The sequence below is a fragment of the Sceloporus occidentalis genome, unplaced genomic scaffold (genome assembly GCF_023333645.1).
Source record: "Sceloporus occidentalis isolate IW3139 unplaced genomic scaffold, rSceOcc1.0.p SCAF_27, whole genome shotgun sequence".
NCBI classification, from domain to species: domain Eukaryota; kingdom Metazoa; phylum Chordata; class Lepidosauria; order Squamata; family Phrynosomatidae; genus Sceloporus; species Sceloporus occidentalis.
In genome coordinates, this window is record NW_028317007.1 from 6,308,075 (window position 1) to 6,380,163 (window position 72,089).

A 72,089-nucleotide genomic window follows, 5' to 3' on the forward strand; every position below is an offset into this window, starting at 1 on the left:
CCTGTAACAGCTTCCGGCATGAAAGCCGGTAAGCTGTTACCGGTAAACTGCCCGATCGCGCGATCGCGCAGTTGCAAACGCGCGATCGGGCATTCCCTTCCGGGTTACGTCACTGCTGACGTAACCCGGAAGGTCATCGGAGGATGAGGCACAGAGACGCTGCGATCTCTATGCAGGTCTGTGAGGACCTGCATAGAGATCACAGTGTGATCGGTGCAGGGGGATCGCGGGGAGGGGAGTGAGAAACCATCTCTCTCACTCCCCCTCCCGTCCTGTAACAGAAAAGCTGGAAAAAAAAAAACCGGTTAGTCATTTAAAAATAATATAAAAAAAATCATTAAAATAATAATATAAATAATACTAAAAAAATTTATAATATGAGCTGTGATGTCACTGTGACATCACTGGTATGTTCAGGAGGTCCCTAGGAGGACCTCTAACCATTACTGTGTAAAAAAAAAAATTTAAAAAATACAAAAAATGTAAAAAAAAATTTTAATAAATTTTTTTTAAAAAAAAATATATAAAAAAAGATAATAAAAAAAATTCTTAAAAAAACCTTACATCCCGTTGCCCTAGCATAACATCTAGCCAGTATAACCCTCCTGCCCCCGTTCACAACCCCCAAACCCGTTAAGCCATAGGCATAAAAATTATACAAAATTGTACACCTAATAGTATGCTCCCTGGTGCTGGGAAAGTCTGGAAAATCTATATAAATTAGGTATTTCTGAAATCAGGACACCTGAATTGATAAACTTGGAGGGGATTTTCCATCACTTTACCTAATTTTGTGAGGATTCAGAGGGAAAATGTAAAAAAAAATTAGTTTATTTTTCTAATCTTCGCTAGTTTTTACTAAATTTCTCATTCTAAATTTTCAGCTAATCATCCAACTATGGTATCAAACGAAAGCTCTATCTCTCCTTGAAAAAACAATATATAGTTTACATGGGTACATTATTCACAGCAAAAGAGAATCATCGCTAAACCGACATACCCCAAAAATGGCAAAATTGCTCTGGGCTTTGAGGTACCAAAAACCCCTGGGATTGAAGGGGTTAAGACTAGAAGAAAAGAAGATACAGCACTCAGGGGTGCCCCAGGCCGCCCGAAATCTAATCTAAATGGCCGCTGGGTGCTGATGCCGCCGGCCGGCGCTACTTTAATACTTTTTTTTAAAATTTAATATAGCAAGCCGGATCGGCTATTAAATAATAAAAAAAAAAATAGTATTAAAGCAGCGCCGGCCGGCGGCATCAGCACCCAGCGGCCGTATGCGATGGCCGCCAAGTGATGAGAGCAGCGTGAGGGGTGAAAGCTCCACCCCCTCGCACTCACCTTTCACCCCTCACGCTGCTCCCATCACTATGCGGCCATCAGATTGTTGGAAATTGAATCTAAACGGCCGCTGGGTGCTAATGCTGCCGGCCGGAGCTACTTTAATACTTTATTTATTTTTAATATGGCAAGCCGACCCAGCATATTAAATAAATTAAAAAAAAGGATTAAAGTAGCTCCGGCCGGTGGCATCAGCACCCAGCGGCTGTTTAGATAAGTTTTCCAGCAGTCTGATGGCCGCATACTGATGGGAGCAGCGTGAGGGTTGAAAGGTGAGAGCCACTTCACTTGACTTGCCCCCCAGGCCTTAGGCTGCCAGCCCTCCCCTGACAGCACTGTTATTATTTATAAATGTAAAAGAAAATAAATATATATTGAGTGAATAAAGTATGTGTGCAGTGAATGTGTATTAGGTGAAATTAGAAAAAGACCCCCCCTTACTATTCAAGAGACAGCTCTATTGATAATGAAATTTACCAATTAGTGGGAAAAGATGTAGTAGGGTATGGATCAATATGTAGATATTTATAGACAGAGCAGCTAGTCCTGAAGAAATATAGAGTTCCTCTTAACAAGGGGAAAACCTACGGTGACAAAAGATTAACTAAGAAAAGCAGGCGCTCAAAAAGATGTAAGTATAAAAAAATATATAATTTATTAGTGTATTATAAATAAAATAAACAGACATATATTAAAAATACATACAAAACAAAAAACATTAAGAACATACAATAATAGACAAAATATATATAAAAAATATATCTATATCTTAGCTTTCGGCACCCGCCTGGCCAGGCATAACTTCCTCTATAGTGAGTCTTCTATTCAATTCTTTATTTAACTCTTCTTTTGAATTGTTTATTGATTGTTTCCATTTCAGTTATTTATCTTTTAGGTTTATTAACCTCAATAGATATATTTTTTATATATTTTTTTGTCTATTATTGTATGTTCTTAATGTTTTTTGTTTTGTATGTATTTTTAATATATGTTTATTTTATTTATAATACACTAATAAATTATATATATATTTATACTTACATCTTTTTGAGCGCTGTCATTTCTTAGTTAATCTTTAGTATTTAAGACTGTATAACTTTTCCTTAGCATATGAAGACCACTATACACTAAAGTGTATTTTTTAACATAAAAAGTAATTAAAGCTAAAATGATAGTGATAATGCACCGTATTTTATTAAATATAATAACAATTTTCTATGTAGAAGCTAATAATTCAGTGCTATTACCATAATATGGTAATGTATCATAGACACTTCATGGGTACAATGGCAATATAGGCAATAAATTATGTTAAAATAAAGGCATAAAGGCATGGATATAAAAGGCCACTGTGCTATTGAACACTGTGACAATTAATTTTAAGGCAAACAAACTAATAAAATAGATGAAGCAACTTACCAAACTTACTTAAACTTGCTAACTGATGAAATCTTGGTGACTGGCTAGGGTCCTGAGCATATTGACATAAGCATAGCACCGTAGTAACACAGTGGGGACACTGCTTGCCACACTTACCAGGCACCCAGTCCACTTTGAGTCCTGCACTTACCTACTTGTTCTAGTGCCACCCTAATTACCAATACCTCAGACAAGTGAGCTCCACACTGATGCCAGTCCTCAGTGGTACCCTGTCAGTGGTAATCTTCATCTGAAGCAAAGTAAAAAGGGGAGGGTGGACAAATCATTTTTGCAGCTTTACCCATTGAGGTCTGAAGTAAATGAAAGTCTACCTTTTATGAACATCTTCTGATCACAAGTCCCTACCCTTCCTATCTCTAATTCCTTCTACTTAATACACAGTGAAGTGAACCCTTGACACTGTGTATGTTAATGATATTCCATGCCTAGTCACACTAAGTCTCATCACTAATGCTGAATCATGAGTTGCTATCTAAACTCAAGACCAAAGAGACCAAATGCCACTATATTGAACCCATGATTCTGTATGTTATGTAATTCTGATGCAATATATAGACCAACTACTGGACTAGTAAACACAAGGCACATTAATCTCTAACCACTTTAACATATTCAATTTACATGGAAACTATTAAGATACTGTAGGGTATCCTTCACTGTCTATCCTACTGTGCACCTATGCAGAACTTTATTGATGTCCATCTTGTAAGCTACACTGTAATGTCTCCTGCCCTAAAACTAATCACCGGACATATATATTAAATGGCCATTCCATAAACCATCATGCAGCCCTTTCATTAGTTCTTAATTCTAGGGTGTTTCTGACCCCTAGACATTAAATGCAGGCAAAGTAGTCTGCATTATTTTTCATAGGGTACGGGTGTTTTAAAAATATAATGTTATTTTTTGATTCTACAGTTGTATGTGATTAGGACTGTTATACTGGCATAATTTTTGTAGAAAAATAAACTTAGTTCTTATGTATTGCCTTGCGGGTTATGATTTCAATAGTATAAGCAAGATTTATTTAGAATTGCCTAAAGAATTGGCTCAGTGTGGGGCATGATTTTCAAAAGTAGCAAAATGTCACAAATGCCAAAAAAATAGTGACTTCAGAACAACAGATTAACCAAAGATTATTGGAATAGTCTGAAGAAATTCCAAGTTCTCTTCAGTGCTATACTACATTACAGTATGCGACAGTATATTTGAAATTTTTACTTTTTTTTGTTCCTTTTAAGTGTTTGTAGCCCTTACAATTTACATTAAGGCTATTTACTAAGGCTGTGGATTGGTGTTATGTAGCCTTTAGCTCAATGATTTCTTAATAAAACAGCACACCTTTTGTGCATTAGTGACTGACAGAAATACTATATTTTATGTATATATATATATATATATATATATATATACACACACACACACACCGATCAGCCATAATATTTTGACCACTGACAGGTGAAGTGAATAACACTGATAATCCTGTTATCATGGCACCTGTCCATGGTGTCACGATCTCTCCCTCGGTGTCGGGTGCTCGCGGGCAGAGGTCCGCTCGTGAGCAGCCATTACCGGGGGTAACAGGTGTCTCCCTCGATGCGGGTGGTCGGCTTCCCGATTGCCGGCATCGAGGTGTCGCGGTCTCTCCCTCGGTGTCGGGTGCTCGCGGGCAGAGGACCGCTCGCGAGCAGCCGTTACCGGGGGTGACGGATGTCTCCCTCGATGCGGACGGTCGGGTCCCCGATCGCCAGCATCGAGGTTTCAAAGCGGTGTCTGGGGACATTGCTGCCGTCCGGCATCATGATGCCCGACGGAGCATTGATGTCCAGTATTCTGTACTTACCCGCTCCCGGTCCAGCGGCGTTCCTCCTGTCTGTATCAATGGGGGCGCGGCTGGCAGGGTCCGGAGGCGGAGTTCTGGAAGACTGCCCAGAATTGCGATGATGCGGCCCAGGGGGCGGAGCTTGTAAAGGCGCCAGATTTAAAAACTTTAGTCTGTACCCTGTTGTGGTCTGAGTATCCAGAGTTATTGCTACTGCTCGTTACTTTAGTTTTTGACCTCTGCCTGCCCAACGATTCTTTGCCTAGTGATTCTGTACCTTCTCCTGCCTATCCTGGTTACCAGTTTTTTGGCTTGTCTGATTACCCGCTCTGTTACCGACTTGGCTCGTCTGACTACCTGCTCTGTTACCAACTTGGCTCGTCTGATTACCCGCTCTGTTACCGACCCGGCTATCCTGAGTACGTTACCTGAGTTAACCCCTGCTCTGCTGCATTTGCCTTCTGGTTCCTGCTGTCGGGGCTCCTGCACCTTGCACTTCAACTCGGCCCTTAATTTATCCACCTGCATCTGGCCTCCTTACTGTTGGAATCATCCCAGTTTCCACTCCCTGTCACTAAGGGTCTTCCTTGGTGTGGGCTACGGAGCAGAAGAACTTCTGCGGTGAGTGCCTTGGTGTTCGTAAAAACGGTGAGTGCCTTGGTGTTCGTGAATTTATAGCTCCTGGTATACCTCAATGTCAAACAACACTTGAGTACTGTGGTGTACAGTGATACACCCAATGCATGGGTTTGTCAGGTTGTTTGGGAGGTAAAACGCCACATTTGGGAAGTGCACTTTTTTCCATTTAGGCAGTCTGTGTGTCAGGACACGGGTGATCAGGTAGGGTAGGAGCCCATGCGCAGGGGATACTTGGGGTTCAGTATGTAACCCACGGTGCATGATTATGCAAACAAAAGACACCACAAACAGAAATCCAGGTAATGCAGTGTATTATGTATATAACAGGACCAGCAAATAAGGGTAATATAGTCTAAGCAAGTAACCGGACGTATGGCAAAATAAAATACAGGTAATAAGTCTTTTGGCAGGGAGCCCGCTTGGAAGGGCATGACAGACAGAGAGCCCGTTTGGAAGGGCATGACAGACAGAGAGCCCGCTTGGAAGGGCACAAAAGGCACACAGCCCACTTGGAAAGGTACAAAAGGCACAAAAGCAGGGAGTCCACTTGGAAGGACACAAAAGCAGGGAGTCTACTTGGAAGGACACAATAGCAGGGAGTCCACAATAGCAGGGAGTCCACTTGGAAGGACACAATAGCAGAGAGTCCACTTGGAAGGACACAATAGCAGAGAGTCCACTTGGAAGGACACAATAGCAGAGAGTCCACTTGATCAGGACACAAAGCAGGGAGTCCACGTGGAAGGACACAATAGCAGGGAGTCCACGTGGAAGGACACAATAGCAGGGAGTCCACGTGGAAGGACACAATAGCAGGGAATCAGGAACAGTACAGGTGCAGAGCCACAGCAGGAAGGTCCATAGACTTCAATACAAAGGCCCTGACTGAAGGGCAGGGCAGGTTCATAAAGGCAGGGTAATCCAGGTAACAAGGCCCAGCTGGATGTAGACTAGGGCTCAACCCAGGTAACAAGGCACACCTGAGTTCTGAGTGCTCCAGAGGGCGGAGGGTGGCCACTAGTGGTCGCAGATGTAAACACCACAGGTATAAAAAAAGCCATGGTTCAGGCAGCGAAAACAAGTGGTTCCTGACACTGTGCCTATGCCCTATTTCAACCCGCCACTCCAATTTACCCAATCAAACCATTGAAATGGTAGAATTTTAACTCTTTCTATGTCAAGATGTTTGGGAAGATACAGCCCTAATTTTAGCACTTGCCCATAAAAAAAACCTTTATTTTTTAAAACTTTGTTTATATTTTTTGACTTTTTTGTTTATATTTTGTTGGATAGATGGTTCCCCTGATAATGACATCACTGCATAATTATTTTTAAATGTTACCACATTTTTATTTATTTTTTTCCATTTTTTTATTATTTTTTAAATATTTTACTAATCACATTATGATCAGAGGCAAAAGCTCTCCGGATCGGTCACAGTGCGTGCTGGGGTGGGTTTTCAGTGTCGCTGAGTGCCTCGTTATCGCGGCATCTCAGCTACACCATTGAAGCTTAGGAGGCAATCATTGATCCTCCTAAGCTGCTTTAAATTAGACATTCAACGCAACACTGTTTAAGTGAAGCGTAGATTACTTTCTAAGCTTGTTTAAAACCATGATGAGCCAAGTACATCATTGGACTGTTAAGGGGTTAAAGGAAGAAGGACAACATATAAATAAAAATGACTTTCCAAAAGGTATAATTGGATTTTTCAAATGCGGATACTGTTTCGCATGTAGAACTGTGAAACAGGCAGAAAAGAAAACATTAGCTTTTATGTCAAACATCACAAAAAATAAATATGTCATTAAATATCACATTACTTGCCACACAAAAAAAACATTATTTATTTATGTGCTGACTTGCCCTTGTGGGTTACAATATGTGGGGAGCATCTCCAGTCCCCTACATATAAGGATTGAGGAGCATCTACGGAACATCAGAAATGGTTATGACCAACATAGCATGTCTGCACATTTTTAGTTATGTCATCACCAAGATCATCACCAATATGTAAGAATTGATTCTATTAGAAATCTGTGACAACAGGAAATGCAGTTGATATTTACTCTCAACACACTTACTCTATACCTAGAGGGTTAAATAGCGATTTTGAGCTGTACAATTTCCTTCAATTGATCACCATTTATTTTCTTTTAAATATATGTCTATTTTTATTATCAACATGTTTTTTTGTGGCGGCTAGGTATATAAACGCTATGTGCTAATATATGAATGTTTCTACTTGGGTTTTTTACTTTTTGTTTTCATTTAGAATACTGTAAAAGTTTAAATGTATGGAGCATGGACTGCATACCCTGAGGACTTATTAATTCGATGGACAAGTGGATATATAAAGTAGAAGGCAGAGCTAGAGGTTATGCACCCGACCAAGTGATCAGCGAAACACGTAGTGTGCGTTGACTTCACTAAACGGAACGAACACATACGGAACCACATTGGAAAAGACTGCAGGCAGAGAGTATACCATAGCTTGTTTTGGCCTTAGAGTAGGAGTGATTGTAGTCAACTTCATGCAAGACTGGATATCTCTTTTTTATTATTAAAATATTTATGTTTTATTTAACTTTCGTTCCTCTGCCTTCTGATTGTATTTGAGTATTTAAGATCCCTGGATGGGTGTTAGAAGATGTCCCGAGTGGTATTGTGGACCCTTCCACTGAGCTCCAGTAAAGGGCATATTGATGTAGGAGGCTTTCTTTATTTTTAGCTGCCATTACTATACTTTGGAACATACTACACTATATTGGTTTTATTTGTTGTATGTTTTTCATATACCTTTGTGAGTGATCCTGGATACCCACCGGATTGTTCTGAATCATTATACAAGGTTATCATATTAATTTATTTTTATCTTTATTTATCACTTGATATCATTTTTATATTTTGATAGATTTTTTAGACAATTGTGAAGTTTGTATTTTGCACACCAGCAACACCTTCTTGAACACATGGTGGCTGTAGCTATACCAATATTTGCACATCACCTTATAGGTTTTAGTTTAACCCCTTCGCGACCTTTGCCGGTTCAGGACCGTCATGACAAGAAGGTCACTAAATGACCTTTGACGGTCCTGAACCGTCAAAAAATTAAATAAGCTTAGAAAGTGATCAACGATCACTTTCTTCGCTTAAACGGCGTTACTGTAATGCCTCGATGTCGAGGCATTCAGTAACGCCGAGATCGGCATCGGGGGCCATGTCTGGCCCCTCCCCGGGGCGTCAACAGCCGCCATACATTGTATGGCGGCGGACGCCCGTTTTAAAAGCGTTTAGGAGGCGATCAACGCCTCCTAAACTTAAATGGTGTCGCTGGAATGCCTCGATCAGGAGGCATCCAGCGACACCAAACACTTACCTTTGGATGGGCTGTGACCGCTCCGGAGAGCGGTCACAGCCGCAGCTGCCGGTGATCTTCGCCATCAGCAAGATGGCGGCGGCCCGAGAAAAAAACCAATAAAGAAGAAAGAGTTCGCTAGACGGTCTCCAGACCCTCTAGAGAACTCTGGCTCCACTTGCAGGTTGAATACAGGTACTGCATTCAACCAAGCAAGTCAATGGAACCCAGCTTTCTAATCACTATGTGATTAGTAAAATATTTTAAAAAAAAATGGAAAAAAAAAATAAAAAAAAAATGTGCTAACATTTAAAAATAATTATCCAGTGACGTCACTTGATGAACCATCCAGTACCAGCAAAATGTGTAAAAAAATATAAAAAAAGTATTAAAAAAAAAAAATTAAATAAAAAAATAAAGTTTATTATTTTGAGCAAGTGCTAAAATTTCTCAAAAATCTCAACAAAGAGTTAAAATAAAAGCACTTCAAATACCCAAGGGGTGTCTAATATATAAAAAAAATGGCTGATGGGGTAAATTGGAGTGACCGAGCTCAAAGATAGGGCATAGGTACAGACTGACCAAAATGGAGAAAAAAAGCGCACTTCCCAAATGTGGCATTTTAAATCTCAAACAACCCGACAAACCCATGCATGTCGGGTATCACTGCACTCAGGAGATGTTCCTGAACACACATTGGGGTGTTGTTTGGCAGTGACATATACCAGAACCTGTATATCTATAACTAAAGTACAATTTGTGTGAAAAAAAAATAAAAAAAATTACTATTACAAAGTTTGACAAAATGTAGTTCTATAATTGGTGCATGGAAAGGGTTAAAATAACAGCATTTGGAATACCCTGGGGTGTCTAGTTTTCAAAAATATATGGTTTGAATTGGTTAAATTGAGTTAACCGGCTTCAAAGATATTCCAAAGAGGAGATGGAGGCAGACTGACCAGATTTGTTAAAAACAGCAAAAAAACATAAAAACATTGGGTATTTCTAAACTCAGGACAAGTAGTAGAATCTATTTAGCTAGTTTTTTTACTTGCTTTTTAGGTGAGTAAAAGATTTTTCAAATAAAAGTCATAAAATGTGTATTTTTTCAATTTTTCACCATGATACAATCAAAATAATGGTATCTGAAGAAAGCCCATCTTGTCCTGAAAAAAACAATATATAACTTATGTGGGTACACTAAATGGGTGAGGAGAAAATTACAGCTGAACACAAGCACCACAAAAGTGTCAAAACAGCCTCGGTCCCACAGGGTACAAAACGAAAAATGAGCCCGGTCCTTAAGGGGTTAAAAAAAACAAAACACATGCACATGGAAGCCTCCTCACTGTTGGGATCATTGAATACCTGGGGAGAGCTACCAGGGGTATCTCTGGTACGTTCTTTCTGGGAGAAGAACTTCTGCGGTGAGTGCTCCGGTCAACAGTAGGCGTGACACATATACTGTTTAAATTTCAATCACACATTCCTTTCTGGTAAATATCAATGTTGACACCTGCAGGAAGGACTGATGGGAGGATTGGATACCAAGGAGGGTCTAGGCATATCTCACTGGGAACTTTTATCACTGTCTCAGCTGTTATGGAGCCTTTTGTCATGGCCCAGTGTGATTAGTACTGAGGACCTTGGAGAGAGAAGAATTCTTTAAAAAAAAATAAAAAAATCCAATAAAAATGCAAAAATAATTATAGGGATCCCAGAGACATCACTTGGTCCACATGATATAATAGAGTTCCCTGGTCATCATCCATAAAGTCCCACAAAAGGTAAATGCAAAAGCTAAACATATACACAAATTGCTTTGGAATATGACAGCAATAATATCAGTGAAAGGTAAATTATTTGAATCTTGATTTGAATCTTACCACCTCAGCTAAAAAAGGAATATTCCTAGTATTACAGAGTGCATTGCATAATTTGAGGGGGAAAAAGAATCAATCCATGTGAAATATCTTGATCAGAATAAGCGCCAAGGAGGTGGATTTTATTTTAACATAAAAATATTCTTTAATTATTCATGGATCTTTCATGTTGACTGTCTCTTGCTGCTAAGCACCTTGTTTGTCTGCAGGTGTCCTACATTTTAGCTACAACTTTCAAGTCATTTCCTTCAGCTAACCATGTTCATTCAAGGAGGATGATGCTAAACACAGAATATATGTAATATGTAGTAAGCCTTTACCCACAGCAAATACATATCACTAAATATACCACAGCAAGTATTTATACATTTTGTATGAGATATTTAAGAAGAAGAACTACACATACCAAGAATCTTGAAGAAAAAAGAAATATGTGCAGAAAAAACACCCTGGGAATATTTATTGAAATATGTTGAAAATGAAAATGCACATATTATTTAGGACCATGCAGTCTCTAGAGGGAACACAAATATAAGCCCCAAAGATATTAAGCCACTAGGATTAAAATGTCTTTCTCAGTAAGGAACATTTCTTTTAATTAAAAAGTCAACTATCAAGATAAATATAGACAATAGAACTGAACTTGAAAAATATACTAACAACTGTTTTAGCATGTCCATAACAAAGTAAAAATGATTAGTTTCAATGGAATTAGTATACTTTTTATATTATTAAAATATATTTTAATTGTTTTCTTTAAATAAACAAATTAAGAATAATGAAAAAGTCATCATTTCTTGGCATAGCACATTTTTTTTCATGTTGAAGAACGAATTCATGAACTTGCCATTAGTAAAAGGACATCCTCATTATATTGCAGCCATTGGTGTTGTATGGGATGTAGTTACAATTAGTTTTCCTGATGATCCTAAATGTAAGCATCTGTATACCCGTACAAAAGATATGACACCAAAACTGGCACTTTGTAGCACTGCTTACAAATGCCGTGCAATTGGAGGAGACAAGGGAGATAGCATATATGTAAAAATGAGCAAAACGTTAAATTCTGCTTAAAATTGTACTTTAAAAATTTACCATTTTCTTCCTAAAAAGCTTAAAGATGTGTATTAGTGAAATGCTTAGTACACATCATCTAGTCATGTTTCTAGCTACACAAGTTTTATTACTATTGTTCATTTTTAGTCTTAAAACAACTTTTTAAGTTTTGGTTTGCTGATTTTCTCTTATTAAACAGAGTTTGGCAAATTTTGGCTGGAGCTCTTTGAGTATGCGGCCCTTTGCACAGCAGCATGCACAGCCCAGCTAGCTATGAAGTCAGTGAAACAGAAGCCGATTATATGAATGCAGATGAACATCATTGATCAGACAGCCATGGTGTTGCGGGGGGGTTACTTGGGCTAAAGCTCTAAATCTCATGTCCATAGGCCTGAATCTGGAGATTCTGGTTATGGGTAGATCCCGGGGGAGGGACAAAGGAGCACTCATCTGACTGCACCCTGGCACCGTGTGGGAGATCATAGGATCTCCCTTCACCAGCCCACTTTAAATCACAAAAGAAGTGCAAGTCTGCGAGGCTTCGGGAGGTTCCATGAGGTGATATGAAAAGCGCCGGATGTGACGTCATATTTGGTGGAGTTGCCAGAAAGAAGGCTTTACTGCTCCAATGCCACAAAAAAGCCTGGTTACAAAATGCCCGACAACACCTTGACACGCCTCACAGTCTTAATTCTATACCCATTTACTTACTGCTGTGTCACGTGATATATGAGCTGACAGGGGATTGGACTTATCTAGCTCTGTTACCACAGCAATAAATTTATGAATATGTTTTCAAAAGTACTGCTTAATATGCGTATAACATACTGTCTAGCATGTTACCTCCAAGCTGCCAAAATAGTTATTATTCTCTGCTAAGATGTATGTGTACTCATCAGCATAAAGGGCCACTGCTGTTTATACAGATGTATACCTGCCTTAGCAAATATACTCTGAAGTGTGGCACACCTCAGTAATGAATTGTTATTACAGTTACCCTGCATATTAAATACAACTGAGGACTACATGATTGATAAATCAGAAATATGCCTTTTAGTCATGTTAAAATATCTTACTGGGGCAGTTATGGTTAATGGGGTGTTTCGGGTTAATTTAGGGGCAGTTATGGTTGATGGGGTGTTTAGGGTTAATTTAGGGGCAGTTATGCTTAAGGAGGTCTTTAGGGTTAATTTTAGGGGCAGTTATGGTTGATGGGGTGTTAAGGGTTAATTTAATGCTGAGGGTTAATTTAATTAATTTAATAAAGTTAACTTAAGGTGCAGTTAAAGGTAAAGGGGGAATCTAAATCCTGGGGGCAGTGATTATTAATGTATTTATTTATAAAAGTATGATAATATTCTCTGAATGATCCGGATCCCTGTAAGATCCGAATCTTTGAACGACTCTCTGCCTTCAGTGACATCACTAGAGTAGGCAGGCAGGGGGGTTCATTGACTGTAATGAAAGGGGCACAGCTACATGCTTGGATCACTTGGCAGTGATGTTAGTTAACATTACCTCAACCTTTCCCTGACCATAGGAGCACCTTCTGTACATGTAAGTAGGGGTCTCATATCTCCTGGAACTCTCTTATGGCAGTCAGTATGCTGCCCATGTGCATAGCTAAATGCATATCTTGCAAGGCAAATAGCTGGGGGTGGGGAGAAACAAAACATATGAGTATAGAAGATTTTGATGAGAAAAATACTTCATTTGTAAAATAAAGTGCATATGAAGGCTGAATGTACATTTAACTAGATGGCAACATATACCAGAGATGCTATAAAAGACTAACAGAAATATAACACACCACCACAAAAGAGTAGTAGAGAGGACCATTTGCATATAAAGTATAATGGTATTGTATTAGAAGAGGATAACAACATGGGGCAGATTTTATGGTATAGACCTACTTGTTATACCACACCACATTACTAACCTAACACAGAAATGCAAAAAAGAATATTCTCCTCCATTAGCCTAGCAAAGCCAAAGTGATCATTTGTTTGCTTTGGAGAGAAATGCCCATACATGGTAATTCTCCGGGTTTGACATCCAAATCCTATGGGTTCGCAGAAAAGAGGTCTTGACATGTTGTGCTCCCCAACCATTTCCCTTTTAAATGGTGGTGTTTCCTGTGATGTCAGCAAGAACCCCACTGACATCAGCAGGAAGGCCCTGATGTCATCAATCTTGGCCACATTTCGCAAGGAAAGGCTGCGGGTAGTCGGAGCTCAGAAGTTCCCAGGTATGTAAATGCCCTAACTCACAATAATTCCGTAACTCAACAGGGTTTAAAAAAACAAGAGTAATGGAGGCACGGTACTTGCCTGGTTATTTGTGCCACTGATTGGCTGCTTGAAGCCAATCAGTGGCAAAGAAGCACTTCTATTATTAGGCTGCTCATAAGTAATGATCACCGTTGGAGCTGAATTGTGGTAAGATTTTTTTTGGCATATCTCCTGCTCAGCAAATACCTGGGGGGGATATTGTACAGATTCTTTCCATTAATTTTGAAGTCAGACTTCTGGAAAATTTAAAGGGACCACTTAACTATTATATGCATTAAAGCACATACAGTATGTGTCCCTTAAAAATGACTACATATGTTTGACTTTGTGACTCCCCTCTACTAGCCTTGCCCCTTGAAGCAAGAGATTATATATATATATATATATATATATATATATATATATATATACATACATATACACACACACATTAAAAGTGAACGCCTTTTACTTCTATAGGCGTATGTAATTCCAGGTCATCATTCCTGTGGGAGCAATGTTTGATTGCAGTTTACTGGTGAGAAAACTCTCAACAAAAATATTTTGGTTATAGAATGCTCATCTATATCATTTGTTAGTATGGGTAATAGAATAAACAAAAATAGTAAATGCAGAAATAGCTAAAACAGTCATTTATGTAATTTAAAACAAATGTATTCCTTTATAGAAATATAAACTGTATAATAATAATAAAATAATAATACTCAGACCAATATAGGTGTTTTATAGTATTAACACATGCATATATTAAAAATTTGTGATTATGGTTGTAAACATGATTTTCATAGTTATGCATTAGCATCTCATCTGTTACATTGTACAAGACAAGGACATTGTATTACAGGTTGGTAATTTCAAACAGTTCTATGTGCTCCAACTTAATAACTTCAGAGGTTACCAAGTTTTACCAACTTAGCTCAATTCATTTGTTAGAGTCGCCTATACATTTTCTTTTGGTTTCCCTAATGTTTTGATTAATTTTGTTTTAAACCTTTCCCCATGGAAATCAAGATTTGTGGAACAATTATTATGAATTCCTGTCCTGAAGTTAGCACCATTCTCTAAACCAATCAAAAACAGCCAGCAAGAAAAATAACCATGTAGAGCAGGAAGTTAAGATACCTGGTTCCATAGCAAACAAATATGGTAGGTTTTAAACTGTTACATAACTTTATATGTATACAATGGTAAAACAGATTTATTGATATATGATATATTTACCTTCTCTTTATAAATATAAAGAGAATTTTATAAACTCTATCCCCTTAAGGACCGGGCTCATTTTTCGTTTTGTACCCTGTGGGACCGAGGCTGTTTTGACACTTTTGTGGTGCTTGTGTTCAGCTGTAATTTTCTCCTCACCCATTTAGTGTACCCACATAAGTTATATATTGTTTTTTTCAGGACAAGATGGGCTTTCTTCAGATACCATTATTTTGATCGTATCATCTTATTTACTATAAAAAAAATAAAAAAAACATGGTGCAAAATTGAAAAAAAAACACATTTTATGACTTTTATTTGAAAAATCTTTTACTCACCTAAAAAAGCAAGTAAAAAAACTAGCTAAATAGATTCTACTACTTGTCCTGAGTTTAGAAATACCCAATGTTTTTATGTTTTTTTGCTGTTTTTTGTAAGTTATAGGGCAATAAGTACAAGCAGCGTTTTATGATTTCCAAATCTTTTTTAACAAATCTGGTCAGTCTGCCTCCATCTCCTCTTTGGAACATCTTTGAAGCCGGTTAACTCAATTTAACCCATTCAAACCATATATTTTTGAAAACTAGACACCCCAAATGCTATGGTATTCCAAATGCTGTTATTTTAACCCTTTCCATGCACCAATTATACAACTACACTTTGTCAAACTTTGTAATAGTAATTTTTTTTATTTTCTTTTCCACACAAATTGTACTTTAGTTATAGATATACAGGTGCTGGTATATGTCACTGTCAAACAACACCCCAATATGTGTTCAGCAACATCTCCTGAGTACAGCGATACCCCACATGCATGGGTTTGTCAGATTGTTTGGCTGGTAAAAGGCTACTTTTGGGGCATGCGTAATTCAGGTGGTCATTTGGTCATTGTGCCTCCCTCTCCTCTTTGGAATATCTTTGAAGCCGGTTAACTCAATTTAACCCATTCAAACCATATATTTTTGAAAACTAGACACCCCAGGGTATTCCAAATGCTGTTATTTTAACCCTTTCCATGCACCAATTATAGAACTACACTTTGTCAAACTTTGTAATAGTAATTTTTTTTATTTTTTTTTCACACAAATTGTACTTTAGTTATAGATATACAGGTCCTGGTATATGCCACTGTCAAACAACACGCCAATGTGTGTTCAGGAACATCTCCTGAGTGCAGTGATACCCGACATGCATGGGTTTGTCGGGTTGTTTCAGATTTAAAATGCCACATTTGGGAAGTGCGCTTTTTTTCTCCATTTTGGTCAGTCTGTACCTATGCCCTATCTTTGAGCTAGGCCACTCCAATTTACCCCATCAGCCATTTTTTTATATATTAGACACCCCTTGGGTATTTGTTGAGATTTTTGAGAAATTTTAGCTATTGCTCAAAATAATAAACTTTATTTTTTAATTTTATTTTATTTTTTTAATACTTTTTTTATATTTTTTTTTACACATTTTGCTGGTACTGGATTTTTTTTTTTTCCATTTTTTATTTATTTTATTTTTTTTGAATATTTTACTAATCACATAGTGATTAGAAAGCTGGGCTCCATTGACTTGCATGGTTGAATGCAGTACCTGTATTCAACCAGCAAGTGGAGCCAGTTCTCTAGAGGGTCTGGAGACCCTCTAGCGAACTTTTTCGTCTTTATTGTTTTATTTCCCGGGCCGCCGCCATCTTGCTTGATGGCGAAGATCACCGGCAGCGGCGGCTGTGACCGCTCTCCGGAGCGGTCACAGCCCATCCAGAGGTAAGTGTTTGGTGTCGCTGGATGCCTCCTGATCGAGGCATTCCAGCGACACCAGCGATATATATATATCAAGGAAGCACTAACCAAACATTCTGAGCTACAGAAAAATGGACATCAGTGGAAGAAAGCAGTCAAAGGGAGACTTGAATAGCATAAACTATTTCCCTTTTCATTATTAAAATAATTCATTTTAAAGAAATGTACATTGCATTCTTTCAAATTGATTAAGCTTTATGTTTGAAACTGCAAAATAAGACAAAATTAAGTAATATAAATCTCAGTATTAATATTATGTTTTTATGGCAGTATTCACCAAGGAGACATACTTAACAAGCAGCCTGGAGTGTGGAAAACCTGCCAGCAGTAAGCCACCAAGTAAACAGGGCTATATCACTTGTCTCTATGCCAGTGCCCGCTTGACATTAACTTATATCATTTCTAGTGAAACACAGAATTTCCTGCAGCAGTATGTTTAATTAAATGCATGAATATCTGCAACTGCTGTTTCAGCAACATGTCCATTCGTGATATACAGAAAATGTTCCAAAATGAGAAATGGGCATCTTTAATATGAACTATTTTGGTTATATCCTTAAATTAATCTTAACATTTCAGATTTTATATGTAGGTAGTTATGCACAACATTGTATAGTACAATTAAAGTACATTTGCTATGGCTGTTCTATTAATGAAAAAAATACATAGGCACATTGTATTCCCATGACATTTTAGTTGTCTGTGCTGTTTACTACACACAGCATTAGGCTGTGCTATGATCTGCTTTTCAGCCAATCTATCTTCCCTAGGAAACACTTGCACTGAACCTGCATATTGCACCAAACAATGAGAGCCTCAAATCAATGCTCCCAACTAAAGTTGGTCATAGTTGGGAAATAATGTGGTGATATACAGAAAAAGTGGAAATTGAAACAGATAGAGAAAGCCGTGTCTCCAGAGTGAGGAGGACACAGGAGGCCAACTGAAAGAGGTAATGTCAGTGCTCAGGTAAGCAGGTCGGGGAGAAACCCAGTTGCAGGGGGTACCAGAGGCTCAGTTTGTACCCCACAATGCATTATTACCAGAAGAAAGGTACAAACAGGCAAAATGAAACACACCACAGGCTGAATAGTAAGAAGATATGGTCTGTATTGGAGAAGCTGGCAAGACAGGCAAGCACAGGCTGTAAGTCTCTTGACAGGGTGCTGTGGCTGGACAGGCGCCTCTGACCCAGACAGGCGCCTCTGACCCAGACAGGCGACAGACGCCTCTGACCCAGACAGGCGACAGGCGCCTCTGACCCAGACAGGCGACAGGCGCCTCTGACCCAGACAGGCGACAGGCGCCTCTGACCCAGACAGGGGACAGGCGCCTCTGACCCAGACAGGGGACAGGCGCCTCGGACCCAGACAGGCGACAGGCGCCTCGGGCCCAGACAGGCGACAGGCGCCTCGGGCCCAGACAGGCGACAGGCGCCTCGGGCCCAGACAGGCGACAGGCGCCTCGGGCCCAGAGAGGCGACAGGCGCCTCGGGCCCAGAGAGGCTACAGGCGCCTCGGGCCCAGACAGGCTACAGGCGCCTCGGGCCCAGACAGGCTACAGGCGACTCGGGCCCAGACAGGCGTCAGGCGCCTCGGGCCCAGACAGGCGTCAGGCGCCTCGGACCCAGGCAGGCGCCAGGCTCCTCGGGCCCAGGCAGGCGTCAGGCGCCTCGGACTCATGGCTGGAAGGTCCTCAGAAAGGGCACTGGACACATGGCAGGGCACACGCTCAGGCAGAGCAGACTTAGTCAGGTAGGCCGGTGACAGAAAGAGAAGGACAGTATCAAAGCCAAATCGGAATCCAGGAGGAGAGTCAGAACAAGCCAGACCAACACGAGCAGTGCAAAAGCCAAATCAGGAACCAAGGGATGAAGTCAGAAGCAAGCCAGGTCACAACGGGTTAATCGAAAAACAAAATGCTGCTAACAGACAAACAGGGCCCGACAAACTGCAATGCAAAGGCCCTGAATAGAGGAGTAAGCAGGTATTTAAGGGGGGGAGCTGCACCCAGGTGAGCAGCTGGCCAAGTTGTTAGCCCACACAGTGCTCAGATCAAACAGGCGGCCTCTAGAGGCTGCCACAGATATGACACGTATACACAAATATAGAGTCCGGGCTAACAGGGTGGAACCCTGACAGGTAGGCTGACTGAAAGCATGTGGTAAAGAAGAAAATAGCTGTAGTGATGAGGCAAGCAAAGGCTACAGGTGGAGGACTTCCAAGCACCTTCAAAGAATGCCAGGAAACGTTGAGACAGAACATGACTGCTACCACAGTAACCCTCTGAAGAGAGGCCCTTCCAAGAATCAAAAGGCTTTCCTAAAACATCCCAAACACTCTGCAAACAGCTGCCTGAAACCATCTGAATGAAGAGAGGCCTTGCAAGAATCAAAGAAATATCCCAAACACTCTGCAAACCGCCATCTGAAGAGAGGCTCTTGCAAGGATCAAAAAGGTATTCAACTTCATTTTACCAGACTTTACCAGATCTGCAAGCAAGTTTACTCATGTTGTGTATAATTACTATGCAAGGTTTTCTTGTATTTGTACCAAATATGTATTTTAGGGACCCCAAGGGGTTAGGGCCAGCAGCATCATATGTGAGGTCACTCCTGAGAGCCCTATATAACCTCCCAGAATCCTGCAAGAGGAGCTCAGTTATTCTGATGCTCTCAGCGCATTCCTTGTTTTCTGTATTCTGGACCTCCGATTGCCTTTCGAATGAACCCTTTGCTGGCTGCCTGCCGTTCTTGTTTGCATCCTTGTTTGCATCCTTTTGTTTCAATTACCTATACTACAACTTTTAGATTGTATGCTCACAAGTGAGGCCCTCATAAACCCACCATTCCTGCCAGGTGCTTTGTATAAATAAAAGATAATAATAATAATAATAAAATTCAATAAATGAAAATAGAAACAAGTGCCACCAAGACCCACTATTAACTGGGAGGTGGAGGTCAATCGATCTTGGAGATATGGAGCCCACCTATTTCACTGCGATGAAGTCTGTGATTCGAAGAGTAATTTACCATAGATAACCTCAACCTGAAAAGCAGGGGATGGAGAGGAGAGAGTTTCCCCCCTTGGTTAAAACAGGGGGTTGGTTTATTTATCATTTAACAAAGTTCTTGCATGTATTATAGATGGGATTGAGATTTTTTTTAAATTGATTTTCTATGTTTCAGACAAGAACATGTAGGTTTTCAATGAACTTGCATGCCATTTCAGAAACCTGCACTTGCTTGGACCTCTATGCTGATATTTTTGTGGATTCATATAAATCTCTGAAAACTAGTAGGGATGAGACAAATAAAAAGGAGAAACCTTGAAAAAACATTGATTAGTATGTTGTTCATGTTTTTTATGTAAATAACATTTTTATTGACAGAAAAGGAGTACAACAATAAAGGGTAAGACAAAAACAACATTGATACAATGATGGTCAAAAATGTGTGATTTCTGTAAACTATCTATTGCATCGGAGGTCAGACAGCGTACAATAGAATCACATTGATAACAACTGTAGGCTAACAAAGTGTATAGGTTGTATAGGTTATTATAAGGCTGGCGCTAAAAGCTCACCTGCACTTCACAAGTTTGTGAAGCATGATGAAAGCCAGCCACAGTACAAAGATGGAGAAAGTAGGAAACCAATGTTACTCTGGAAATTCTAACATGATGTTTTGGTAGGCTACCACCCGTGTGTATGATTGCCTATTTGATATGGAGTTGCTATTGGCTGGTTTACTTCATTTACAGTGGAAGCTCCGCCTGTGCCTAGCATTGTGTGCAAGCAGAAGGGAACATGTAGGATTGGGAGCCTGACATTCCTAAGTGGGAACGTGAGCTATTAGAGCAGAACTTGTAAAGAGAGAGAGAGCAGGTGGGGTTGTCAAAAAGTGTCTTGTGTTTACACAGTGGCGAATAGCCTTCTGTGTCCAGCGATGTGTACAAGCTTGAGAGAGCAGGTGAAGTACTTCTAAATTATCCTCGAACCATTAGGAATCCCCCTTCTCTTTAATAATTCCTAGAGCCTCTTTTCTACTCCTTGATCTTTTGGAAACTTTTCCTCTGCAACTAGGCCCCAAACACTTAGCACATTTTATTTTTTAAATCTCTGCCACATTTATATCAATTTCTTAGGATCCTCCATAACTTCAGTTACTGGGCTTTCAAACCATATCAAACAGTTTTCTTAAAGCTCAGACAATCACAGGTGTAGTACACAATCAAATTTGTGAATTAGATTTAGGATGAGATTTGGTTTAGTGCTTATTTATTCTGGGATTAAATTTTCAGTGCAGTGTTCTGTGTAATACTGGAGACAACAGTGCAGTGGTGGACAGAGCCAGATGTGGTTCATGGGTTGGCTGCACACAGAGCAATAAACAAAATCCGCAATGGACTGAAGATCACAAATCCATGGAACAAAAAGCAAGTTTACTTCTAATATTACTGTCTACACATTATGATCAATCGGGTTCTATTAATGAAATACAGGGAATGCCATCTTGTAGCCTTAACTAGTCAATCGAGTGCGTAAGAAAATAAAAAAGCCTCTGAATTTCATCTAACCTGAATGGCCAGGAAACTGAAATTTGTTGTCTGAACACAAAATTTAGTCCAAATACATTTTGGTCGTGATGTCATTTAGTATGTATGCCTGTCCTATTCTAGACATCTATTTATCTTTCTGTAAAGTAGAATTTTCTCACATAATCAATGTCTACTCTATAACTTTAAATCATGCCCTATCATATTTTTATTAAAATACTATCCTCTTGGACTTTATTTAATCCCTTGACATACTTTTGATCTACGTTTTCCTCTCCCTTCTCTTTCTCAAGGTATTTCAGTACCTTTTCTTTGAAAGCTCTCTAAATTATTTACATTTTTCTGAAGCCACAGCCTCAAGAACCGCACACAATATTCTTAATGATGTCTTACCAGTGATCTATAAAGCAGCATTAGTGCCTCTTGAATGGCAGAGTTTCCCATGCAATCTAAATGCATGCTTCCTTGCTTTGCTACTGATTATTTTCTACCTACAACGGGGTAAACAATAGAAAGCCTGGGTCAATTACCATAAATGTTCTGCCTTATACTTCTCTGTGTCTTCTGCGTACAACATAGGGAAATTAAAGTCATGAAGTGATAGCAGAGATAAAATTTTTAAAGATGAAAAAAACAGATGTGAAAGATAGCACTAAAGTGCAAAATCAAAGAAAAAAATATCCTGCTCTACACAGTCAGGCCTATTTACCAATGTTCAAGCTGTTAAGTTACAAACATAAATTGCATGCAGGGCCGGTGCCTACTTGGTGGGGGCGCCGGCAGCCGTAAACCGCCGGCCGCGGTCATTCAGTAAGCGCGGCCGCAGCTCGCGATCACTATGGGGTATAAGTGGGTGTGGCAAAGGGGGGAGGGGCGTGTCGGGGTGGAGCCAGGGGCAGCAAAATTATGTTTTGCCTAGGGTGGCAAAAATCCTTGCACCAGCCCGGACTGCATGATAACTCAAAATTACTTGACAGTACTTATTGTCATGTATATCAGTTCACCTGGTCATGTGAGTCAATGTTCAAATCTGACATGGCCATTAAGTCAACATGTAAGTCTGTCAATTAAGTGGGTAGTAGTGCCTATAAGTTCTGTTTAATGAGTTTAATGGTGCTCTGGGTCAACTTAATTCTCCTGAGTAGTTAATGGGACTATTAAGTTTGTTGCTTTCTTTAAAATTGAATTTCACAGTGATGTGCTATCTTGGTACAGTTGGACTTAGCAACTAGATTCATATGCCATCTTAACTCATCTCAACACCTGGTGAATAGACACATGCATTTTTTTTCAAGATAGGGTTCCATTAACATCAGATTTCCTGAGGCACAGATCTCCAGGACATGATGCTTTCAATTCATTAAGTTTTAAGAAATTTAACAGCATGAGAAAAAAAAACACACATCAGAAACAAGTACAAGAATCAGAGTTTTCCATGTATGTGCTCTTTAGATTACAGTACACAGAAAAATGATAAAGAGCATTTACAAAATGTAAGTCTCTACTGGCATAGTTATAATTCAGGAACAAAATATAGAAGCTTTTACAGCCAGAAGTAAATGTCAGAATAATTACTGTCAGCATAATCAATAGATTTCTGAAAATTTTCATGCAATATTTAACTCAAATAATAAGATAATGCTTCCAAAAGATGGTATAAAATGAGCATCTAATGACCAAAGAATTCTGAATATTAATAACAGCATTTTCACTTGAGTAAATGTGTTTACCTCGTATAAGCCATTGATACTGAAGACATCAAAGAGGAAGAGGCAGTAAAGACAGTTAAGGACTTTTAGCAATTTTATTTTAATGGAACATTTCACATGACCAGTGATTAATACAGGTGCTTAGTTCGTAAAATAAAACTAATATGTACATTGTGCTACCAACATTTCAAACTAATATATCGTTTTGGGGTTTCAAAGTGGTACAAAACCACTCTTTTCACTTAATATTATCATTTACTTGCTAGGACTGTAGATTTGTTACAGTATTAATGTAAACATTTTAAATAATGTGGTGATGCTATGTGCTGGCTTTATAATGATGTACAAAATAGAAAACATGCTCAAAAAATTAAACAATGTACAACATTTATTTTTACAGTTTAGTTTACCTTACTCTAAAATTTCATACATTATTTAATTACAACAATTTGATCCACTTGTTAATATTGTATATAATGAACCATGGCCTGCAGGGCTCTTCAGATGCACAATACAACCAAGTCTATCCACTTAATAGTGAGTTCGTGTGACTTGGCAAAAAGTTAGATCAGAGTAGAAAACTAGCAGAAAATTCACTACAGCCAACTCATATTTGCACTTGCAAAAAGTCACTCTCAACTTTCATACACTTGATTGCTGGAAACTCGATTTGATACAAGTTGAAAAAACCTAGCAACTCACAGATTCAGCAACCTATTGCAAATTGCAAATACAAGTTGGAACTTAGTTAGACATGTGCAAATGGGGCAACAATTGCAAGAAACTACTTCCATCCCCATTTGGTTCAGCCCAAAATTCAGGGGCATCTTTCCTTCATTCCCCTAACTCTTTCATACTTTCATTCACTCTCTCTTATGCTCTCTAAATGTTTCACTACCTTCTGTGTCGGGCACTTTCATTTCTGTCGACCAGTTCCACTTTTGCATCTTCTTCACTATCTTCTGTCTTTAATCTGCTATCTTTCTCTGGCAGTGCTTGCAGTGACATCCTCTCCCCCATCCTCCAATTGGGGGAAGAGGACGTCACCTAAAGCGCTGTCATTTTCCCCTCATTTGAACTTGAGGCAATACAACAGTGAAAAAAGGATAGCACATCCTGAAAAATTATGGAGTGCTAGGAAGGATATTACCAGACAAACCCCAAATTATTTTTTTTAAAAAGCGGATACCCTTAAGACAAAACACAGAAACCTAATAATTTCTTGGGGGCCAAACCAGAAGGTTTTTTTCACCTGTGGACACTGTAAAATGTGCACCTTTTTACCTAAAAAGACAAACAAGTTTATAGGCACAAATACAGGTATAACATACAATATCAAACAATTTATTAACTGTAACTCCAAAAACGTGGTGTACCTTTTAGAATGTGGTTGCAGCCTACAGTATGTGGGCAGAACGATAAGACCCTTAAAAGACCGTATTTTGGAACATTTAGGCAATATTAGGAATAAAAACATTAAACACAGCGTCTTTTTTAGTAAGATTCTTTATAAATATGTGGTCATCTACACACACATATGTTTTCCTACTGGTTACCTCAATATAAATTATATGAGAAACTATAAACAACACAGAAAACTCAAAATCATAACCCATTACACTTATCTTTTTCACTATAGGGATGGCACTTTTTTTCTGATAAGGAGGGCACCTCTATCCCACCAGTCCATTCTTTTTTTACTTAACTGAAATCCATCTAGCCTCATACATTATAATTATCACTGTATGTGGATATATACGGGATCTGTAGAATCGTTATAATCACATAAATAAAATACTATAGTAGAAGGAGGGAACTCCTAAATAAGTCAATCTACATGTATAAAATAAGAAAAAAACATACAATGTGGTTAATCATTGCCTTTTTTATTTAGAAAATAGAAAAGTTCCTCCATTCCGTAGGCATACGAAGAAGCACAGACACCTGGAGCATCATGTGGGAAGAAGAAACACCGAGATAACTCCGTCCCGGTATTACCGGCACAACCACAATTACTGAGGATTAAAAGATTACAGCGACACACACAGGACACCAAGGATAGAACATGCACCCAACTCCTTATCATATAGAAGAATGGGAGGAGCGGAGGAACGGAATGACCAGAACGTAGATACCAACAGGACATAAAAGGCAGAACACAGGAAACCGGATACGAACCTCCTGAGGAAGCCATACCGTGGCGAAACGCGTCGAGGATCACTACACTACATTTTCGGACATTATTTATGGACATAGTTCCTTAAGATTTTATTGACTTTTTATGGACTTTTTTAAAATCTGACTTGATTTTATACATTTATTGTTTTCTTTTTTAATCTACATTGAGGGCTGTGTCCCATAATACATTTTTTTCAGCGATCTATATTTTTATAAGCCATACACATATGTGAATAAGAATCAGTTTCACTTTTGATTAACACAAGCACATGCACTTTATTGAAAACAAGACATATAGCACATGATTCCAAGGAAATAAGAAAGAAATATCCAGGCACTACTTCCAAAAGGAAAGATCTATCTAGGACATCTGGTATCCAGCACAACTCCGGAGAACTCACCAGATACGCTTGAGACATCCATCTGAATGTAAGTGCAACCGAAAACCGCGTATATATAAGTGTAGAAAGATATCATCCTATGGTAGATGTTTTTCCTTTCTTCTATATCCGTCGGTGTGTACTTCCTGAGTTATACAACAAGGAGATTGAGTTTTGGAGGCCTGAATTATTTTTACAGATCTGAGCTGTTTCTAACGTAGATGTTCCTTACTAATCAGGGTGTAAACTTAACAAAACGCATGCCTCACCATGTTGCATAGCAATCCTTGCTATTTCCAGCTCTCAAACAAAACTCTCCTCTTCTGTCCATCAGGCAAGGTTTTAATCCAGTCACTGCAGCTAACTACTTGCTGTCACGGAAGCCTCCATGCTATGGGCTCCTGGAGGGGTCTGAGGGCCAGCCAGCTTCCTACAGACTATGGGCCCTGGTATGGAGTGCCAAGTTTCCCAAAGTACAAGAGACCCTAATGACTGTGGAGCTTGGAAAGAGACGTGGAGCGCCTGCATTTTGGGAGAGGGTTTATGTGTGGTGTTACTCTCCATCAGGTCAGGACTTTCAGGACAGAGAGCTCCATGGACAGTATTTGCACCCGGATCTGATATCCAGCAGGTTTCAGCCAGAACTCAGGGAAACGCCCGTCTTTACCATCCTCCCCGCAGACTACAATAGCCCTACTGTGCTGAGGTGGGCTAAGTGCAAATGATGAGCCGTGTGCAAAGGAGGACCTGATGGGAACTGTGTGTGGTTTGCTATGTCTATTGTATGTAAATTACCCCCTTGTACTGTTTAAATACTGGTGTGTTTCCAAATAAACTGAGTCCTGTGTTCACCTCAACACGAGTGCTGTCTGATGCTTGGGGTGAGCTGCTCTGATACTTTATTGTCCTTTTTAGGATAATAGTCACACCGTGTAGCTAAGCTTTGACTAGCCAGAGTCCCAGTGCAGTGGCATCCCCCCTTCTCTCTACAACGCTGGTTCTGTCTGGCGCTGAAGGGGTTGATCGCTGCTGTCTTGGCAGGAGGAAGCAACATTTGGTGGTAGTACCCAGTCAGAGTACCAGGCGTCCCGTCACACTTGCAGCTGACCAGTACTTTGGAGTCAGCCTGAACTCCTGGCCTGGAATCACTCCACTTTTACGTAAACTGCGGAGTGGAGCACCGGCCTCTCTACTCTCCGTATGCTTCACCCTAGGGGCCAATATTTTATCATATTGTTATGTTGTACAACACATGCTCCCCCTGGGGCTACATATCATACCACTCTCCACAAAACCTAGGGGGATGTACATGCCATTAGCGACAACACCCTGCACCTCATCACAATATTTATATACCGTATTGGCTCAGATATAGGCCGCACCCTAAAAGTTAGGTGCTTTTTTAAAGAAAAAAAATTCTTAGTAAAAAAAACCCACTTAGTTGAACAGATATGCTGCCACTCTGCCCCCGCGAGATATGCTGCCACTCGGCCCTCCCCAGATATGCTGCCACTCTGCCCCCCCAAGATATGTTGCCACTCTATCCCCCCCTGAGATATGCACTCTGCCCCCGAGATGTGCCCCCGAGATATGCTGCCACTCTATCCCCCCGTGGGAATTCCCGGCAAGGGAGATTGTTAAAGCACATCATGCAGATGTGCCGGCAGCGGGGGTTTACGCACATCGCCGCTGCGATGCGCTTAGACAACCTCCCGTGCCGGCACTCCCCCCATTGAAAGTGCTGGCAGGGGAGGCTGTCTCAGCGTATCGGAGAGTAGGATGCAGGTCCCCTGCACCACCGCGGGGGATCTCTATCCTAACCCTGCTGCCTGCCCGGTGCCCGGAACTGCATGTCCCGGGCGTCGGGCGCTAGACCCCGAATATAGGCCACACCCCCACTTTAAAGCCTTAAAGTGGGGGGGAAAAATGCGGCCTATATTCAAGCCAATACGGTATATATATATATATATATATATATATAAACTCACTGACTACTTTATTAGGTACACCTTGCGAGTACTGGGTTGGACCCCCTTTTGCCTTCAGAACTGCCTTCATTCTTTGTGGCATACTTTCTACAAGGTGCTGGGAACATTCCTCAGGGATTTTGGTCCATATGGACATGATGGCATCACGCAGTTGCTATAGATTTGTTAGCTGCACATCCATGATGCAAATCTCCCATTCCCCCACCTCCCAAAGATGCTCTATTGGATTAAGATCTGGTGACTGTGGAGGCCATTGGCGTACAATGAACTCATTGTCATGTTCAAGAAATCAGTTTGAGATGATGTGAGCTTTGTGACATGGTGCATTATCCTGCTGGAAGTAGCCATGGTTAGCAACAATACTCAAGCAGGCTGCCGTGTTTAACCAATGCTCAATTGGTACTAAGTGGCCCAAAGTGTGCCAAGAAAATGTCCCCCACACCATTACACCACCACCACCAGCCTGAACCAGAGTGGCATATCATGGGGCAGAGTGGCATATAGGGGGTTAAAAGACATATCATGGAGCACAGTGGCATATAGGAGGGTATAAGGCATTTCTGGGGGCAGAGTGACAAGCCTGGGGGCAGATGTGCATAACTGGGGGGCAGGTTGGTAAAAAAAAGGAAATAAAAACAAAAATATTTTTCTCAATCATAGCTTTTATTAAATATGATTTATTTTTACATGAATTAATATTTACCAGTAAAACTTTTTTCTTATAGGGTAGTCTTATATTCAGGCTTTTTCTTTTTTTCCTAAATTAATATTCAGATTTTGGGGGTCGTCTTATAATCGAGCAAATACGGTATATGGGCATCAAGCACATGGAGAGGGATGACAAATCAGTTCAAACTTACGATGAGGAACAATACCCGATAGAAATGGAGCAGCACATTGGGGGAGACATAGATACTTGGACAGAGGGGAAAGTATTGTGGGAGTTACCAATTAGAAAGGCGCCTACAGTTTGAATTTAACAGCCAGGATAATATGCACCAAGGAAGAATTGGGACATGGGAGGAAAAACTACAAGCATACAGGATACATTTACCAGCACGGATGGCATGGTGAAAAACATGTATAACATTAACCAACACACAGTAATAGGATCAAGTCTTGTTAAAATTAAATCTAAACTTCTTGCCTCTACGTTTAGATTGTGATCCCTTGTTCTAATATTTATATTCCTTTGACGTAAACTTCCCACGTGCTTTGTTAGATCCCTTTATGTACTTTAAATCTTTATTCTTTTCGCCTTCATACTTATTAAGATCCCTAAATCTTTCCTTTTCCTTCAATTATTCACCATTTTAGTAACTCTTTTGTGAAGAATGGCAATATCCTTCTGGTGATGGGAGTCTCCAGAACTGAACACAATAGTCTGTGGTAAATCCACGTTCCTCCTTCTGCTACTAATGCCTCTTGCTATACAACCCAGCAATCTATTTACTTTTTCCATGATCACTTGTATGTTGACCATATAATGGTCTATGAATGTAAAAAGCCCATAGTTTTGTTGCCCCATATTATGCCATCATGTGGTTTTTAATGTTATATTTTTATTTAAACATTTTATTTATTCTACTTTCAAAATCACATACACAAGGCAAACCCACTCCTACCATTTTATACATTTTTCAATTGGCCTTATTACCAAAACACTTTTGGCATGTATACTTTTATTCTACTAATATCTAGTTTGGCATCCATAAAATACCCTTAAACATCATGTTGTATTTCTTTTTTTTCTGTATTTATTACATTTTATTTTCACTTACAAAATGTCCCTAAAGCTTCTCTGTAATGTGATGCTTTCAACTACATGATATGACAGCAGCTAAACTATAGAGGATATGAGTATTGTGGTTGATAAATCACTTTGTGATGAAAGGTCAGATGGATAAGATAACTGTCATAAAAAAATAGTATATCACTTTTTTGTACTGTGAAGGTTAAAAAAGGCTACCCAATCAATTTATTTGGTGTGCGTAATCCTTCCTTTTTGGTAAAATTCCAACATTGGTCCACTTGTCCTAAAGAGTTTTTAGTTTTTCCATTAGCAATTTTTGGTTAAAAAAAACTGTGGCCTAATTCTACAACATGCAATTACAATATTTGCTTGATTATACAAAAGGTTTTATTCAGAGCAAATGCTCTGAAAAATACCCCTTGTCTTATAATCGAGGTCATCTTCTAATCAGACCTCAAATGAGGTCTGACTATAAGACTAAGCTCCAGATCTCCCGAAACGCCGCAGGGGACCTGGATCCTCCTGTCCGGCAGCAGAGAAGGTTGTCTACGCACATCGGGCTGCGGAGAATTCTCTTCTCTGCCAACCGGCAAACGTTCGCTCGATGAACACAGACAACCCCCGCTACTGCTTGTACTTCTGCCGTACCTTCTATGATGCAGCACCAGCGTCACATCACCTTCCGGTGCTCACAGAAGTTCCAGCGGAACACCCGCTGCCCCCACCAGACACCAGGGAATCAGAAGCACTGGTAAATCGGGGGGGGGAGGAGTGTTGTATGGGTGGCATAAGGCTTTGCTGGAGGCAGAGTGTCCCATGATATGCCTTTTAACCCCCTGTATGCCACTCTTCCTCCAGAAATGCCCTTTAACCACCTATATGCCATTCTGCCTCCAGAAATGCCTTACACCCCCTTACAGTGGGGCAAAAAAGTATTTAATCAGCCACCAATTGTGCAAGGTCTCCCACTTACAAAGATGAGAGAGGCCTGTAATTTTCACCATAGGTACACTTCAACTATGAGAGACAGAATGAGACAACAAAGTCCATAAATCACATTGTCTGTGATTTTTAAAGAATTTATTTGCAAATTATGGTGGAAAATAAGTATTTGGTCAATAACAAAAGTTCATATCAATACTTTGTTATATACCCTTTGTTGGCAATGACAGAGGTCAAACATTTTCTGTCAGTCTTCACAAGGTTTTCACACACTGTTGCTGGTATTTTGGACCATTCCTCCATGCAGATCTCCTCTAGAGCAGTGATGTTTTGGGGCTGTCACTGGGCAACACGGACTTTCAACTCCCTCCAAAGGTTTTCTATGGGGTTGAGATCTGGAGACTGGCTAGGCCACTCCAGGACCTTGAAATGCTTGTTACAAAGCCACTCCTTCATTGTCCGGGCGGTGTGTTTGGGATCATTGTCATGCTGAAAGACCCATCCACGTTTCATCTTCAATGCCCTTGCTGATGGAAGGAGGTTTTCACTCAAAATCTCATGATACATGACCCCATTCATTCGACGAGTTGAGTTTCTTCCAAAAAGTTCTACCTTGGTTTTATCTGACCATATGACATTCACCCAATCCTCTTCTGGATCATCCAAATGCTCTCTAGCAAACTTCAGACGGGCCCGGACATGTACTAGTTTAAGCAGGGGGACACGTCTGGCACTGCATGATTTGAGTCCCTGGCGGCGTAGTGTGTTACTGATGGTAGCCTTTGTTGCTTTGGTCCCAGCTCTCTGCAGGTCATTCACTAGGCCCCCCTGTGTGGTTCTGGGATTGTTGCTCACCGTCCTTGTGGTCATTTTGACACCACGGGGTGAGATCTTGCGTGGAGCCCCAGATCGAGGGAGATTATCAGTGGTACTGTATGTCTTCCATTTTCGAATAATTGCTCCCACAGTTGATTTCTTCACACCAAGCTGCTTGCCTATTGCAGATTCAGTCTTCCCAGCCTGGTGCAGGTCTACAATTTTGTTTCTGGTGTCCTTCGACAGCTCTTTGGTCTTGGCCATAGTGGGGTTTGGAGTGTGACTGTTTGAGGTTGTGGACAGGTGTCTTTTATACTGATAACAAGTTCAAACAGGTGCCATTAATAGAGGTAACGAGTGGATGACAGAGGAGACTCTTAAAGATGATGTTACAGTTCTGTGAGAGCCAGCTATCTTGCTTGTTTGTAGGTAACCAAATACTTATTTTACCGAGGAATTTACCAATGAATTCATTAGAAATCCTACAATGTGATTTCCTGTATTCTTTCCCCCCATTCTGTCTCTCATAGTTGAAGTGTACCTATGGTGAAAATTACAGGCCTCTCCCATCTTTGTAAGTGGGAGAATTTGCACAATTGGTGGCTGACTAAATACTTTTTTGCCCCACTGTACATGTCTTTGTGTGTGTGCTTTTTAAGATGCTGAATCTATGATGTCATAGTTAGTAGTTAGAAATACTTTTTTCCTCAATAAAACAATGGAACAATTGGCAACATACCAGAATTCTTTTTTTTATACTTGCCATGGTTGCAGGCAGCCATATTAGACTAACTACTTCATATATCAATCCTTGTATAAAGGGAGGAATGAGATTTTTCTTTGGCTTTTAATACATGCAGAGAAACTGCTCATTAGAGACGTGTCTGCTGTGTTCTCTCTCTTTTTAACAAAACTTTAGTATACACTTAAACATGCATGATTTCTTCTGTGAGAGGTAACAGAAGGCTCAATCACTTATAGCAACAGTTATAGTGACTCCTCTGGGTACCATTACGTATTTGGAACATAGTTGCCATTCAAGGAGGAGCGACTTTGTGAGGTTGAGGGGTGGGGATAGCCCCAAACACATTAATTGTGTCTACGGCAGGGAGTGGGCATGCCTAAATGCTACTTCCACGACCTAGAGATTTACCCTAGTCCCATGTATGCATATGGAATCTGTAGCTTGCACTCAAACAGTTAAACTAAACGTCTCCCAAACAAATTACACTAATTAATCCGAAGGGAGCATACCAAAACATTTTGGACAATGCTATGCATCTTTGTGGGAACAGTTTGAGGAAGGCCACTATTCCAACATGACTGTGACCCAGTGCACAAAGCACAGTCCATAAAGATAAGTTTTGATGGTTTGGGTGTGGAACTTGACTGATTTGCACAAAGCCCTGACCTCAATCTCATCAAACACCTTTGGGATGAACTGGAATTGAGATTGAGAGCCAGGCCTTCTCATTCAACATCAGTGCCTGACCTCATAAATGCTCTACTGGATGAATGGGCATCAATTTCCACAGAAACACTCCAGAATAGTGTGGAAGCCTTCCCGGAAGAGTGGAAGCTGTTATAACTGCAAAGAGGTGATGAATAACATAGTAATTTATATGTATTTAAAATGCAATGTCCTTGTTAAAAGTCCCTGTTGGTGTAATGGTCGGGTTTACCAGTACTTTTGTCCATATAGTGTACCTACTAAATACTTTTGTATGGATTAATTGTGAGACTGTTTGGAGCAGGATTCTTTCAATTAGCCGTTTGCAAATTGTGCATTTTCTTATTTAAAAACATACAATTTATCATGTCCAGTTCCTGCAGATGTGGGCAACCACAAACAAGCCTTAATTAATGGGACATCTGGTGATGTCACAAATTAACATAGAAAAATGCATAAGTCCCTTTTGGAACAATATTGCTAGGTACACAAATATATTTCCCACAGTACTAAGCATTTTGTGCATATTTCACAATACTTTGACTACAAGGCATCTGTTGTTTTGTCTATCTGCAACATTTTCCTGGAGCAGTGATTTCCTGGTGACCATAGCAACCATAGAAATTGTAGCTCGGAATATTTTGTCACTTGTAACCATTCTTTCCAAATGTGACTTGTGCACAATGAATGTTTTAATATATTGTTAACTATTTTAATACCTAATGTTCTTCAACAGAAAAAGTCAGATTTCTATATGAAAAAATTACTTTAAGCTAATTTAGTTTTTAATTTCCTACAACAGAAGGACTTCAAATCAGTTTGTATATTTTGCCAACATAGTCCTTCCATTATATCTGCTATCTGAAATACCTCCAATATTTCATAAGAATGAAGCCAGATCGAAATATTCATCCTCCACTAACCAAGACCTTGGTAGCTTTAATATATAATATTTGCATTACTGTGAAATCTCACATATATTAGAACCTACAGTTAGCCGTGCTTTGTTTAAGTAAACCAATATGACAAGCAAACATTTTCCTGCATATTTGTGGATTTACCTTATTGTACAGTGGTGGATATTATACTCAATATTTATTCTATATAGTTTAAATATTTCAGTTTGTAACAGATCCCTGCAGAGTTTAAGATCTAAGTGTAGTATCTGGCAAGTCACAATTAATAATGCGTGTGCTACACAGAGGCAAGCCTTTGTTCAAGAGGATAGAGTTAATAATGGATATGTCAAGATTGCTCCAAGACAGAAAAATAATGTACCAAATAGAAATTTTGCAGCTATATTATATATAGAGCTGTGTGATAAAATATATAGGCCAAAAAATGAACCCAAAAACCAGTCAAAATATTTGTCCCATTTGCGTATGTATGTATGTATGTATGTCTATATATATATATATATATATATATATATAATTCCACAGATGATTTATAAATTACTACCAACTAATTTGAGCAAATACTAGAGATATGGGGAGGTGGGCAGTTGTACAGTTTCCTAATCAACATGTGATGAGAGTTTCCACTAATCAGAACCCTATTGGCAGGAGATTGCAGTCATCATTGATCAAATTGTAGTCATATAGCTTGCATGCCAGCTCTGTTCTTTTCCATCAGACCACCATGCCTGTATCACAATAAGTAAAAGTGTGGTTATACCCTTCCTAGTTTATCCAAGTTTACTGTTCATCCTGGTGTCACACAGTGGATAGTCAGTGTGAATTAGGTAGAAAAAATGGAGTGGCAGTATTTACTACAGATCATTTTGGCATATATGTCACAACCTGAATGGATGGATATGGATCCAGATTTTTAGTTCACTTTTGCCCATTTATTTTTTGGGCAACATTTATAAAATGATTTGCCCGGTGCCCACATTCATTCTCACTCACTATCTCACACTTCCACTCACTTATTCTCGTTCACTCTCTTTCACACACTCGCTAAATGTTTCCCTTACTTTCCTGCCAACCAACTTCTTTTTGCTCTTCATCTTCTTCGTTCCCATCTACACAGACATAATCTAATACCAGTGTACCCCAAAATAGCTGCACTTCTGGTGACGTCCTCTTCCCCTGTACTCCAATCAAAGGAGAGGACATCACAGAAAGCGCCACCTTTGGCGGATGTTCACCTGTGAGCACAATAGTGGCGCTTCTGGTGACGTCCTTTTCCCCAATCCTCCAATCAGAGGAGAAGCCGTCACAGAAAGCATTTTGGCAGACGTTCAATTTAAGAGAAAATGGTGGCCCTCCAGTGACATACTCTCCTCTAATCCTTCAATCACAGGAGAGGGCATCGCAGACGAAGTTCCACGATTTGGGCAGAAGTTCACCTTATGACAAACAGGGTGGTGCTTCCGCTGGTGTCCTCTTCCCCCTCGATACTCCAATCATACCACACTTAAATTTCCAGTTGATATTTTTTTTTATTTTTTTTTAGCTGGATACCAGAGGTATCCAGAGGTATTAGGGGTAGAGGTTTGTTTTTCCCCAAGAATGGTCCACAATAATGATTAACCTTTTTCTTGCATTCTTGGAAGTGTTTATGAGTCCACACGTATTTGCACTCGCAAAAAAACACTAGTACTCTTAACTAGTATTCCTGTCCTTGCTTGAAACTCCAAAAAATGTAAAGGCGTATGCCCTTGTATAAACCCATGTCAGTGAATATGCTAGTCTAGTTCAGTTTGCCCATGATTTACCACCTCTCTGCAAATGACATTCAATTCTATCTTTTTACATCCTCCAATAGTAAATCAGCTAAAGATTCCAGCATACCTTAGAGCTTACTCTTCCGAGATGGTTTAATGACAATTAAAGTCTATGGTAAATACTGAGCTATTTATCTTTCCAGCTAAATCCCTTCCAAAGCCTAAATCTAACCGTGCATGGCGACGCTACTTTCCCTTTCACAGTTGCGCCAGGCTAAGGATTACTCTGAAACTTTCTTTCCTCCGGGGCATATATGAAATGACATATTTGTGATTTACACAGTGCTACTCTGATACTTGTCTATAGTGTGTATAATATTTAAATGTGAATCACTCTGCATTTAATATGAAAAATGTTAATCAACCCAATGTGATATTTGCATTGAAATAAAAGTTAAAAAGAAATATGTGTATAATATTGTATATATATAGAGAGAGTATATATAATTCCCATTACCTTCATTCTGGAAACATATTTAAAAGCAGCTGCTTATATACTGCATTGTTTTATATGTCCATATGCAAAATGCTTCTCAATAATGCTACAAGCAGCACCAGAACCATCCACCCACCTCTCCAGTGGTATATGGTGGATTGTTTCAGTTGAGTGTTTGGACATGGTAACCACGTTTTTAATTATGCTATTTTTGTTAGTCCGTTTCTTATGACATGCAGATGGTTTATCAGCGTCCTGTAATCCGCTGAGTGAGATTATGGCCATTTTTTATATATATCATATAATCCTTAATAGTCTGTTTTGAGTTAAATGACATAATCTATTTTGAGCACTAATTTGTTTTTTTGCTAAGTTTTCACTTATAGATCACAGAAATGTGTTCTACTCCTCATCTGACTACTTATGGTGCATGATGTGGAGTGCCAGCTGCCTGCCTTGAAACAACCAATTATTTTTCACATAAAATGATGAAACACTCTAAAAAGAACATATTTAACTAGTAAATCTTCAAAATGACTTTTTGTAGCAGATTATATACAGCTAATGCATAGCAGCTCATGCTTTGTAAATTAAAGTTTTTGTTAGAGGTTCAAAGTGGTAAAAGCATATAAATCAACTTATCTACAATCAATTAATATTCATAAAAAATATCTGTTACCATTTTAGAGACTTTATAATTTGTATTCACTCCTGCAGTTAACAAATGGACTTGGTTATGCTTACATTCTAAAGGTTGATTGTTTTTTTTATTTTTTTTAAAGAAATTTTTATTGAATTTCCAGGAATCTTAATACATTGAATGTAGTGAGGTATACAGTAAGCATCCAAAGGAATACCTAAGGAATACCTGGGTTGTATTGGGGTGATGTAATGCATTTTAATTATATGACTCCTGGGCCCGGTCACGACAGGGTTAATTAGCTAAGTACAGTTATATAACTTGTAACTTAGGTGTCAGACATCAACATGTACAAATCACCGTGCCGAATAGATAAGGAAACGTCCAAGCACATAAGTACAAAATGGCGTAGGACCTTTATTTAAAGTGTCTGGCCAGCATCATAGAATAGAGGGCTAGCCTGCGTCACGGAACAGAAGCCACCTCAAGATAACACCATGACGTACAGACACACGCCCCTGAAAGATTATGGAAAGTCCCCACAACGGCTATAAAACCCCACAGCTGCAACCACAAACTTTGAAGCCTCACCTACAGTGTTTACGAGATGTGCACGGACAGCCCAGGACGGATCCAGGGATCCTTGCGTCCAAGACAAGTGGCACTTCAAAGAGACTGTTCTGAGGGGTTTCCCAGTCCCTGCTGAGTTGTGAGTTAATCAGCTAGAAGAGTGATAACTACTTGACTCGGTGATGTACAAGGACAATTGTCAAGTGCCTGGCTAATCCAAGTATCTGGCAGATGGGCCTTCCTAATTTTTGGGGTGAGACATCCTTTTGGTCCACAGTTACAAAACTTAAAATGTTGACCTGTACATCTTGTATAGAGACTTATAGGTTTTCCTATCTTTCCAGCATATACAATTAGCTATATAGAAACCCTGGAGTCATAGGCGTAAGGGGAACATGACCCTGCCAGCACTACAGGACGGTGCACATGGTATTAGGGCAGGAAAGGGTTAACTCAGCAAGGGTTAGCACGAGGTGAGAATGCACAGGGAACGTGGGGGAAGTCACAAGGAACGTGACTGTAGGGGGAAGGGGACAGGGCTATAAAGCCCCTCTAAGCACACGTGCAAGGGGCAATTACTGAACACCACAGGAGCAGTTTCCCGCCCGCCCTCCCTCTTTTTGTCTTTTGCTTTGTGTTTTTGTGTTGGCTTTGTGTGTTTTTTCTTTCCCCCTTTCCCTCTTTCTTTTTGCAGGATCCGTTTTCTTTGCTGTGGCGGAGGAGTTCCCTGGAGAAGTTTGAATGATAATGGGAGTGGCAAGTTGATGGTTTTGGTTAGAGGTTAGAGTTAATGCCCTCCCTGTACAGGATTAAACAAAGCGTTAAGGTGGAGCTCCCCTATCCGACCCGCGGTCGCTTGGGTGATTGTGGTATCCGGCGGAAGGGGTAGTGTGAAGCCATTGTTTGGTGTTTAGGTTGGGAACCCTCAGCTGTTTGTACACAGGTGTACAGAAGACTGTATAGTATTTATACAGAAGTTATTATTAAAGTGTTTTATAATAATTTATAAGATGTTAAATAAAGTTATGTCGAGACATTTGTTAAATAAATGTCTCGGCCTTTTCTAAATCCAATCCTGCTGGTGTCTGTCTCTTATTTCGGGTTTGAGAAATGGGGAACCTCCTGGGTATGGGCAGTGCAAGGGTCATGTCCTACAAAGGCAAGGCAATCAGCATTTTGTGGTATACTGAATTCAATATAGTAATTACTCAATGTATAGTACTTCCTTATTTGTTGGTGACTGGATGTGATTCTCTGGTTCTCAGGAGGTTAACCATTCACGTGCCATTCAGAAACATTATGATAGGTAAGCAACAAGTAACAAGAAACTTCCTAAACGTTTAACCCTTGCACACTGTAAAGTGATCTTTTCATGTTTGAATCTCTCAGTTTTGGATCCTACCCAAGCATTTCCTTGGGCCCCGTTCCACGCTCCCTAGCATGCAATCAATCCCTCCGCTTCAACACCAAGAAAAAAAAATATTTGCCACACTGACTGCAGATCAGGGAAAGACTGTGAGAGTCAGTAGTCTTCCCTCCTTCTGACTGCATTGTGACATTGAGAGGTCCCTTTGTCCCCTCATTCACTAAACCATACCTCTATTTTACTTACTCCCTGTAGTTCAGGTATAGATCAAATAAACAACACATGGAAACAGCATGTGCAACTGAATAAGACATAAAAACCCTGTATTTGCAGGTATACAGTACATAAATAATGTATGGAAACATAGCATTGCATGTATAGATCAACAGAACACACAAACCCAGCATTGCATGTATAGATCAACTGGAAATCACATGTAACCTCAGCACTGAAGGTATAGATCAAATAAACAACACATGACAACAGCACTCCAGGTATTGATCAACTGAATACGACATACAAATCCTGTATTTGCAGGTAAACATAAATAATGTATGGAAACATAGCATAGCAGATAAAGATTAACAGAATAACACAAAAACAGCTTTGCAGGTATAGATCAATTGGAATTCACATAAAAACTCAGCATTAAAGGTATAGATAAAACCCCCTAAATTACAGGCATAGATCACAGGTTGCACACCCCAAAGCCAGCCCTGGCATCCACACTGCCCACATAGAACCTGACCAGCACCCAAATTACACACACATAGGACGTGCCATCTTTGTCCCAAAACAGTCCAGAATGAGTCAACATTGTCCCCAAACAGCCGAGCGCATGCCATCTTTGTACACGCTACCTGTGCCATCTTTGTATCCAATGCTTAAACACCCTGCCTATACCATCTTTGCTTTTTTGACAAATTATACACCTATGATTCACACAAACACTTTTACAGTCACTCACTAATTCACTTTCATTCACACAATCATTTATTCTTTCACTCTTTCACACAAATTAATTACACATATTCATTCTCACAAATTCATTACTTCTCTCACTCATTCACACAATTCATCTACACATTAATTAATTTATTCTCTCACACATTCACACAATGCATCCACACATTAATCCATCCACTCTCTCTCATTCTGACTCTTTATTTCAATATTCTTGCTAACCTCCTTTCTCACTATCTACCCCCCTTTTCCTCCCTTCTGCCCTATCTACCCCTTATCACTCCCTTCTGCCCTATCTTTCCCTTCTTCCTCCCTTCTGCCCTATCTACCCCTTCTCGCTCCCTTCTGCCCTATCTACCACTTCTCGCTCCCTTCTGCCCTATCTTTCCCTTCTCACTCCCTTCTGCCCTATCTACCCCTTCTCACTCCCTTCTGTACTATATACCCCTTATCACTTATTCCTGAGCAACCGCTCGGCGCCTCTCTCTCCACTCCGGCTGCGCAAAAAAAGGCATTTCAATTGGGGGGCACACAGGGGGGCACAGCCACGCCCCCCCCTGCCGACGCCACTGTTTAACGATGAGCTTCTGTTTCTTTTCACAGGCCTAGTTGTTCCAGGGCCTTCTTTCCTTCTTCCAGTGAGTTAATTATTTTATAAGATCCATTTCTGAGAACAATTAGCTTGGTGGGAAAACCCCATTTGTGTTGTATTTGTGCCTTTTGTAAGATAGTGGCAATTCCCAATTTCCTTAAATTTTCTTCTTTTTTCGACATTCAAATTGAAGTGTTGAGAATTTGAGATGTCTGTTCTGGAGGCTTGCATGATAGTTTCTTTGGTCTTGAAAAAATGAATACATGCTATTACATCCCTTGGGACATTACTACTCAATTGACCTGGTTTGGGTAACATATGTGCCCTGTCAAGGGCAGTTCCAAAATGCTTAATTTTGAGAAATAGGTCCATGAAGTACCTTGCCAGGTCTGCTGTTTACGCCTCTTTGCCAATGCCTTTCACTCTGTCCTCCAGGTCCGCCAGTTGTAATATGCACCAGCCAGGCCATTGTAACCTTCTGCAGTCTCCTCCACATTTTATGTGTATAGTGTGCCCTCCGATTCATCTTTATCTCCTCTTATGTTGTTAGATATTTTTTGCATCTCTTTTTGAATTGTAGCTTTTAGATCCAGGATCATCTTTTTATAGTGTTGTTGGATTTATGATGATCTGTACCCAGCACCAAAGTACTTCATACCTCTGACACCCTGTCCAACTAGAGGATTGCACAGGATTTCCTCCATTTTGTGGCACTTACTTGTTATTTTATTTAGTTGTGAAGAAGGCTGCCAACTTTTTTTTGTTGTGTTCTCTGTGAAGTCATCTTATGTTTTATGGGTATTTCATGGATTTTTAAAGCTATTTTGGCCTTTCCTTGCCTCAGATTTCTCACACAACACATTTCACTACATTCACCACCAGGACTTGCCCCCTGGTTACATCTTTTCACAACTTCACAATTTCTGATGAAGACAGTTTTTTGAAATGCAAATGGATGATAGCTGCTGATATATAGACAAATGTTTCTGTCTGTAGACAGAATCACATATAACCAAAACAATGATGATCTCTAAAAATGTCAAGGTCTAGAAAACATATTCTGTGTATGTCATATTTCAGAGAAAATGTAATAAGTGTAATGAACTGACTTTTTCTACAGATTCCAGGATAAAATTAGACATGACAAAAGATTAATAATTCATATCGTGAGCTAAGATATTATGCTTGTATGATTTAGTATAGATATATACTAAATTCAGACATGATGTCATGAGACTCTCTACCTGTATCTGTATTTTTGTTTTCTTAACATCCTTTTTTGAATTACATTTTACTTAACCAGCAGTGTTCTTTATTGCAAACTATAAAATGCTAGAAAATAAAATACACTATTTATCAGGACGTTACATGGTCCATAGTGCATGTGTATATGAATGGCTACAAACTGTGATCACCCACCAGTAGTGACCTAGGCTGACACATCAATACAATGAGCAAAGGCAGAATGTAGATAGCTGGAAAAAAAGGAGGCAGGCACACATAACAAAGGAAACTGTTCGGAGGATGAAGTCTTATCAAGACCGAAGGCCGGAAACTGGAGTCAAGTAGTAAAAGGGCTCACCAATAGCAAAAGTTCAGTAAATTCAGTAAGAAGGCAGAGGTTCTAACCTTGAAATTGCTTGAAAATATAGATGCAGTGACCTCGTCCCAAGTGGACTCTTTGTAAGTGGACAGATAAGAGTTACACTGGACTATGCCGATATCTATCCCTGGTCTTCCTACTTTCATTCAACTACTCAACTACGGCAATCTGTATTAATCTGAACCATATCCATCACTTACAGGTATGATTATCTCTGTGCATCTGATTAACCCCTGAAGCCCTCATATCCTGCTGTAACCCCTTGTTTTCACCTGGTGTGATTATCTCAGTGGATCTGATCCACCACTGAACCTCTCATCTCCTGCTGTAACCCCTTGTTTTCACCTGGTATGTCTCCATCCTGCCTGTCTCTATACCCTGTTGATGTCAAAGGGTTAACTCTGATGCTCTCTTGTCTACCTTAATTGCGATTGTTAAGACAAGGTATGAAACATCTGCATCCTGTATGCAATCACTTTATCTGACCACTTGTGAGGTAGCCCTATACATTCCAAGTCTCACTTGTAAACAAGCTTGCTTGGAAATGTAGCTACAGTGGACTCACCCCAAGTGGACACCTTTTAAGTGGACAGATAAGTTACACTGGAGGGAAACTGCAACACCCTCTTCCAGTGAAATCAGCAGGTAACCCACCTAATCTCTCGTCCCAATCCTCTTAATCCTTACTATGAACCCTTACATGTTTTACTCTTCTTTTCCCCTACTTCTTAAACATATTTCATCTCTCTTTCCCTTGACAAACCCTCCACAGTCAACATCTCTCCCGTCCTTCTGCTATCATCCTTTTTTGAGAACTGTACAACCTTTCCTCCTAACATTCTCAGCCATTATCCTAATCAAGCCATCTGAACGATGAACAACCTCTACAGATCATCCGTACCCTATGAATTGTATTTGTTTCCAAACGTAAAAAGCCCTGTTTTTTGTCCGTACCGAAAGGCAAGAAACAAAATTAGTTTATCAAAAACACATAAAAAAATGTGTCGGAAATGTTTTTGGTCCATTTGCACAAGCCATCAAGCTTGTGCACGCGGATTCGTATGAGTTGCAAATTTACCGAATTTTACCTGAAAACGAGGCCATACCCCCCAAATTGGACAAAAACAAAGCCAAAAGCTCTGAATCTTTGGCTGCAATTAATGGGTCCACATTCACTCTTACTCACACTCTCATTCACTCTCTCACACTCAATGAAACTAAATGTTTCGCTACCTTCTCTGCCGACCACTTCCACTTCTGTATCTTTTTTCACATCTTCTTCTATCTTCTCCCTTCTCTTCTATATTCAATCTTCAATCCTTAATCAGGTTTCTTCTGTGACAGGAAGTCCTGTACTCCAACTGGGTACACCAGCCAGATCGTTGCTTCCTTCCTGAGACTTCGGCGATTAACCCTCTTGGGCACAACCAAAACAAGTAAACACAACTGAAGAGGGGTTTAAAAGTCCTCTGCAGCCCTAGTTCCATGACATCTTCTTTTTTTGTCTGCATCTCTATGGACATAACCCGAAAACTTAAGCCAAAATGGTGGCACTTCGGTGACATTCTCCCTGATCCTTCAATCAGGGAAGGGAATGTCACCAAAAGCCCACCTGAGGGCAATATGGCGGCGTCTCAGGCGATGTCCTCTCCCTACACTGTGCCCTACTTCCCTCCCTCTTCATAAAGATTTAAGGTTTCTGGGCTAGCTCCATCAATGTACAACACTAGCTGACTTCTCACTAAGTGGATAGGATGAACAGTCAGCTCCTCCATTTTGAGTCCTGACACTTGCTAGGTAACCAGTCAAGAGCAGTAGCAGCAATAAACGTAAGTGAGAATGAAGCGGGGCTGCACCTAGATATCCAACTCTTACAGACATCATCTTTTCATTAAACTAGATGACATTCTATGGACTATAGCTGTATAACAATAACAGTAATTACTGTGCTCACCAGGGCGGACCGCGAATCTTCAACAAGGCCATATAGCTCAAGTTTTACTATTATGTCCCAAGGAAGGAAATTAACAAAAAGTTAATTGAACTAAGAACAAGATAAATGTATACCCCTTCCCATCACATACTAACATGCAGATGCTGCACACACAAAACCAACAGGGGGCAAAAATAATCTAATTAGATGGAAAATCTGGATACATGTTTTCTTAGATATGCCCTATGGCAGGGGTTGACAAATATGGTTTATATCCATGAGGTTACCAAAAATGTAGGAGCCATACTAACATCCCTTATGCATATTAACACACAGATACATACTGTGGTAGAGTGTAGAAACCCTTCACCCAAACAAAGCACTAAGGGGTTAAAGCCTTTAAAATGTTATCTGCAGTGCACACACTGCACAGACAGGAGCTGCACAAGTGGATCATGGAGACTTATCACTTGGGTCTACAAAGTCCTGCAGTTTCAAAACTGAGGGAGAGGCCAATGTGGGAAGTCTCCAGGTTGGGACTGGATTCTATGTGTGACAAGAATTATTTTTCCTTTATTTGTTGTTTATGAACTAACTGTGACTCTCTGTTTTTAAGATACTGTGGTTATGTGGCTGCAGATTGAAATAGAGACTTTAGTTTAAACCTTCTTGTTCTGCCCTGCTATGAGAGTACCCTGCAGAGGCACACACTACCTCACATACTTCATATATATATATATATACATACACAGACAGATTAGCAGCTGCAGCCTGCAGGACTAGTTGGGAGATCACGATCTCCCTCTAGTCAGCTCAACATTAGGGAGCGCGAGGCCTGTCACTTCACTGCTCCCTCATCACTACGCGCCGGCAAATAATGCAGAGCGTGGGGATATGACGTCATCCCTGTGCTCTGCAGCAATAGCCTGCGCGTCGTGATGAGGGAGCAGTAAATTGAGGTCTGAAGTGACAGGCCTCGGGCTCCCACCACAGGATGGAGGATGAAGAATGAAGGAAGAAGGATGAAGGAAGAGGTAAGAGATGGGTAAAAAGGGGTGTAATGGCAGTGTATATGAATGTATGTGTTTGTAAGCTTGTGTGTGTGTATGGACAGGTGTGTGTAAGAGCAGTATAGGTATCTGTAAACTGTGTGTAAGGGCAGTGTATGTGTATATGTGTGTGTAAAGGCAGTTGTGTGTAAGGGCAGTACATGTTTATATGTGTGTGTAAGGACAGTGTATGTGTATATGTGTGTTTATGAGCAGGTGTGTGTAAGGGCAGTGTATGTGTATATCTGTATGTGTGTAAGGGCACTGTATGTGTATATGTATGTTTATGGGTAGGTGTGTGTAAAGGCAGTGTGTATGGAGATACGTGTGTAAGGGCAGTGTATGTGTATATGTGTGTTTATGAGCAGGTGTGTGTAAGGGCAGTGTATGTGTGTGTGTAAGGGCAGTGTATGTATATGTGTGTGTGTAAGGACAGTGTATGTGTATATTTGTGTTTACGTGCAGGTGTGTGTAAAGGCAGTGTGTAAGGGTCCTGGGACAGAGGCTAACATTAGCCTTTTGTTAAAATTAAACAAAAAAATTCTCTGCTGTTGTTGACTACTCTTCCAATGATACTCAGTCAGAATTATGGTGGACACCTGGCTGGCTGAGAATCGTAGGAAATGTAGTTCACAGCTAGCATCTGCAGCTTTACTGTTGACTGCACTAGCCATGATGCTCAGCCAGCATCATGGAAGCAGTATGTCTGGCTGAGCCTCATGTGAACTGTAGTTAACAGCAGATGATATGACAGGTGTTAGTTGTGAATTTAAACTCCCACGATGCCTAGTCATGTGGACACCTGGCTGACTGAGCATCATGGGAATTGTAATTCACAGTTAACATCTACTGTTAACTACACGTGCATTGTGCTTACACACATATACACATACACTTTTACCTGCTTAATTTAAGAATAGGTAATGAATGAAAAGTCCACATCTGTACATGAAGCTTTTGAGTCAATTGTCCAATTACTTTTGGTCCCTTGAAAAAGAGGGGACTACATATTAAAGAGCTGTAATTCATAAGCCTCCTCCAATTTGGATGTGAATATTCTCAAATTAAAGAGAGACTGTACTTCACGTCCATATCCATTTTTCATTATTTTACTGCAATTTGAAATTATTTTGGTAAACAGCCTAAATAACAAAACTTGTATCTATTTCTAACTGATTCTAAAAAAAAAAAAAAGCGTTCTGGTTCAAAGTACTAACATTGAAGCAATCACAAAAAAACTCAGTTGAAGTGATTGGGTTATTGTTCAACTATTTATAATGCGTATGTCATGACAATGGCCCTATATTATATAGATCCACCACAGCAAGTAAAGACAAAATAGTGGGCAAGTAGCAAACATTATGTCAGTGGTCGGGAAGTAGTTATGTTCCCCTTCGCTTGAAAGGACAAAGTTAACTCAGATGGGTCTATTTACTAAAGGGAGAGTTGACAGATAATTTTTGGTAGAGTTGTGAAGTTTGACCAACCTTGTATAATGCAAAGTTAAATCAGTAAAACTGCTTCAAAGTCTCCTCACCCATTGAATTATACATTTTACAAGGATGGCTCAGCCCTTCCTTCTGGAGGAACCTGCCAATGTTGGACCTTCATAATGAATCGTGAAATGAGATTGTGGATACTGCAACTCTTCTGTAAACTCTTCTTTGAGTAACTAAAGCCTAAAAAAAAAGGTAGAGAGGTTAGCGTTCAAGCAAGATCAAAAAGCTAGCTACTGTCAAAACTTGGAAGACCATACAAAAATAGTAATCGCATACTCAAAAGATACAAATTGGATAACTACATGGACAAAAAAGAGAAGACTGCACCATTGCGTTTCTGAGGTCAAACTGAAAATGCATCACACAACATCGGAATGCCAGGTCATGCATAGACCTATGCCCAAAGATGCCTCAAAGCACATAAGACACATACAACCATACCTAAGAACTCTCCATGATTCACCTCACAGAATTTGTTGTGTTGTACTTGTCAATGAGAAAGAGTAGCTTTATATTTGTTATCTGTGACAACACAGATGATGCACAAAGCACATTACACATCTGATTGTTCTAATCAACAAAATATTAATCATTCAAGAGACTTTACAATGGCTTTGTTATGATTGACTGATTATATGCCTAAATGACCGTAAAATGACTGTAAAATGTGTTGTGTTTTTAGCATGAAACAAAGATAAATATAAGTCATGCACATTTTAGGTAAATACAGACAAAAAGCGAGTGTTATACATGATCTGAAAGAAACGAGATATGTTGCACATTAGTTAAGGTTAAGTACAAGGTATAGGTTTGTCATATCCTAAGTACCATGCAAAGAGTTGCAATAAATTGTCAATGCTATAAAAAATTGGTAGTACCTCCTCCTGGCTAGTAACCTGTGATATATGTTGAATTCTTTCCTGCATCATAACAAACAGCCCACTTACTACCAGCTCTTGCAGATAGAAATGTTTGCCCATCTATCCAAGAACATTTGTGAGCTCAGACTTGGATGTTGACGAGAAGGCCTGGCTTACAATCTCCATTCCAGTTCATCCCAAGTGTGTTCGATGGGGTTGAGGTAAGGGCTCTGTCCAGGCCAGTGAAGTTCTTCCACACAAATACACAAACTCATCCAACCATGTCTTTATGGATCTTGGTTTGTGTACTGGGGTACAGTCATGCTACAACAGAAAATGGCCTTCCCCAAACTGTTCCTACAAAATTGAAAGCATTGCATTGTCCAAAATGTCTTGGTGTGTCTTCTTCAGCATACCAAGACATTTTGGACAAGGATATGCTGAATCATCTACAGGCAATTTAGCAAAAGAGAAAAGAAAACATAAAGAGTATGATTTAACATACAGATCTTGCAAAAGATACCCCATGGTATAAATATAATATGCGACCGAATGACCAAAAGTATGTGGACACCTAACCATCACACCTATATGAGCTTGCTGGACATCCCATTGATATAAAGAAGCCCCCCCCACTTGTGGCCTCCTATCTTCTACAAAGGCCTTCCACAGAATTTTAGATTGTGTCTGTGGGAATTTGTGGCCATTCAGCCAAAAGGCACTGATGTTGAACAAGAATGCCTAGCTCACATTCAGCATTCTAATTAATTACAAAGGTGTTTAATGGGATTTAGGTCAGCACTCTGTGCAAGCCACTTGATATAAGGGCCTAGCCCAAACCCTGAAAATCCAGAGTCCTGTGGCGGTGTGCTTTACATCATTCCAGCTGATGCTTGGCATTGCGCATATGTGTGCGCTGCTCAGCCATGTGAACCTATTTTATGAAGCTCTCTTAGCACAGTGCTTGTGCTGATGTTGCCTCCAGAGTGATGCTACAGATGACAGCCAATTTTTATGTACTACACACTTCAGCAGCTCTGTTCTGTGAGTATACATGGTCTACTGCTCTGTGACTGAGCTGTTGTTACCCCTAGATGCTTCAATTTCACAATAATAGTACTTACAGTAGGCTGTGGCAGATCTAGTGTGGTAGAAATTTCATGAATTGACTTGTGGAAAATTACTGAGCTCTATAGTACAACACATTCTGTCGGGAAACCATCTTACCAACACTTGGAATTAAATATCACTAGTAATATTATAAAGGTCCAAGAAGATGTCATAAAAACCAAAAGAATAAATACAGTGCCCTCCACAAATATTGCCACACTTTATAGAAATGAGCAAAGAAGGCTGTGAAAAATTGTCTTTTTTGCTTAACCTCTTGTTCGTTTCTTCGAAATATACACAAAAATACTCTGCTCTCATGGATTTCAAGCAACTGTATGTGTACTATAAATTCATATGAGAAAAATATATTTGAAGTATATTCTCATTGATATTTCATATTTTTTTAGCATACCTGGGTGACTAATGACATGAAATTGTTCAACTTTGACAAAGTTCCCTTTCCCATTAGTCACAATGGGTAAGACCAAGGTAGCTGTCATGTGGTGCAAAAGCTTGTTGAACATTGAAAATGCCCATTTCCACAATCAGGGCAATAATTAAGTAGAAGAGGAAGGAAGAGGAACCATCTTGAATTTGCCAGACACTACTGAAACTTCAAATAGGACCGGGTTCGGTGGCCAGTTGAAACCAAAATAGAGCTTTTTGGCAATAAACATTGGAGCACACAGAGAGGTAGTCATATGGAAAAGTACCTCATGACCGGGGTTAAATTTTAATGGTGGTTCTTTAATGGTGTTTTTTCTGCCAGAGGACCTGCACATTTTGTAAGGATACATGGCATCTGTCACTAACGGTGGTTCAGGCTGTGGATCCACGCTGCAGTACAAGGAAAGGCGCCCCCAAGCGGTGATGACGAGCAGTACAGGAATAACCAGATGGTACTAGGAGCTGGCAATTGGATAGTCGGGGTCACAAGCAGAGGTCAGGACAGGCAGCAAACAAAGGATAGCCGGGGTTACGAGCAGAGGTCGGGGCAGGCAGCAGACAACGGATAGTCGGGGTCACGAGCAGAGGTCGGGGCAGGCAGCAAACAACGGATGGTCAGGTTCAAGCAAAGTTCAGGCAACGAAAAGGCAAATAAGATTCTGGAACGCTAGTGAAGGCAATAAAGGCACTATCACAGGCAAGGGGTACATGCAGACTGAAGGTTTAAATAGTCCTCTAGCTCAGGATCCTCCTACCCCCTAAATTAGGGAGAGGAGGAAAAGAGATAAGTACCCCTTTAAGACGCGGCATAAATATTCATGAGATAGCCGTTCGCGCATGCGCGAACGGCTCTCATGCTGCTGAGACGCGCGTCCCGTCTAACCTTAGATCACCACACGGGGGCGCGCGTCTAACGGCTGGACGGACCACAACGCGTCTTCCCGCGAACAGAACGAGCAGGGGGCTGAACGCGCGGGCTGCGTCTCGGCTCCCCTGCTCGCGGCAACGCTGGAACCGCCGGCAAGGTAACAGCATCATGGATCCTATCAAATATCAACTGATAAAAAAAATTAACACCTAGCTGCCTTTACCAGAAAGATAAAATGGGCCACCAAGCTTGACAGTTGATATGAGGCCTTTGTGCTGATATGCTGTGTTTGGCTTTTGACAAAGGTGGCGCTGTTAATTATGGCCAAACATATCCACTTTGGTCTTATCTATCCAAAGGACATTGTTCCAGAAATATTGTGGTTTGTTTAGATGTAACTTTGCAAACCTAAGTTGTCCTGTTGTGTTATTTTAAGAGAGAATAGGCTTTCTCCTGGCAACCCTTCCAAACAAGACATCAATTTTGCACTCCAAGACCACCGCCAGCAGTCAATGGATACACATATTCAGCAACATGCTGTGGCACTGAATTTCTCCAAAAATTGAAAATGTTGATTAATTAATCTCTCAGAGTAGAGATGTTGATAAGGCAGAAGCAACAGTACTAGTAGGGCATTGGGTAGACACTGGAAATTACACATATCCAGCCCCACTATACAGGATATTACATTCAACCCAAAATTTGAAAAATAGGAAAATAATTGATTCCTCATAATAAGCAAGGAGATTGGACCATAGCAGCAACAGAGACAAGGCAGAGGGCAGGCACTGGTAGACAGATATATCCAGCCATATGTACAAGACTGAATTTTCCTCAATATTAGAAAAAAGGTAGCAGGATGTAGTAGCAGCTCTTCAAGGTTGGCTTTGACCATTTCAGAGGCTCCAGTCTGGCTTTGAGTAGCTTGGGTGGTATCTATTGAAGTAACAAGGGCCTCCGCGCAAATGGCTATTGCTCTGGTGGATCTGACATGCAACCTGTCAGCTCCTCTATCAGTCTTCTGATTGCCGTTTCAACCTTCATGTGTAATCTGTCTGAAAAGACCTAATTTTGTTCCAAGAAGTCATGCATTTTTTTGTATAAGGTAGGTAAGTAGGGGGATGTCCTCCCCCAAAGTGGCAGTGCTCTGGCTTAAATTGCCACTCATATCCCTGAATGGTTTCAAGACCACCTGCCCCATTAATGCCCATCCCCCTCTGCCCAATGGGCTGGACACTAGCTAGCTGCTAGCGTCTACTCTAGGACCCACTCCATCAAGTCTAGAGTAAAGCTCCATCTGGTGAATACATCCTGACATAGATGATGGTGAGTTAAATCCGCCCTCTCCAGCTCCACCCTCAGCTACTGGCCTGCCTTCACGCTGCAGTGAAGGTGCCATCCATCTTATAGCAATTTTCAATATATTTCGCATACACTGCCCCTCAGTTGGAATAGCTGCCCTTACCACTAAATGTAGTATATGTGCTGCACAAACAACATAAATCTCTAACTGTTTTCACCATGTTTGCTGTGTCATTTCTACTGCTATGCCTGCTTACCAAAATGTGAGCTCTTGTGTCTTGCTCATTCATAACCTTAACATGGAGAATAAACAATTATAACCCTGCTACCCTTCTGTGCCTTATTCCTCTCCACCTAGCCCAATTCCTCACCCTATCGGCCTACACCAACTACAGTGGTACTGTTGTCAAAATATTTGGGCAGCCCCCCGTGTGCACTGTGGCGCTGCATATGTCAAAGGTGAGGTGGGTGCTTTGTCCAGGTTGCTTGGATAGTTCGTCCTTCAACAATGAGACACAAGCCCTGGTAAAGGGAGGGCACTACAGATCTGCTACAATGCTGTGTTGTTTATTTGATCTATACCTGAACTACATAGGGGATGAAAAGAGAGGTGTAGTACAGTGAAGGAGTGGACAAAAGGGACTCTGGGGGTGATTACAGGGGGCATCATAGAGGTGGCCCACACATGCCACCTGAACACCAAAAGCAGGCCCTGTGAGCGGCTGCTGTTTCCAGAGAAGGAGGAGAAAGAGGTGCCTCTCTGAATGAGCAAGCTGTTAGAAAACATCTTGCTCCAGCTCCTCCACTTTTGTAACAGAGGAAGACTGGAGACATGGGTGTAGACTGGATACCAGAGGTGTAACCAAGGGGGCTGCAAAATTAGGTGGAAAATATCCTTTCACCAGTCCAGCCCTCTTTACCTCATAGCAACACTGGTTGTAATGGTGCCAAAACATGGCAAAGGAGTTAACTAATCGTAACGAAAGATCTGAAATTTTGCCATTTGTTTTCGTTTGTTTTGTTGGGGATTCCAATGAAACCATATGCCTAAGTCTAGTAGCTCTTGTGAATGCCAAGCAATATATATGTCTATATAGTTAGGAGATTACTGTCTGGATTATATTATCAGTGTATACATTTATCCTATGAGCTATATTTCTTTATAAATATTTTGATATGAATTTAGCACACATAAGCCATGAGTAGCAATAATTTATTATTAAAGAGTGTGTTGAAAAGTTGTATTCTTCTATAGGAAATGGTTGTTAAATGCAATCAGTCTCCCACCAATGCAGCTTTGCTAATGACTTCAATAATTATCAAAAAAGTTCATAATGCGATTTTGTTAGAGTGCCAACTAAGCAAGGAGAATGGGGCATGCATAGCATGATTTGTTTCACAAAATGGAGGCAATTTTCTCTGTTTTAAAGATACCTATTCTTATATGAGTTAAGAGTTTGAAAATTATACATAATACTGCAGTATAGAAGTTTTCACTTAAAAATGTATATCTCCAAAAATCGTTAAACATGTCAGTTGGTTGTAGTAATGCTTTCACCAAAGTAGACCATCCCCAGTGAACTTAAGTACTAAATGAAACGTAATAACATAGGTCTCCACATTTTTGTAAAGAACAGATAAATATATTAGAAAACATATGTATTTATAAGCTGAAGCAATCTCATTTTATATGTTCCATAATGATGCACTTTCACAGTGCTAATAGGAGGTCTCATTTAAAGTTTGTTATTCATTGGATTGAGTGCAGGTGCTGAGTGATAGGCTAGCATTAGATTGTAATACTCTACCTTGGCTTTTTTTTTAACTTTCTTTTTATTTTTCACTAAGGAGAGGGAGAGTTGCTATTTGTCTCCAGTTCCTAACATCTTAAATGCCTGGTGTCTATATCAGACACCATTATTTTTGAGCAATTGCAACTCCAGTTACCACTTGTAGGTCTGAAGACCAATTGAGCCATTATTCAGTCTCAGATACTCAGCTAGACACAGGGCACCATGGGTTCATGTTGGGTTTGGGGCAGTTAATTCCACTAAACATCTTCAATGGCATCATACAGGTATATGGATAAAAATAGTAGTAAAAAGTGATAGGATGGAAATCGGATATTGTGTTCCATTTCCTTGTTATTTTAAGTACCGTATTTGCTCAATTATAAGACGACCCCCCAAAATCAAAATATTAATTTAGGAAAAAAACAAAAAGCCTGAATATAAGACTACCCTATAGGAAAAGTTTTACTAGTAAATATTAATTCATGTAAACTATTTTTTCATATTTAATAAAAGCTATGATTGAGAAAAATATATATTTTTTATTTCCTTTTATTTGCCAACCTGCCCCCCTCCAGTTATGCACATCTGCCCCCAGGCTTGCCACTCTGACCCCAGAAATGCCTTATACCACCCTATTTGCCACTCTGTCCCATGATGTGCCTTTTAACCCTCTATATGCCACTGTGCCTCCAGAAATGTCTTATACCCTCCTATATGACACTGTGCCCCATGATATGCCTTTTAACCCCCTATATGCCCCTCTGCCCCATGATATGCCTTATACCCCTATATGCCACTCTGGCATATAGGGGGTTAAAAGGCATATCATGGGGCTGAGTGGCATATAAGGGGTTAAAATGCATTTCTGGATATATATATATATATATATATATATATATATATATATATATATATTACTGCTAACAGCAATCACACTCCTATCAAGCCAAGGCAGCCAGTACATGCTGGAACCTGGGGATGATAGTAGTGGGATTACAGCCTCCCTATGCCATGCTACCACCACCATCCCCCTTACACATCCATGCTGTCACACACACACTCATTCACAAACATTTAAATACTCATTAATTCCATTAATCACACATACTTCACACATTAATCACAAAAACCCTCCCTTACCTGAACTGCAGATCTCTCACTTGAAGAAGTCTGTAGGGGCCCGGCCCCCAGAGGAAGGAGGGGGGAGGTAGAGTTATGTGAGGACGGTGCTAGCTTCCTGTTCTCCTGCTGCTAGAAGCAGAGACGCTGCTCGCGACCAAAGCCCCGTTAGCAGCATGGCCCCAGCAGAAAGAGGTCTGATTAGAAGATGACCTCGATTATAAGACGAGTGGTATTTTTCAGAGCATTTGCTCTGGAAAAAACCTTGTCTTATAATCGAGCAAATACGGTACTTTTATAATGTAGCATTTAGCATGTGGAATGTTTATGTGACATAATCTACTTGGTGGTGAACTATTGCAACCTTTTGAGTTATAATATTTGAGATTGTCCTACCCTGTGTATGTACTATATATTTTTTTTAAAGTAAAATAAATAATTAATGTAAAAATTGGGAACCTATGTAGCCTTTTGTGGAAATAGAAACATTTTATACCATCCCTCTGCCATCACAGCTATCCCAGTACCTCTGCTCTGCTACTTCTGTCCCCCACATATTCCTCCCTATTCCTATCACTCGCAACCACCAAACTTAACCAACATGGTCAACCTAACCAATTTTATTCCCATCATCTCCAACCATAAACTCCCTCCAGTCCTTAACTGTTTCCTAACAAAGGCTCTCCTCCTCACTTATCACCTCTTCCTTTTCCCGTCTACAAGATTTCACTCAAGCTGCCCCATATCTCTGGAATCTACTTCTACTGAACTTTCAGCTTTCACCCTCCCTCCCAACAGTCAACAAAAATCCCAAAACCCACTTCTTCAGAGAAGCATTCCACCTTAGCTGCTAGAACTTCCTTGTCATTGAGACAACCACCACACTACCTCTCACCCTTTCTCTGTGCCTTATACCCCCACACTACCTCTCACCCGTCACTGATAACCCCGCACTACCTCTCACCCTTTCTCTGTGCCTTATACCCCCACACTACCTCTCACCCGTCACTGATACCCCCCGCACTACCTCTCACCCTTTCTCTGTGCCTTATGTTTGTCACCCATTTCCCTCTAGATTGTAAGCTTGCGAGCAGGGCTCTCTCCACCTAATGTATCGGTTTGTCTTAGTCTGTCAATTCTCGTCTTGTCATATCCCTTGAACTTATGTATTGTATTAAGCGCTGCGTAAATTGTTGGCGCTATATAAATAAAAGATAATAATAATAATAATAATAATTTTATATACAACCATATATTTCAATGCATATAATCAATGGCAAACATGTTTTTAAATGTACCATTTACACATAGTTTGAAGAAAAAAGTTTTAAGTAATTAAATTCCATTTTATCCATATAAAAAGTATCCCAATAGGAAATGCAATATATCTTTCATATTGAGGAATATAAGAGAGGCTAATTTAACTATAATTTTCAAATTAATCATTTGAAATAAAGTCATGTCAGGCATCTTCATTATTGTCAGTGCCATAATGGATGATGTACTTTTTTCAAAGTAAGCAGCCTAATCCATCAGTGACAGCCTAATGTTATTTATACTTTGAAAATCTGTTGACTTAGTTGTTTTTTCTACTAACACCATACATTTTCTAGTTTTATTGCAGGAAAAAATAATAACTAATTTACAGTTATTGAACAAATCTTTCTTAGAATAGTTCTGTAAAAACAAACAAAGCTTTAAATAGGATCTTACATTAAGCCAGAAGTTGATCTGGATAAAGGTTGATCATGATTATGAGGAAAGACTAGAAAAACTTAACTTGTTTTCACTAGAAAAGAAACGTCTAAGAGGGGATCTGATCACATTGAACAAATACATACAAGGTCAGTATAAACAGCTCTCTAGTGATCTATTCACCAAGAGGTCTCTACAAAAACATGGGGTCATCAGTTGAGACTTGAGGAAAGGAGATTTTAGCATCAGCATAGAAAAGGGTTCTTCACAGTAAGAACAGTAAGAATATGGAACTCTCTGCCTAAGGATGTTGTATTATCTAACTCTGGATATTTTAAAGAAAGGTCTGGATGCTTTTCTGGTTAAGCATAACATTAAGGGCTACAACTACTAAAAGGACAGTCGTATTAGAAAGTTGATCCAGGGAGTAATCTAATTGCCGATATGGAATCAAGAAGGAATTTTTCCCCCTGTTGTGGCATAATTGGTAATTGCCCCAAATAGGGTTTTTTTTGCCTTCTTTTGGATCAACTTTAGAACTTGATGAAAGGTTGAACTTGATGGACTAAAGTCTTTTTTTAACCTACTATACTATACTATGATAATGACTCTACATTATTTAAAATTAAATAATTGTATTGGTTATGTTCCTTATCTTCAGTGCAATCCTTGTAACCTTTTATGTGCTGAGTGACATGGCATACTTTCAACTGCCAGAGACCAGGACAATTTTAAGAGTTTTGCTAAAGTTACATTAAGGGGATATTTCTACACAAACCACAACACATTTTTGTTCAACAAATCTTTATTTTCTTTATTCCTTTTTTACATTTTTTATTGGGTGGGGGACTTGTAGTGTCACAATCCTGGTTTTCTACCAGCTTGCCTGCCAGGCTGATTTCATAAGAAATTGGCTAGCAGTGGCACTTTAAGGTTAGGCCATTGTAGGCTGCCTCCCCTATAGGTTAATTGCTGCCTAAAGGAAAAAGAAGATAAAGATATCTGACTCTGCAGTCCATCAGTAGTAGCCTCTATTACCTACAGAAATGTTTAGACATGTGGGGAGGGAGCCCCACGTGTGTAGCTGCAACCATAATGACTAAACAAGAACATTACCTGGTCCAGTAGTGCAGGTAGCCATGTAGACTGCAACTTATGATGCCAGTAGATGAATGATGAATGCAATGAAACAGGCAGCAGAATATATAGGAATTCTCATAGGTATGACATGGCCTTTCCATGACACACATACTAGGGTGTATTTTTTTTCTGACAACCTAACACCTGACTTCCACTTGATGTCTATGATATTCTCGATACAAAACAGGGACTTGTAAATTCCCAGAATGCTAAATTGGATGAAAGTTACTCATGGTAATACATTTTGTTAACCTTTTAATTGGGCCATTTTCTAAAATCTGGACTGTTTCGGGTCAATATCAATTATATAGCAGGAGTGGAACCCAGTGGCAGAGAACCAGATAAATAAATTAGTCCAGAACGTGGTAACGATTATTGTTCTTAGAGATTAAAATAACCAATCCGTATATATGTTAAAAATCAATTCTATTTGCATGCTAAATCATGATTACTGCCTGTTTATGATTACCTCCTTCCCCAATGCAACTGTTTCTTCGGTATGAGAGAAATTAAACTGTTCCAAAAGTCTTAAAAGGAACGAGAAGATAAGACCAAGACTTTCCTCAATAATATTCACTAGTGCTATGCCTGGTTTTGATTTTGCCCTTCAATGTTGGTTATATTATTTGTCTATTTTCAATGTAAATGATACAAAATCTTCTCTTCCTATTTTTTGAGGTACTATATAATTTGCCTTTCCCTGCCTGACAGCAAGATAATGACCAAACTCAAAAGAAAAAAAAATCTGTCAATCATCATTTTCCACCAGTGACTTTTTTCACCATCATATAACCTCATATAATAGTCAAAGTCACAGGAAGGACTGTTAAAATAATATTTACTGCAAAGAAAAGGGCATTTCCAAGAATAAAAAAATCTACCAACCAATATCTCAATCTATCCATCCATGCATTAGTAAATGGTTTAGAATAAATGTAATTTTAATGATAAAAATAAACATTTATAAACAACTTTATTGTTTGTCACAATAAGTTTTGTAGATACTTTTTAAATTTTACTGTTAACGTTTGTGAGACATCGATAAACTATTGTTTTCATCAGTAGCTGTTTCATCTGTCAGGGCATCAATAAGATATCTCCCCTTTGAGTAGGGCATTTGCACATTTACTGAGTCAACCATGTGTTTATGTTTTGTTACCATAAAGACATTCTGTTTGCATTGAAGTAAAAGATATGAGACTATAAACACCATGACACCACACATTTGAAGTCTTTTTTTATGAATATAAGAATGCAAGTATCATTCAAGGCATTGTTGGGTGCGTTTTTTTTCCTGAAGAGATTTTGTTTCTACTTCAATATCATACATACAACTAAATTTTGCTAAGGCGCTAAGGCTCAATTTATGGATCCCGTCTGTGTTCCCTTGCGTTACCTTTCTTGGCAAACTGAATTAATCCTTTCACCTACAATACCAATTGACACTTAGATTGAACTTCCCTATCTGATTGTGGCACCAATTGGCTCTCCTCTATTTTCAAATGAAGGGTCTACGCTTTTGCTAAAACTTGGCCTCTCTAAAACTGAACTCGATCTAAAGCTAACATTCCATTAATGTCAATGCTGTAACCATCATCCCTACCCCACATGCTTGCTGCCTGGTGTCATAGAGAGGTGGGTTAGAATTTTGATTATACTCTATCTCATGTCCTGACTTTTACAATTCTCCCTCATACTTGCCGCTGCCTGTCTTTTAAAACTGACCTATTGCTTTACTAATACCTTTCCTTCTGGGTATCCTTTCACTGGCCGCTGGTATATTCAATTTAAAATCCTGACTCTCACAAAGATTATAATAGTGTCCATACTTATATCTTATTATGTATCTCCACATGCACACATACCTGGTTCCTTTGCTCATCTGATGATCTTCACCTCATGCTCCTTTAAAATGCTCACTCACTTCTTGTGTGCAGTCATTCAAGGAATCTCTAAAAATCCTTCCTTCCTTCCTATAGTTAACCCCCTCCTCCCACCTATCAATACCTCACCCTTTCTGGCCTTATTCCTGCTACTGGGCAGAGCCGTAGCTAGCTCCTTTTGCGCCTGAGGCAAGATTGGAAAAGTGTGCACCCCAGCTACTTTTAGCTGGGAACATATTATCCTGCCTTTAAGTCTCTACAAGAGCTTCTTTTTAGCATGTGTTAGGCTGGCTGATATGCAAGGCTAATACACCTTAGCAGATTGACTTTTTCTTTCCATTTACCTGAAATAGCAATTTGACATGATTAAACATTATTTCTGTGAAAAATCTGAACGTTCAACAGTACTAGGAATTATGTTTCTAATACTGCATTTATTGATTCAAGTGTTAAATTCAGCAGACTAGGTGGAACAGCACCTTTAAGCAAAGGGCGACCTACACAATGCAGGCACTCTTGTTAGTTACTCTCAGTTATATTGTCTGTTGTAGCTCTGGATATAGTCACTTATGTCTCCTCTTCATCATTCAGATTCTGGTAAAAAAAAAAAAAACCCCAAAAACCACAAAGAGTTCAGACAGAGTTCTGCTGGTGACACCTATTTTGAGTTATCCAACACCTTTACAGTTTTACCAGTATATATGATAGTTGTGATGCTATAATTGAGGAATTACACAGCCACTTAAAAGGAGAATGGTTGTATTTATGGGAGTGTCTGTGATTTGTATTCAAGTACTTGCTTAATCTGATTTATTTGCTACAGGGCACAGTTCACTGAAATCCTTCCAGGCTTTTAATCACTGGAAAAAACAGTAGGTATTGAATTTCCGTAACTTATGCTTGCCTCAAATCTGGATATTTTCATGCCTAGGTAACTAGGAGTTATTCTCTTTAGTGACAATTATGGATTTTCCAGTAATGCATAAAATAAGTTCTTCAGTGCTTATTGTACATGTCTAAAATATTTAACAAGCAAAGGCAATTGAGTTGTTGATTATGGATATTTAGCACTTTGTCTATGTGAATGATTTACACCATTGAGAAAGCTGTTTTTCAAAAAGTCATAATTTCAGCCAATGTTAAAAGGACAAACCATACAACAATTATTAGCAAATAAAATCAGCATTTAGTTATTGTTTATGCATTGGTTATAAAGTGCAAAGATAAATCATATCACAACATGAAAAAATACATATTTTTGATTTAAATGAAAACTGATGTTCAAAAAACAGACAGGACCTCCCCTGCCACATTTTTCCAGGAGAACAGTGACTGGTAAGTGATCAATTTTCTTCCTGCTGCCCATCCTCCCATTAAAGAAAATTCAAACAAGAGTAGTCTGTCTCTGACCACAAGCCTATAGATTACCGGGAACCAAAAAAAAAGCTATATATGATAAATTTCAATCTTTATAATAGAAAAGGTAAAAAGATTGAATAGGGGACATCATAACACCATCATATTTTGCAGCTTTCTACTTACTTTGTCCACTACCTATTGGCATACCTGGGAACTCTCCGGGCTTGACCCTGAGATTGCTGGGTGAGCGCTGCTCCTCCAGTTCTCCTGGTCAAGACCCGAATCCTCCGGGTCGCAAGGGAAGGCTCTGGGTAGCCGGAGCCGAGCAGTTCCTAGGTATGCCTATTGGACAAAAACAGAAACTGCAAAGGGTGCCACAATCCCAAGGCTTTGTAATACATAATTATATAAATACATTGCTCTGTTTTTATTAGTTCTCTAAACCCCGAATTATATGATTTGGTGGGTATTTGAATCACTGAAAAAAATACATATTTACAGAAAAAGAAAACTGATTAAAATTATGTTCAACAAGACCGAAATGGAATGAATAATACTTGAACTATTTCATGCACAGCTTGCATTTCACTAAAGTAGTGATTAGTTAATGCAGACCAGCATGGTGTTCACACAAGGATGATCTAATTCTCACTACCCATGATTGTTCATCCTTAAGCATATAACACAGTAGCAAGTATAATTGTACATTAAACTTTGAATTAGAAATCCCAAACTCATAAAGTATTATCTTTTGTATTTGAATCCTATAAAATAATTTGTAGACTATTATAGACCGCTCACAATACATGATTAAAATGTATCATTTTTGATCTTATTAGGACAGTGAAAATTCACAAAACATAAAAAAAATGTCCAAATAATGCTATATTGGACTAATACCAATTTTACATCTTTGTTACTGATTACATTATATTTCCAGTTTGTGTAAGATATTTTCTTTACAATTGCAAAGATAGAAAATAGTGTAAGACCATTTTTCAGACATAATCAATCATTCTAATTACTAAAAATTGTATTTTATGTATTTTTACATTTATGTATGTTTAAATATTGTGTTATTATTGTCTTATTATATCACAATTTAATGACAAGCTCCCCCCAGTGACTGGAGCTTTTTTGCCATATTTTAGCATGCTTGTTTCCCTTTTTTCCAGGATTAGTGTAATAAACAAATTAGATATTTTTTGCTCAAGGACAGATAGGTCTTTCTTTTGATACCATAGTACCAAAAAAATATATAATAAAGCAGAGGCAAAACAAAACATACACTTTTTGCCACAATCTCTGTTCAGCAACATCCTCTACAGTAATATTCCTCATGGGTATATATTTGTGTTATGGATGACCAAAATGCCCATTACATAATGCACTAGTTTTTATTATTTTTACAATCAATAGGCTGAAGTGTTACTTTTTCTATTTATTTTATGCTGCTAGTGTGAAAGGGTACAATGGCACCTTTTTATACATTTAAAAAAAGTCGATAATATTACTATAAATATGTCTCCATCCTCTTTTCTATTACACATTGGCTGGCCATCTATGTCACAGGTTCAGTTAAATATAACCACACATACTTGTTTAGCGGTAAAAAGATTAATCGCAAGGGAATGGAAACAAAACAGAGACTTAGATTGGTCCCGTTTTGTGAACCAATTGAAGACTCAATTAATAATGGAAAAAGAAGTCTCCCGGCTACTAAAAATAAATTTTAAGAAAACATATATTTGGGATCAATGCCTCCAAAAACTGGTTCATATGAATATGTAGCAGATGAAACTAAAAAAGGATCTACCTCTAACTCTGACTATTGCCTGTACTATTTTGTCTCCAACTTGTATGTTTGTTTTTATATATATTGTGGTTTTTTTTTTTGGTTTTTTTTTTCTTTACGAATTATACAGTAATTATGTGACTTTATAATATGTTTGTTAATTTGTTTTTAGGTTTTTTTATGTATATATATATTTATGTTGTATATTTTTTGTCCTATTGTTTTAAAAAAAGGAAAAATTGGAATTAAAGATGATAAGAAAGAAAAAAAAAAACATTTTTGGAGACCCATTCCAGATGTTTATGGACCTACGGGATCTCTCTCATAACCAGAGCCAGCCTTAGGTGTTCAGGCGCCCTGTGCGGACTAGTTCTCTGGTGCCCTCCTCGACAAAAAAGAAAGGGAATAAATCTATTATCTAAAACATTTTGTAGATAATGGTCCTAGGGTAAGATCCTGGGTCCTACTCCCCAAAGGAGCCAAGCACTGTACCCTGGCATTGTTACAAATGCTCAGGGAAGCATGGTGATGTGCTTCTGTGCAATTAGGCTGTCAGTTTGCCCCTGTCAGCAAACACTAAGGATGTACCACTGGGGAGGCCACATTAAAACAAACCACGGAAGGGGGAAAGCATCTGTCCATTAAAGCAACATCACTCCTAACAGGACTTTTCAGATGTGGAACTCTCAGATCAGTTCTTGATAGTCTTCCAAGTTGTGGTGTATGCACCAATGCTCCCTGTTCTTTTGCCTTATTATATCGCTTGGTTACAGACCTCTGACTTGCTTAAAGGATTACCCCACTTGTCTTCTAGCCCAATTACTGCTTTGGAAACACACTACTGAACCTGTGCCGCCTTCCTTGACCAATAAGACTATGAGTACTTTACTGAGTTGATTACTGTGTCTGTTATATTGCTTACTGCTGTGGAGCTCGCACAGTGTGTGAGAAAACTCTTTTCCCGCTCAGGGTCCTGCTCCCCCTCAGCGGGAAAAGAGTTTCCTTACACTGCGAGCAGGCATCGCAGTGATAAGCTGCAGGCCCACGTTACGTGGCAGTCGGACGCATAGATGTCTGCACAGCCCCAGTGATGCTCTGCTGACCCATGGACCAGTAAAATCTGCAAGAGAGGTAAGTGGGTGCGAGAGAATGAATGATTGAATGAACTGGTAAATGAATGAACGAGTGAGTGTTTTGTGGCAGAAATGGACAGGCAGGCTGATTAGGGGGCAGAGATGGCACAGGCAGGCTGTTTCTTGGGCAGAGTTGGCATAGGCATGCTGTTTCTGGGGCAGAGTTTGCACAGACATGCTGTTTCTGGGGCAGAGTTGGCACCGGCAGGCTGTTTCTGGGGCAGAGTTGTCACTGGCAGGCTGTTTCTGGGGCAGAGTTGGCACAGGAAGGCTGTTCCTGGGGCAGAGGTGGCACAGGCGGGCTGCTTCTGGGAAAGAGGTGGCACAGGCAAGCTTCAGGCAAAGGTGGTACAGGCAGGCTGTTTCAGGGGCAGATGTAGCACATGCAGCCTGCTCAATGGGCAGAAGTGGCACAGGCAGTCTGCGAAAGAGGCAAAGGTGGCACAGGCAGGCTGTTTTAGGGGCAAAGTTGGCACAGATAGGCTGCTTCCGGGGGAGAAGTGGCACAGACAGGTTGCTCCCAGGGTAGAAGTGGCACCGTGAGGCTGTTTTAGGGGTAGCGGTAGCATAGGCAGGCTGCTAAAGGGGCAGCGGTGGCACAGGCAGATTGTTTTAGGGGCAAAGGCCTACCGCATCGCAGTAAGATTAACATCACTGGATACCTGGCAAATATACCCCCTTCATAAAGCTGCAGGACATACATAAAGCCGCAGGATTAAAAGCTTACACATCAAATAAGTGAGAACTGTCCAGTTTTTATTTTCATTTTTAAAAGTGTTTCAGAAGACAACCCATATCCTGACAATGAGTTTTGGTCTCTCACTGGACTTACAGACAACTGGAAGTAAAAATTGCTCATTTGAACAAACAATGTGGTAAAAAGATGATAATTAAACAAATCAATGAATTGTATTGGGAGAGAATACAGATATTAAGGGTAACCATTAATGACTAACAGTGTTTTCAATTATACAATTATCTCCCTATATAGCTATTATGTGTGTGAACATATGTTTTAATAGTTTTTGTTAACCCCAGTTTTCTTATTATTGAAATGTATCCTATAGGGATTTCTTTGTTTGTTTCTAGAATGTTAACAGATGGACTATCAGCGTTTAAAAAAAGTAAAATTCCCTAGCTGGGGATTTGTAGCAAATACACTAAACTAATTCACTTGGACTGACATGAGCAAATGATGAGACAGATGTAAGGGGGGTGTATAATGATCTTTTTGAGAAACAGATTTTAAAATATAATGTTGGGGTATAAAGTCAGGTAGAACATCACAGGTAAGGAAACAGTAGGTTTGCATTATGATAACCAAACCTTTTCGAGTTGTTTGGTGTAAGCATTAATAAATGTATGATGTATCTTGACTGTATGACTATGTGACTGTATGTTTATTTTGGTTCATGTGTTTGCATAGAATATAAAAGTGAATAAGCATGTATTTGCCATATTGTACATGGCCACATGTATTTGTATGGACTGCTATTTTAAATCTATGATTAATAAGTTTTATGTCAAATTAAACCAATCAGACTATTAATAATATTTCACTATTATAAGGTTACCAAGGTACAAATAGGACACTACAATGCAAAGTGCTCAAGGGCTTGCCCCCTTATCCCAGAAAACAACATGGCACTCCGATAGTAATCCTATTGCGCCAGTCATAGGATACACTGGCATTCCACACAAGACCTTTTAATAGCTACATCACGTGATTGAGAACATACACTCAATGGCCACTTTATTAGATACACCTGTTCAATTGTTTGTTAACACAAATAGCTAAACAGCCAATCACATGGCAGCAACTCAATGCATTTAGGCATGTAAACGTGGTCAAGAAAACTTGCTGAAGTTCAAAATGAGCATCAGAATGGGGAAGAAAGGGGATTTAAGTGACTTTGATCCTGGCATGGTTGTTGGTGCCAGACAGACAGTATTTTAACCCCTTAATGACAAAGCCCGTACATGTACGGGCTCAAAATGCATTGTTTTCAATGGGTTTAGGGACCCCCCCATTGTCCTTAAGGGGTTAAAAACTGCTGATCTACAGGGAATTTCATGCAGAAACATCTCTAGGGTTTACAGAGAATGGTCAGAAAAAGAGAAAATATCCATTGAGCGGCATTCATGTGGACGAAAATGCCTTGTTGATGTCAGAGGTCAGAGGAGAATGGGCAGACTGGTTCGAGATGACTGAAAGGCAACAGCAACTCAAATAACCACTCGTTACAACCAAGGTATGCAGAAGACCATCTCTGAATGCACAACATGTCAAACCTTGAAGCAGATGGGGAATAGCAGCAGAAGACCACACCAGGTGCCACTCCTGTCAACTAAGAACAGCAAACCGAGGCTAAAATTCGCAGACTCACCAAAATTGGACAATGGAAGACTGGAAGAACGTTGCCTGGTCTTATGATTCTCCATTCCAGCTGCGACATTCAGATGGCAGGGTCAAACTTTGGTGTAAACAACGTGAAAGCATGGATCCATCCTGCCTTGTATCAATGATGCAGGCTGGTGGTGGGCCCCTTAGTACCAATTGAACAGCCTACCTGAGTGTTGTGGTCGTGGCCTGTTTTATGCAAAATTATGCTAATATTTAAATACACAATTTAGACAAAACACATCTAACAATACAACAATAAATTTGATTCAGGAATACAGTTAAATTATGTAAAGACGAATACCAACAGATGTTATGATATATAATGATATACTTTATTAATACCTCTAGCGGTAAAAACAATATATCAAAAAAGGTTACCATAACAAAGTTACAGACAGTCAACAATTATATTCTAATAACATTGTAATAACATATGTACTTAACTTCAGAGAGTATCAGCATATCAAATGACTCCTTTGGTGTTCGGTTTCCAAAATGTCTCTAGATACCAGGATCATATAGAAGACTTTAAAGGATTCTTTCAGTAGTTGTTTTCTAATTCTTAGTTACAATACTAGGCACTTAACTAGTCCTAGCTTCTTGGCACTTAACTAGCCCAAGATGGAAGAGCAGCTTTCTATTTCATACTTTTTCTCTGGCAAACTTTCACAGCTCCCTTAGCTTCTGCCATGCTGCTTCCTTCTTCTCCTTCCAATCTCCTCTGCTCCTCCCCCTTCTTCCTGGAGTTCCTGATATCCCATTGTTCTTGGTATAGCCCACATGGCTTTTCATGTAGGTAGCCATTATCTATGGTCTTAGATAAACAATAGATGTACACATCACTCACTCTATAGTGCTACCTGGTGGTAGAGGTAATGCACTTCTTAAACAATAGAAGTATAAACAATAGAACTAATTGATATTGTAATATATGCCACAGTTAGGGGAGTGGTTTATCCAAAGGGAGATACAGATATTGCGTCTGTGACGTAAATCACTAATAATGGACGACGCAATCCATGTCCACAACACTGAGTATTGTTGCTGACCATGTTTATCCCTTTATGACCATGGCTACTTCCAGGAGGATAATGTACCATGTCACAAAACTTACATCTCAAACTGGTTTCTTCAACAAGACAATGAGTTCACTGTATTCCAATGGCCAATACCAGTCACCAGATCTTAATCTAATAGAGCACCTTTGGGATGTGGTGGAATGGGATATTAGCATCATGGATGTGCAGCAGACAAATCTGCAGCAACTGCATGATGCCATCATATGCATATGGACCAAAATCTGAGGAATGTTTCTAGCACCTTTTAGAAAGTATGCCATGAAGAATGAAGGCAGTTCTGAAGGCAAAAGGGGGTCCAACCCGGTACTAGCAAGGTGTACCTAATAAAGTGGCCAGTGAGTGTATGTTCCTAGGCATGATTGCAACCTGAATGCTAATGTATGTATATGTATAGGAAAGAATAAAAGCATGAAAATTATTGTTTTATGGAAATAAATAAAATAGACAGAATCTTAACTCCTCGGCATACACGTGTACTGGAGAAAGATGACAGTACACGTGTATATAGTATAGGATATAATTTATGTAAATGGATTGGAATTACATTACTACACAAAAAAAAAGTCATTATACATGGGGCGCCTAAAGCCACAATTTAGAGTGACTAATCCTTTTCAATAAAATATGCAGATTGAAATAGAGTAAATAACACTATTTACTTTTCCACTCACTGATTTCTGGGCCTAGAATGATTTGTCCTCTGAAGTTAAGAAGGGCATTTCTGGATAAGTAAAAATGTATTCCTACAGTAAGTAAAGTGCCAGGAAACAGATGACCAAACACACGTCAGGACAGACTCTGCCACTCTGCCACCCACATCTGGACAGGCTATGCTACAACAATAAAAACATTTATTTTCCACACTGCTTTGTCGTTTGGGTTTTTGGCCCCTTGTGTATCACCCCCAGCCAGCACTTTATATATTTATGCCTCCAGCCTGCCCCTTGCTTTGTTATTGATTTATGTAATGGCACCAGCTGCCCCCCTTGTGTATTGATACCACCAGCCCACATAAAATGCTACCCTGCAGTATGGGGGATGTATATCTAACTAATTTGTTCCTTCCATGAGTCTATACATCCCCCATACTACAGGGTAGCATTGTATCTGGGCTGGTCAGCAATATGTAAACATTATACTGTATGTGGCCAATGTGTTCACCCTTATGCCCCCACACCCTTGAGTATTGCCCCCTGCCAGCCCCGCATTGTATATTTATCCCACCATCCAGCATCCCCCTTTAGTATTGATTTATGTGATGCCCCAGCACGCACCTCCTTGTAAATTAATGCTCCCACACCCTTGCGTATTGCCTCCCCCTTAGTACCATGTCAGCCCTGGCACCCAGATTGCGTCCACAGGACTTGCCTAGCACCCAGATTGGAAGCATAGGACTTGCCATCTTTGCCCCCAAAAAGCCTCCCTGTGGCATATTTGCCCCCAAAAAGCCTCCCCAAACCTCCCGGTGGCCCAGTCAGACCCTGACTGGGCCTTTTATCAGGTAGTGGCCTGAAGCTGCAGCTCCATCAGCCCCTACATTAAACTGGCCCTGATGGCAGTGCATGGCAGATTATGCCTAAACTAACATTTAATTTTAAATTATGCAATAGGCACAAGATGCAGACATTTCAACTATGTTACTGAACATCACACTGTGGTAGAAAGCAAAGGTGACAGAATTATTTTTAATGATATTTGGACTTTTGGGAGTTTATATTTTGGCAATACACATAGGTACTGCATGTAATCAATTTTTTTTCAATTGTATATTGATACTTATTTGCATTTTAATTATGCAGGTATGATTAACTCGGCAAATCATGAAATGCACCTGTGCACTCAAACTATTTAATGTGCAAAAGTAATTATGATAATTCTACAAAGTAGGTTTGCAGATCATAGTTCACTTCATATTGCACAATTTATTACTTTACTACACTACAACGGTTTGCAAAAATGAATAGTTAAAAGGTATTTGTTTAAGATATTCACAGGTTTTCTGTGTGTGTGTATTTACCTTGTTTTTGTGGAACAATATAACATCAAAACAGAATAGTAGTGAATGGGGAAGTAACATTAGTTATTTATATTATGCCTTAAAGTTAAGTAGGAACTGAATATTATCAAGTAAAAACATATATAAAATACTTATATAATATTGGTATCTACTGAGCATTGTCATATCACTAATGCCAACTGGAATGCAACAATTTATCTCAACTCCACTTGTTTCATATAGTTTGTCTAGAAAAATGTTGTACTGTGGTACAATCAGGGCCGGATTAAAGTAGGCGCTGAAGGATCTGCAACAACCACGATCACAGGGGCTGCAGCTATGACCGGGCACTGTGCGAGCAACGTCTCTTGTACCGCCCAGGGGAAGCAGAAACCCAGTGGAGTTACATGAGTTTATGTCACATCACGTGACCCAGCGGCCTCTGCGGAAGTCTGTGAGCGGCACCAAGAGATCTGCAGTTCAGGTAAGGGGGTGGGGGAGTTTGTATGAATGAGTATGCATGATTGAGGGAATGAATGGGTATCTGTGCATGAGTAAATGAGTATCTGTAAACCTATTGGTGTTTGTTGCAGGACTTTTTTTTATCTATAAGGGAGGAATCGGTATATAGAAAAACTGTGTGTTATTCACGAACCTGTTTTTGTGTTTCTATATAATGCTGTTTCTCTTTTCTTGATTACCCACACTACAATTATGTTTTTGTGAGCGTGTATTAAGGCAATAGTACTATCCTTTTGTTTTCACTTCAACGTGTCTGCAGTATACGAAAAAAACCATAAATGTAGTAACATCATGTACTTTAATTTATAAACTTCTATATTATATTTAAAATTACAAAGAAATCTTTAATGCATTTTTTGTGCTTTAAAAGATAAAATATGAAAGGACATTAAATATTATATGTACTATGTTTCCATAGCAGAGAAAGGTGTGTTATTACTTGTGTCTCTACATATCAACAGCAGACGGATTGGTAATTTACTCCCTTGTTAGAAAAAATAATACAGTAACTTTACTTTGTTACACAAGTAACTATTCTGAAAGTCATGTGTTTCACTTGAATGTATACAATAACAGTATGCCCATGTGATGAATTGTGTTCAGTTTGTCTGAATATATAATGCACTGGTGCATTTTCTTGTATTACTCTTTCTTGTAAAGGGAAGCTCTTCATGTCCCCTTTTTTAATGGACAATTTGCTAAAAGGATTGAATAGAATAGTGAGCTTTATGGAGCTTTAACTCACAAGAATGTTTTATAATGATACAGTGTATCTCCCCAGCAGACAAGTACAGGGCAACAGGGAATAAAGATCCAATGGATCTGGGTGACACAGGGTGGGATTATACTACCCAGCACAACCAAAACAGGCAAACACAACTGAAGAAGGGGTTAAAAGTCCTCTGCTGCCCTGGTTCTGTGACAGATAGAAAGGTGTCATAACACACAGTGCATCGCAGTTTGTTGTGTAGGGGCTGCGTAGCTGCAGACCAGACAGGGTGCTCATGCTGACCCGTGTCCACTGCCGATGGTGGCCTGGTCTGATGAATCCCGTTTTCTGTTACATTATGTGGATGGCCAGGTGCATGTGCATCACTTACCTGGAGAACACATGACACCATGGAGGCCCTACCTTGCAACTTACTGGACTTATAGGACCTGCTGCTAATGTCTTGGTGCCAGATACCACGGCACACCTTCAGAGGTCTAGTAGAATCCATGCCTTGACAGATCAGATCTGTTAACCTTCCCCCTGACTACTTGATCCTATTAGTTTGCATCTCCTACCTCCCCTTTCCACTGTACTTATACCTACCCAAACCCATCGTTTGAAGCTATTTCACTAGAATATTCCCATCACCCTTTCCCATCTTTCCAATTTAGATCCCATATCCTCACCTAACTACCCTCCTGTCTCCCTTCTCTCCATGGCCTTCAAACTACTGGAACATTTAACTTGTAATAACCTGACACACTTTATTTCCTCTTTAACTTTCTGCTCAGCACTTGACAATCTAGTTTCTAGTCACAACACTCTACTGAGACAACTCTCCCCAAAATTAGTAACAATCTCCTTACTGTTAAAACAAAAAGTCACATAACATTGCTTATCCTCTTGGTCTGCTCTTGTCAGGATTCCACCCTGCTAGCCCGGACCATGTATGATTACTTTTGCCGTTATGTCCGGCTGCTACCACTAGTGGCCACCCTCTCCCTCTCTCTGCAGCGCTCAGGATCAGATTACCAGGTCAGCTGGGTCTGATCACCTGGGTGGTACCTGCCTTTATTAACCTGCCCTGCCCTGTAGTGAGGGCCTTTGCATTGAAGTGCATGGACCGCTCTGCTTTGGCCTTGTACCGTGAGCTACCTGCCTGTACCTGCCGTCAGCCCACCCAGTGGGCCTCCGTACCCGTCAGCCCTGCCAGTGGGCTTCCTGCCGTCAGCCCACCCAAAGGGACCCATTCAAGGCTACGGAGGATGCATGACGCCTTCCCACCACTTGGAACTGTTGGCGAATGGGAGGATATATACAGATTTCTTCAGAACCAGTATTCATTTTTCAGATTACCAGGTGGATTAATAATTATTTAAAAATAAGCACAACATCTGTTTTTTTCCTTTTTAACTTTTACCATTTTTTTTATATTTGCGCAGTGTTTATAATGTGAAATTTTGAGTTTGAATTCATTTTTACTTCAGTTAGTCACATTTGTGAATCTTCAAGTCACTAGATTTTTCAACTAGCATTGACTATATTCTACTTTTTGCAAATGCAAGTTGGCTTTAGTGAATTTGCAATTTTCACTTTGTCCAAATAATTTGACTTTGATGTTGTAAACTCCAATTTGTAGCCAGTGAACAGACTCCCTTGTTCTAAAGTGGTAAGGTTTGGTTCTGCTATTAATAAAGATAATTTGTCATATTACATAAACTAAGAACATTAAACGTTTTAGCATACAAAGAATGTAATTAATGATATATAATACATATAGTATATATAATCTTGACCTTGTCCTATAAGAAAATAAAAATTGAATTTGGGACTATTCTGGCCTTTCTGAATGTCTATATGTGAAATGGAAACTGTACAGTCATTTCTACCACAAAAAAGTAATTGAGTTAGAGGAACTGACGTTCTGTAATAATACGTAAAATGAAATGTAATTTTACTAGAAGTGAAACTACGGGTAATATATGTTGATAGCCTTGACCTTTTTCCCTCATTCTAATATTCCTTCCAGTTTATGCATTACCATCTTTACACTATATCCAGGCCTGTCAACATATCCTGATGGATGGCTTTATTTTCTTCAGTGGATATCTATTAGAAATGAAGGTGAATAAAAGTAAAGTTTCTTCATCAGCAAAGGTGATCAGAACTTTGTTCACAGAAACAGGTTGTGACATTTTTTCAAGTTAAACCCCGTGTCTCATATCAAACTAGGTATATGGGCAATTGAGTATTTTCTATAGGGAGAGGGTAGATAGTGTGAGAAGGAGGTAAATGGTAAGGTGAGTTTATTTCACACAGGCAACATGAAATACCTCCGGAGAGCGGTCACAGCCTCCACTGCCAGTGATCTTTGCCATCCGCAAGATGGCGGCCGCCCGGTAAAAAAAATAATAAAGTTGAAAAAGTTCGCTAGATGGTCTCCAGACCCTCTAGAGAACTCTGGCTCCACTTGCAGGTTGAATACACATGTTAGAGGTCAAAGTGTGGTTGGAAAAGCCATAAACATGGTGTTATAATAAATTACACTTGTATTGTTTTTTTTTCAAATATTATATTATAGTAACAAAACATTACCACCATGTTTCTTTGATCCACTCATAATTAACTTTAAAAGTGGATGTAATCATAAAGATCTTTTATCCCCAACCGCTTCAGTAAAAGGCAGTTTATCCCAGAGTAACAGGGCCAAAGCAGACTGTGTAGTTTGGGTTATACTGGGAAAAAAATGACCTCACATTGAAGGATAAGATCAGGGGTCGTAGGTCAGTCATTAGAAATGCATATACAGATAGCAGAACAGATAAGCCAGTTATTACACTTTTCTTAGCATTTGGGCATCAATTACTTAGATTGAGATTCCTAGAGATTGACCAT